The 71720-nt window shown below is 41.0% G+C and overlaps 5 protein-coding genes and 1 pseudogene across 8 annotated transcripts in view; 2 read left to right on the top strand and 4 right to left on the bottom strand.

Annotated features, from left to right (window-relative positions):
* The window catches only part of s100v2 (S100 calcium binding protein V2), a 12821-nt gene extending 12469 nt beyond the window's left edge, over window positions 1-352 (bottom strand). Inside the window, exon 1 of the mRNA XM_063009481.1 lies at window positions 263-352. Within this exon, the coding sequence (XP_062865551.1) occupies window positions 263-271 (9 nt within the window). The 5' untranslated portion in view covers window positions 272-352. The remainder of the gene's footprint in view (window positions 1-262) is intronic.
* An 8491-nt stretch (window positions 353-8843) lies between these two features.
* Window positions 8844-21028, bottom strand: LOC134303720 (uncharacterized). The gene is made up of 8 exons (XM_062989195.1): window positions 20980-21028; window positions 19309-19614; window positions 10576-10875; window positions 10188-10289; window positions 9978-10005; window positions 9781-9806; window positions 9631-9680; window positions 8844-9388 (listed from the first exon to the last, which is right to left on the bottom strand). Exons 1-8 carry the CDS (start codon window positions 21026-21028, stop codon window positions 9311-9313), a joined length of 939 nt encoding a protein of 312 aa, XP_062845265.1. The 3' UTR covers window positions 8844-9310.
* Window positions 21029-26178: 5150 nt separating this feature from the next.
* Window positions 26179-38305, bottom strand: LOC134300745 (uncharacterized). The gene is made up of 5 exons (XM_062985170.1): window positions 38129-38305; window positions 37064-37205; window positions 27997-28299; window positions 26801-27097; window positions 26179-26318 (listed from the first exon to the last, which is right to left on the bottom strand). Exons 1-5 carry the CDS (start codon window positions 38303-38305, stop codon window positions 26179-26181), a joined length of 1059 nt encoding a protein of 352 aa, XP_062841240.1.
* Window positions 33317-59713, top strand: sema4ab (sema domain, immunoglobulin domain (Ig), transmembrane domain (TM) and short cytoplasmic domain, (semaphorin) 4Ab). Its single transcript, XM_063009454.1, has 15 exons — window positions 33317-33359; window positions 43355-43611; window positions 48264-48424; window positions 48507-48566; window positions 48713-48811; window positions 49354-49459; window positions 49829-49951; window positions 50046-50173; window positions 51283-51464; window positions 52236-52380; window positions 53305-53494; window positions 53578-53693; window positions 54081-54244; window positions 55121-55212; window positions 55806-59713. The coding sequence occupies exons 2-15, from the start codon at window positions 43512-43514 to the stop codon at window positions 56561-56563; spliced, it is 2424 nt and encodes an 807-aa protein (XP_062865524.1). The 5' UTR covers window positions 33317-33359; window positions 43355-43511; the 3' UTR covers window positions 56564-59713.
* Window positions 59714-60286: 573 nt separating this feature from the next.
* Window positions 60287-68702, top strand: si:dkey-81h8.1 (uncharacterized protein LOC100034657 homolog). Of its 4 annotated transcripts, none has more exons than XM_063009448.1 (9): window positions 60287-60341; window positions 61882-62039; window positions 62153-62269; window positions 62875-62931; window positions 63413-63550; window positions 65435-65548; window positions 65651-65701; window positions 65834-65899; window positions 66248-68702. In XM_063009448.1, the coding sequence occupies exons 2-9, from the start codon at window positions 61944-61946 to the stop codon at window positions 66362-66364; spliced, it is 756 nt and encodes a 251-aa protein (XP_062865518.1). In that variant the 5' UTR covers window positions 60287-60341; window positions 61882-61943; the 3' UTR covers window positions 66365-68702. The 4 variants fall into 4 exon arrangements, with proteins under 4 accessions (XP_062865518.1, XP_062865498.1, XP_062865505.1 ...); XM_063009428.1 differs by lacking the exon at window positions 60287-60341 and adding an exon at window positions 61104-61213; XM_063009435.1 differs by lacking the exon at window positions 60287-60341 and adding an exon at window positions 61195-61280.
* Window positions 68703-70966: 2264 nt separating this feature from the next.
* The window catches only part of LOC134300735 (myb-like protein D), a 13754-nt pseudogene continuing 13000 nt past the window's right edge, over window positions 70967-71720 (bottom strand).

Here is a 71720-nt window from a genome sequence, read left to right as displayed (position 1 = left end):
ATAAAACACCTAAACTAATATGTAGCTGATGAGAAAAGTTTTTGGTTTAGGTTTTTTTTGTTATTTGAGATCTTTGCATACCTTCCCTGTCAATTCTTAAGGTAAAGGGTTTAACAAAAGTTTCTGGCAAAACTTCAGCACTTGTCTAATCTCTCAAACATCTGAGCAGTTTTTGAAGCTCCAACAAAGCAACTCGAGGACTGGTAACATCCTACTCAAGTTTACAAAAGATACTTTACAGGGAAAAAGTAAATATCTTTACCTTCGCCATTTCAGCTGCTCCTTTCTCCTTCTCTTCAGCAATTTGGTTCCTGACCTTCCTTCGCTGCTGTCACATCTTGGCCGAGATCCTGAATCCTCCCACTCAAAGCAAAAAGAGCACAACCCACCACCTACCGTGTCAGTCAGTAAGCTATAGAGGAGAAAAAAAATCCCTTGTAATCTGATGCTTCGAGACTGTAAAGTGGACGGGGCGGGTATGGAGTGCATGCCTAGTCTACCACACACACGCGCACACACATGTGTTTCTCACATCTGGAAGCTTTCAGCAGGAAGTTGGAACATTTTTTTATGCAACAGCAGCAGTTTGCATGAAAGGGTTGGACTGGCTGGAGCTGCGACTCTTCTGCATTGTCCTACTTAGACTCTGGTGGAGAGTGACAACAAATCAAACAGCCCTGGACTTCTGTATGTGAAGCCTTTAGAACAGCCTGGATTTTTGCTTTACTCATAAAACGTGGTCGGATTTTCAATCACATCTAAACGATAGATGAACATATCCTGCGTAAACTAATACCACAGCTTATATATTCACAGTCCTGGCTGAAGGATGTATGTTTAGGCTTTGCATAACTTTTTAAGCTAATTACTTTAAATGAAGCTGTGACTCCCAGTGCCCAGAAATGAAGACCGAGATCTACCCACCTACACATAGTCCGTCCCCCACCCTGCAGATACAGTGGCCAATTAGTATCTGCTGCAGGCTCTGCCAGTTATGCCCGCCAGATGGCGCCCAGCCAACCGGTGGCGGACCGAGGAGTTCAGAAACTCGGTGCTGGTGTGCTAGCAGAATATCCCGCTGCGCCACCTGGGCGCTTTGTTTTCTTAATCATCATGTAACAGTTCTTTACACTCATTACTCTGGAACAGTTTATTTAGCATAAACACATTATACGGCATGTAATGTGTGTCTTATGGGACCTTTGGCTCATATGCCAAGGTGAAAGACCACCGCTGGCCCCACCCTACACAAAAGGCACACAAGTCTCAAGTCAGGTCTTCTCAAGAAAGCTCTGTTCAAGTAAAAGATTTGTAAAGTTGTACCCGACACACATACACACACACACACACACACACACACACACACACGAAATACTGCCTGACGTCTCAGGTTTGCAACAGACCATTCGGATGCTCAACAGTGCCTCTGAGACAGTGTTGCGAAACAAAAATGGCAATAAAATTTGATCCAGTCTGGCTGTATAGTCTTATCAAGATAACAATGTTTATAGTTTCCTAAAATCTAGGCCCTTTGAAAGCGGTTCAGAGGAGCAAACATTCCAGACTCATTCCAGATTTAGGCGGTTTTAACCATGATGTATTAAGAAGTGCTGTAAGAAGCCATTTCTGTCAAGTGCTTTAAGCTTGTCCACTGCAGCACTTGTGCAGTGTCAGTATTAATAACACATAGCAATGACGTGGAGAAAGGGGTTGCAAATGGATTTAAGGTTCTGTGCAATTGCCCAGCAGGTCGTGAGTTTAAATGTAAGAATCGCCAGAAAGCCGAGCTCCTTCCTTACTTTACCTGTAAGGGTATTTTTAGCTGCATACCTAAACCAAGAACATGTACCAACAGGAACCAATGAAAGTTTGACTTTACTTTCCACCAACTTCTGAGCAAAGCAATCAGTGACAACAGTAAAAAACAACAACTTTATCATTGCAGTGCAGACATTCCATTGTTCAGCGTAACGTCTGTGAACCGTTATGTTGTGATGTGTGTTAGAAAGTCATTTCTGTTCACTGCTGCGTTGGGTAACATTAGTACTAATATCCTGCAAAAAATGCCAAAACGAGTTGCAAAACAATAAAAGCTCAGCCAGAAGGGAAAAGATTCTGGCATAAGATCAGACCCAGACCTTCATGATTAACGGATCAAAAAGAAATTCCTGCAACAACAAAGACCAAGTACCAGTAGCCGAGCATTTAAGGTTCAGGTCTTCTACCCTGCAGGTTTCACAACCGCCATAATGCCTAAGTCTTACCATCAAGTCTGCCTTGCTTGTAAGATCATGACTGTCTTTTGTCTGATTGTAGTGCAGCATTTCTTATACTGGTTTTACTTCATGGCCCAAATTGTACTGGAGTCACAGAATCATGACATAACACAATATAGTTTGTATTATTTAAACAAATACTGTGCATGTGGCAATAACAATTCAATTCAGTCATTAAGAGGGGTCCTTACACTGACCCTTCTTTTGTTTTTGTCAGGTATCGGGAAATGTGAATGTCTATGTATGTATGGTTAATTCTTAATGTTTTTTTTCTTTAGTAATTAAGTTTGTGGGGTCTCGGGGTTTTTGGTGAGGGGAGAAGCAGACACGGCAATCGTAATGATTTGATAATTGATTTGGGGTGGGCTGGGGTTAAACAAAATAGTCATTTTACGATTTTTTATGTTGTGCATGTTTTATAGTGGTATGCAAAATCTCCTTTTTTAATTTTATTTATATATTATTTGTTCTGTATTTTACAGTTATTCCTTGATTACTGTGTGTAATTCATGTCCCTTGTAATTTGCAAAATCAATAACATTTATATAAAGAGGAGGGGTGTCTACATATTTTTGTGGGCAGTTGTAGACTAGCGCTTAAGGTTCTGGACTAGTAAGTAGAAGGTTGCCCGTTCAAGCCACTGCCACTGTTGGGCCCTTCAGCAAGGCCCTTAACCCTCAAGACTGAATCTTGTCACAGTTCTGTAAGTTGCTTCGGATAAAAGCGTCCGCTAAGTGCTGCAAATGTAAACGCAGTGTATCACTGCCCCGAATCTCTGAATGAGTAAGGAGGGTTCAGTGCTCTGCGATTTTCGAAGACAGCAGCCTGAGTGCAGAGTGCAGTCCAGTGGTACTCGGTCTTATTCAATAAGAGGGAACTGCACAATTTCATACAAACCAGGCGTAACCCAGACCTGATTTCACTTGCTTAATCAGTTGGTCTCGATCTTCACGGTCAAACACGGTCGGTATGAAAACCTGCAGCTACTGTTGCTTTTCTTTTGTGGTGAAGAGTGAGGAATGCTGGCGTAGCCTGTTTGGTTACACTCCAGAACTTTATTTTTTGAGACTTGACATGACCACGCCCCACTATTGGAAAAATGTGCTGCCCACATTTAAAACCTCTGCTTTTAAACTTCGGATGCTTCTGACCAGCGCGTTTCCTTTCCTGCAGCTTTTCTGTGACTCTTTTTTTCACATCTTTTGGAAGGAAATCCAGTTGGGCTGGGTGTGTCGTAACCGACACTCACTGGGGAACCTGAACGTCTGATAGGCTCAACCTTTCACAGTTCAAAACACTGACTTAAACAATGGTGTGTAAATGACACACAAAAGCTCCCTTGTTCTTCACTTCTCACATACAGAGTTGTTGAACAGTTTCATGCTGTGGCAGGTTTATGAAGATCTCTGGCAGTGCTTTCTGATTCCTCTGTTACTGCACATTTGTCACACTGAATGATTTCAGATCAGTGATCACTCGCTAAAAACATTATGAGGGTCAAAGCTATTCAACACTTACACCGATGAGGCATAACATTAAAACCACATCCTCGTTTCTACACTCACTGTCCATTTTATCAGCTCCACTTACCATATAGAAGCACTTTGTAGTTCTACAATTATTGACTGTAGTATATCTGTTTCTCTGCATGCTTCAATAACCAGGACCCCCACAGGACCCCCACGGAGCAGGTATTATTTAGGTGGTGGATGATTCTCAGCACTGCAGTGACACTGACTGCAATGGTGCTGGTGTGTTAGTGTGTGTTGTGCTGGTATGAGTGGAGTTTTTAATCACCGTGTCCACTCACCGTCCACTCTATTAGACGCTCCTACCTAGTCGGTCCACCTTGTAGATGTAAAGTCAGAGACGATCGCTCATCTATGAGGGCCTGTGGTAGCCTAGTGGGTAGGGCTTTGGGCTATCAACCGGAAGATTGGCGGTTCAAATCCAGGCTCTGCTATGTAGCCACTGTTGGGTCCTTGAGCAAGGCCCTTAACCCTGTCTGCTCCAGGGGCGCCGTAAGTTGGCTGACCCTGCGCTCTGACCCCAGCTTCCAACACCAGCTGGGATATGCGAAGAAAGAATTTCATTGTACTGTACATCTGTATATGTATATATGACAAATAAAGGATATCTTTCTATCTTTCTATTGCTGCTGTTTGAGTCGCTCATCTTCTAGACCTTCATCAGTGGTCACAGGACGCCGCCCACGGGGCGCTGTTGGCTGGATATTTTTGGTTGGTGGACGATTCTCAGTCCAGCAGTGACAGCGAGGTGTTTTAAAACTCCAGCAGCGCTGCTGTGTCTGATCCACTCATACCAGCACAACACACACTAACACACCACCACCATGTCAGTGTCACTGCAGTGCTGAGAATCATCCACCATCTAAATAATACCTGCTCTGTGGGGGTCCTGAGCATTGAAGCATGCAGAGAAACAGATGGACTACAGTCAGTAATTGAAGAACAACAAAGTGCTTCTATATGGTAAGTGGAGCTGATAACATGGACAGTGAGTGTAGAAACAAGGAGGTGGTTTTAATGTTATGCCTCATCGGTGTGTATCCATATGTATGTAATTCCATATTTATCTTTAATGTCACTGTATAGAAATTTTAGCTTCATTTATTTCTATAGAACTGCTTTAAATCACTTGGACACTGCTTGAATTTATTCTTTAGCCATTCAGACGTGAACTTTTTGAGCTTGTTGCCCTGCTGCAGAACCTGATTACACCTCAGTTTCAGCTCATGGACAGACGATCTCCTCACTATCACACAAACCACCACTTCAGTTGTTGGTATTATGTCCTAACTGCATGATGAAATACTGCATCTTGTTTTTAAAATATTTCCATTGTTATTCGTCTGTCCATAAAACACCATCTTGAAAGATTTAGGGATTTTCCAGATTTTGTTTTTGCACACGTCAGATGAGCACTGAAGTTCCTCTTTTGCAGTGTTTTCCTCCTGTCCAGTCTCTCATCAATTCCATTCTGAGTAGTGTTTTTCATAAACACTGACATTATTAACCTTATTTATTTATTTATTTATTCATTTTAGATCTATTTTGACTTTTTATGGAAATTTGTCGTGGAGCCATTACATAGTTTTCTCTATGTAAAGATCATGGCTGTTGCAGTTGGTTGTTGGAGTCTTAAAGCTTTAGGCTGACTGCTTGACTGTAATAGTAAGGTTCAAGATGAGTAACACACACACACACACACACATACACACACACACAGAGAGAGAGGAAAAATGTAATCTGAGTGTGAGACATTGTGTGCAGGATATGAGTCAGAACTCAGTAATTGTGTGTTGGATCAGACTGTCTGATGTATTTATTTGACTCTGGTATGAAATGCCACCCACTGAATCATATGTTGATGCTTCATAAAATGGGGGTGAGGGGGGGACATAATATTAATAGAGTCGAGAGGATGTCAGAGACCTTTCCATAAGCTATACCAAAACCATAGATGTTAATATAGAGCCCCCCATGCACACACACACACACATTACAGCTGTACCAGCCTCCAATCCACTGGGAAGTCAAACTGGGTACTCAGAGGAGCATTTGTGAGCATTTGTGAATTGTGATCTAAAGCATCCCAAAGGTTTTATTTATTGGGGTTGATTTCAGGGCTGGCCACCGGAGTTCCTCCACACTAAACTCGTCCAACCTTTTAACTAATGAAATGTATTAATGGTTCAGAATCAAACAATGTGGAAATGTTTTGTACGTTAGTGCTTTTATTGTTTAAGGCGAAGAGTTTGCTAAAAGCGACCAGGACTAAGAAAGCAGGTCGCCAAAACGTCCAAAAATGCACAAAACTTTGTTTAGGATCTCATTCGGCCCTAAACAAATATTAATTTTAAAAATAAACAATTGAGGTGCAACAAAAACATGGAGTTACAGCTCACCTGCAGACTGAACCACAATGGTGGACCATTTCTGGCTAAAATCCCGGTCTCAGCCCAACCACAGCTACTGCCCATAGCAACACAAAAAACAAGGAAACAAATACAGCTCTGGATTCTTTAGTAAAGCCCGTGTTCTGTTTTAATAAGTGATTATATATTACATACGTATATATATATATATATATAACATAGATAGATACATGATTGCTGCTTTGACTCTCTGAGTTCTGAAATGTGCTTTAATTCGGAGCAATTCGTCAAGACGCCGTGTTTAATTTTCTAATCTGTATTTGAAGCTTTGTCAGCAGCACAGCTTGTCGCAACCTGTGGTGAAAGAGAAGCTTTGGCAGGCGCTCATGGGAAATTAATCACACCGAGAAGTCGTTCCATGACATTTAATTATATGTCTGTATGATTAACCACTTCCTTTCAACTTACAGTCGATGTGATCTAGGCAACTGCATTCAGGTTTATTAGAAAGTCAGAGCGACAGGAACGTTGTTAATAATTCATTCTGTTTAAACCACTTGTTTAGATCAAGTGAATCAATTTCTTACTCAAACATAATGCACATCAGTACCAGTGATGGGGGCGTGGCTTCTGTTACCGTCAGTACCTGTGATGGGGCGTGGCTTCTGTTACCGTCAGTACCTGTGATGGGGCGTGGCTTCTGTTACCGTCAGTACCAGTGATGGGGGCGTGGCTTCTGTTACCGTCAGTACCTGTGATGGGGCGTGGCTTCTGTTACCGTCAGTACCTGAGATGGGGGCGTGGCTTCTGTTACCGTCAGTACCAGTGATGGGGCGTGGCTTCTGTTACCGTCAGTACCAGTGATGGGGCGTGGCTTCTGTTACCGTCAGTACCTGTGATGGGGCGTGGCTTCTGTTACCGTCAGTACCTGTGATGGGGCGTGGCTTCTGTTACCGTCAGTACCTGAGATGGGGGCGTGGCTTCTGTTACCGTCAGTACCAGTGATGGGGCGTGGCTTCTGTTACCGTCAGTACCTGTGATGGGGCGTGGCTTCTGTTACCGTCAGTACCTGAGATGGGGGCGTGGCTTCTGTTACCGTCAGTACCTGTGATGGGGCGTGGCTTCTGTTACCGTCAGTACCTGAGATGGGGGCGTGGCTTCTGTTACCGTCAGTACCTGTGATGGAGGCGTGGCTTCTGTTACCGTCAGTACCTGTGATGGGGCGTGGCTTCTGTTACCGTCAGTACCTGAGATGGGGGCGTGGCTTCTGTTACCGTCAGTACCAGTGATGGGGCGTGGCTTCTGTTACCGTCAGTACCTGTGATGGGGGCGTGGCTTCTGTAACTGTCAGAGATGGAGTCGTGGCTTCTGTAACAGTCAGCCCCTGTGATGGGGGCGTGGCTTCTGTAACTGTCAGTGATGGGGGTGTGGCTTCTGTAACTGTCAGAGATGGAGGCGTGGCTTCTGTAACTGTCAGTGATGGAGGATAGGGGCGTGGCTTCTGTAACTGTCAGTCCCAGATGGAGGCGTGGCTTCTGTAACTGTCAGTCCCAGATGGAGGCGTGGCTTCTGTACCTGTCAGTCCAAGTGATGGAGGCGTGGCTTCTGTAACTGTCAGTCCCAGATGGAGGCGTGGCTTCTGTAACTGTCAGTCCCAGATGGAGGCGTGGCTTCTGTAACTGTCAGTCCCAGATGGAGGCGTGGCTTCTGTACCTGTCAGTCCAAGTGATGGAGGCGTGGCTTCTGTAAATGTCAGTCCCAGAGGGAGGCGTGGCTTCTGTACCTGTCAGTCCAAGTGATGGAGGCGTGGCTTCTGTAACTGTCAGTCCCAGATGGAGGCGTGGCTTCTGTAACTGTCAGTCCAAGTGATGGAGGTGTGGCTTCTGTAACTGTCAGTCCCAGATGGAGGCGTGGCTTCTGTAACTGTCAGTCCAAGTGATGGAGGTGTGGCTTCTGTAACTGTCAGTCCCAGATGGAGGCGTGGCTTCTGTAACTGTCAGTCCCAGATGGAGGCGTGGCTTCTGTAAATGTCAGTCCCAGATGGAGGCGTGGCTTCTGTAACTGTCAGTCCCAGATGGAGGCGTGGCTTCTGTAAATGTCAGTCCCAGATGGAGGCGTGGCTTCTGTACCTGTCAGTCTCAGTGATGGAGGCGTGGCTTCTGTAAATGTCAGTCCCAGATGGAGGCGTGGCTTCTGTAAATGTCAGTCCCAGATGGAGGCGTGGCTTCTGTACCTGTCAGTCTCAGTGATGGAGGCGTGGCTTCTGTAAATGTCAGTCCCAGATGGAGGCGTGGCTTCTGTAAATGTCAGTCCAAGTGATGGAGGCGTGGCTTCTGTAAATGTCAGTCCCAGATGGAGGCGTGGCTTCTGTAAATGTCAGTCCCAGATGGAGGCGTGGCTTCTGTAAATGTCAGTCTCAGTGATGGAGGCGTGGCTTCTGTAACTGTCAGTCCCAGATGGAGGCGTGGCTTCTGTAAATGTCAGTCCAAGTGATGGAGGCGTGGCTTCTGTAAATGTCAGTCCAAGTGATGGAGGCGTGGCTTCTGTAAATGTCAGTCCCAGATGGAGGCGTGGCTTCTGTACCTGTCAGTCTCAGTGATGGAGGTGTGGCTTCTGTAAATGTCAGTCCCAGATGGAGGCGTGGCTTCTGAAAATGTCAGTCCCAGATGGAGGCGTGGCTTCTGTACCTGTCAGTCTCAGTGATGGAGGCGTGGCTCGGGTGGGGCAGTGGTAAAATGCACTAATTGGGTGTCCACATACTTTTATTAAACACAAAGTCAGACTCTCCATGTTTACAGGGATGATTAATTGAGTGCAGTTATTGATACATTATTTGAAACACAAGGTCTGTTGTGTGCCAGGCTGTGTGCCAGGCTGTGTGCCAGGCTGTGTGCCCACCTCATGCCCAGTGTTTCTGGGACAGGAATTTTAAAGTCCATGTATTTCTAGTTTTTACTAGTGATCATTTATTCATTGTGGAGCCTGGCTGCCCCCTAGTGGCTAGTGCACACTTTAATAGTGCCACAAGACAAACATGTAGTGTATACATACAATATTATACATACATATTTTATTATACATACAATAACAGAAAAGTATATACAAATATATTTAAAATATGATTTATTTCTGTTAGCTAATCTAATTCTCTGAGAGGAGGTGCAGTCGGTTTCCTGTTGAAAGTGTCCGGGTTCAAACAGGAATACTCGACCTCCTGTAAGAAAGCAGAAATGTGACAGATATTAATAATAACATTAATAATAACATCAGATTTTCATTGTGCACTTTCCCTTCTTTTGTGGACTTGTTTCCTTCCTGAGAAACTCAGATAGAGCTCATTGTGTTTGTCGAGTGCCTGACTACAACAGGGCGGCTGGTGTGTTGGCCCGCTGTGCTACACCATCACCCTGCTTCAGATTTTTAATGGATTCTTGTTTGTTGTTGTTGATACTTTACCGTTTTCGTGGAGCATTTGTCTGCGCCGGGTTTGAGGGTGTCTCGTATCCCTGTGGAGAGGATATGCAGGAGAGCTGTTATTATACTGTACTGGTCTTGTTTACTGGTTGAAAGATTTGCACTATGAGAGAGGGAGTCAGTAGTGATTACCCTGTCTGTGCTGAGCGTCCCGATGTCTGAAAAAAGTAAAAAATGGTTGAAGATTGGTCCAGTGCGCGGTGTTAGGACTCACGTGTCATGTACAGTCAATAAGTACAACAAGACATCTGTAGTTTAATGAATATTCATGATGTGCTTTGTTAATTATTTAAATATGTTTTAAATGATGGAAGTGTGAGCAAACAAACCTTCTGGCTCTGGTAGCTTCTCGTTTGTCTAGAGGGGAGGAAACAGAATAAACTGAAGGATTTGCAGATTTTTTTCGTCTCGCAGGTGTATTGTGTTATTAATGGTTTAAAAGTTTGTATTAATGTCTGTGCTTTTGAAATATGCTGTCAGACAAACTCATGGTTTGGTAGGTGTCCGCATACTTTTGGCCATGAAGCGTGAATCTTTACCTTTGTATAAGCACAGAATGACGATGGCGATCGCAGCAGCGGTGACGATGCCAACGCCGCCGACTCCAAACAGCAACCCTGAACACATGGAGTCTCCATGTTCTAGGGGTGAAACATTATGATTTAATTAATATTGTAATAAAATTATGTAGGTTATATGCTGAAAATATCCAATAAAAATTGTACGTTGGTTTAAAATTATGCTGTTTTGTTTGATATTGCAAATAAAGAGATGATTATTTTGACTAAAACTACAGGTTTTTCATTGATGCGTCTGTTTTAATGTATTAAAGACATCCATCAGCCATTTACAAAAGCCCATGTATTAAATTCCTTAGTTTTTATTTCATTCTATTTTAAAAAGATAAAACACGTAACACGTTCTTACTTCGTTCCAGAGTTTTGGAGACGTTTCTTCCGTCCCAGGCCACCACACACTGGACGTGAGCTGCTCCTGACCATTCCTCTGCAGAGATCCTGATCTGAGCTCGAGTGAACTCGGAGGCGGAATCCTGGTTTCCCATCCAGCCAGATTCTGTCCATCCTGAGCGCTTTTCTTCATCAATGATCCAGAAAACGTCCACCTGAGTGGGAACCACGTTCATCACCGCAGCCTGCAGCAGAACGGTCGTGCCGTCCACTTCCAGCGGCGTGTACGTAACGATGGACGGGTTTAATGGACCTCTTTCTACATAACACACGAAATAAAGGTTTGTACTGATGTTCGGTTGCTTTAGTTCTTATCGATCACGTACATCAGGAGCCTGAGAAGAGCTTTAGGTCGCTGTTTTGATGTTGTTCAGGCTACTTCTGACATGATAAGAAGATCAAGTGGGGATTGTAAAATGAAGCTGCTGAACCAGAATCTCACGAATTAAATTGTGACAACTTTTGTGTCTTACTGTTTTTGGGACGGACAGAATCAAACAAACAAAAAACAACAACAAATTTTGAATCAAATTCTCTTGGTGCTACAAGACTCATCTAAAATCCACAAACGGCTCCAAACTTTCCAACCATTTCAGCAGTTGGGTTTGTACATCAGGGACTTTAAACAGATGATGCTCAGAGTTTCAGTTTGAGGTCGTTTTCTCTGTTATTTAACTAAAATTTGGAAATTTTAACTGTTTTTATTTTCATAAATTGGACCGTGTTCCTTTCAATACATTTTGGCCAAACACACTTAAATCCACAGTTTGTTTCCTTTAGTTCTTCATCAGATCACCTGCAACCAGCAAATGTGAACTTTAATACCTTAATTTCTGGAATTGTTTCACCCCCTGTGGATCGTTCTGTTCAGTCTGTGCCAGGCAACAAACTAGAGCTTATTTATATTCAAGTAAAATAAATACTAAAACCTTTTACTTTCTTTATAAAGAAATCGAATTAAACACCAGAGAGCCGCCGACAGGTCCAACAGTTTCACTCCTTTTTATCTTCAGAATTATAGGTCACAGAGACACCTGTATTATAAAACTTATGAGCATTTTTAATTTTGGTTATTTTATTTACACATTATTTACCTGCTGCTTCTCAGAATTTTAATCATACAAATAAATCACTCTAATATTAATAAATATACAAGAATACAAATAAAACACACACGATTAAAAAAACTAAATTAATAGAAAATCTACGTATATATAAACTCTACATATATAAAACTGACTTCTGTATTAAAAATCTACATATAGAAAATCTACATATATATATATATATATATATATATATAAACTCTACATATATGAAATTTACTTCTATATTTAAAATCTACATATAGAAAATCTACGTATATATAAACGCTACATATATAAAACTGACTTCTATATTAAAAATCTACATATAGAAAATCTACATATATATATATATATATATATATATATATACAGTATATATATATATATATATATATAGAAAATCTACGTATATATAAACTTTACATATATAAAATTTACTTCTATATCTTAAATCTACATATCGAAAATCTACATATATATATAAACTTTACATATATAAAATTTACTTCTATATCTTAAATCTACATATAGAAAATGTATGTATATATAAACTCTACATGTATAAAATTTACTTCTATATTTAAAATCTACATATAGAAAATCTATGTATATATAAACTTTACATATATGAAATTTACTTCTACATTTAGAAAATCTACGTATATATAAACTCTACATATATAAAACTGACTTCTATATTAAAAATCTACATTTAGAAAATCTATATATATATATATATAAACTCTACATATATGAAATTTACTTCTATATTAAAAATCTACATATAGAAAATCTATGTATATATAAACTTTACATATATCAAATTTACTTCTATATCTTAAATCTACATATAGAAAATCTACGTATATATAAACTTTACATGTATAAAAGTTACTTCTATATCTTAAATTTACATATAGAAAATGTATGTATATATAAACTCTACATATATAAAATTTACTTCTATATTAAATATCTACATTTAGAAAATCTTCATATATATAAACTCTACATATATGAAATTCACTTCTATATTAAAAATCTACATTTACAAAATTTACATATATATAAACTCTACATATATAAAATTTACTTCTATATTAAATATCTACATATAGAAAATCTACGTATATATAAACTCTACATATATGAAATTTACTTCTATATTAAAAATCTACATTTAGAAAATCTACGTATATATAAACTCTACATATATAAAACTGACTTCTATATTAAAAATCTACATTTAGAAAATCTATATATATATATATATAAACTCTACATATATGAAATTTACTTCTATATTAAAAATCTACATATAGAAAATCTATGTATATATAAACTTTACATATATCAAATTTACTTCTATATCTTAAATCTACATATAGAAAATCTACGTATATATAAACTTTACATGTATAAAAGTTACTTCTATATCTTAAATTTACATATAGAAAATCTATGTATATTTAAACTTTACATATATATAATTTACTTCTATATTAAATATCTACATTTAGAAAATCTACATATATATAAACTCTACATATATGAAATTCACTTCTATATTAAAAATCTACATTTAGAAAATTTACATGTATATAAACTCTACATATATGAAATTTACTTCTATATTTAAAATCTACATGTAGAAAATCTACGTATATATAAACTTTACATATATAAAATTTACTTCTATATTTAAAATCTACATATAGAAAATCTACGTATATATAAACTCTACATATATGAAATTTACTTCTATATTAAAAATCTACATATAGAAAATCTATGTATATTTAAACTTTACATATATATAATTTACTTCTATATTTAAAATCTACATGTAGAAAATCTACGTATATATAAACTTTACATATATAAAATTTACTTCTATATTTAAAATCTACATATAGAAAATCTACGTATATATAAACTCTACATATATGAAATTTACTTCTATATTTAAAATCTACATATAGAAAATCTACGTATATATAAACTTTACATATATAAAACTGACTTCTATATTAAAAATCTACATTTAGAAAATCTACGTATATATAAACTCTACATATATAAAACTGACTTTTTATATTAAAAATCTACATTTAGAAAATATATATATATATATAAACTCTACATATATGAAATTTACTTCTATATAAAAAATCTACATATAGAAAATCTATGTATATATAAACTTTACATATATAAAATTTACTTCTATATCTTAAATCTACATATAGAAAATCTACGTATATATAAACTCTACATATATAAAATTTACTTCTATATTTAAAATCTACATATAGAAAATCTACGTATATATAAACTTTACATATATTAAAGTTACTTCTATATCTTAAATTTACATATAGAAAATGTATGTATATATAAACTCTACATATATGAAATTTACTGCTATATTAAAAATCTACATATAGAAAATCTATGTATATATATATATATAAACTCTACATATATAAAATTTCTATATTTAAAATCTACACATAGAGAATCTACGTACATATAAACGCTACATATATATAATATTTACTTCTATATTTAAAATCTACATATAGAAAATCTACGTATATATAAACTCTACATATATTACATTTACTTCTATATCTAAAATCTACATATAGAGAATCTACATATATATAAACTCTACATATATTAAATTTACTTCTATATCTAAAATCTACATATAGAAAATCTACATATATATAAACTCTACATATATTAAATTTACTTCTATATCTAAAATCTACATATAGAAAATCTACATATATATAAACTCTACATATATTAAATTTACTTCTATATCTAAAATCTACATATAGAAAATCTACATATATGTAAACTCTACATATATTAAATTTACTTCTATATCTAAAATCTACATATAGAAAATCTACATATATATAAACTCTACATATATAAAATTTACTTCTATATCTAAAATCTACATATAGAAAATCTACATATATATAAACTCTACATATATTAAATTTACTTCTATATCTAAAATCTACATATAGAAAATCTACATATATATAAACTCTACATATATTAAATTTACTTCTATATCTAAAATCTACATATAGAAAATCTACATATATATAAACTCTACATATATTAAATTTACTTCTATATCTAAAATCTACATATAGAAAATCTACATATATATAAACTACATATATTAAATTTACTTCTATATCTAAAATCTACATATAGAAAATCTACATATATATAAACTCTACATATATTAAATTTACTTCTATATCTAAAATCTACATATAGAAAATCTACATATATATAAACTCTACATATATTAAATTTACTTCTATATCTAAAATCTACATATAGAAAATCTACATATATATAAACTCTACATATATTAAATTTACTTCTATATTTAAAATCTACACATAGAGAATCTACGTACATATAAACGCTACATATATATAATATTTACTTCTATATTTAAAATCTACATATAGAAAATCTACGTATATATAAACTCTACATATATTACATTTACTTCTATATCTAAAATCTACATATAGAGAATCTACATATATATAAACTCTACATATATTAAATTTACTTCTATATCTAAAATCTACATATAGAAAATCTACATATATATAAACTCTACATATATTAAATTTACTTCTATATCTAAAATCTACATATAGAAAATCTACATATATATAAACTCTACATATATTAAATTTACTTCTATATCTAAAATCTACATATAGAAAATCTACATATATGTAAACTCTACATATATTAAATTTACTTCTATATCTAAAATCTACATATAGAAAATCTACATATATATAAACTCTACATATATAAAATTTACTTCTATATCTAAAATCTACATATAGAAAATCTACATATATATAAACTCTACATATATTAAATTTACTTCTATATCTAAAATCTACATATAGAAAATCTACATATATATAAACTCTACATATATTAAATTTACTTCTATATCTAAAATCTACATATAGAAAATCTACATATATATAAACTCTACATATATTAAATTTACTTCTATATCTAAAATCTACATATAGAAAATCTACATATATATAAACTACATATATTAAATTTACTTCTATATCTAAAATCTACATATAGAAAATCTACATATATATAAACTCTACATATATTAAATTTACTTCTATATCTAAAATCTACATATAGAAAATCTACATATATATAAACTCTACATATATTAAATTTACTTCTATATCTAAAATCTACATATAGAAAATCTACATATATATAAACTCTACATATATTAAATTTACTTCTATATTTAAAATCTACACATAGAGAATCTACGTACATATAAACGCTACATATATATAATATTTACTTCTATATTTAAAATCTACATATAGAAAATCTACGTATATATAAACTCTACATATATTACATTTACTTCTATATCTAAAATCTACATATAGAGAATCTACATATATATAAACTCTACATATATTAAATTTACTTCTATATCTAAAATCTACATATAGAAAATCTACATATATATAAACTCTACATATATTAAATTTACTTCTATATCTAAAATCTACATATAGAAAATCTACATATATATAAACTCTACATATATTAAATTTACTTCTATATCTAAAATCTACATATAGAAAATCTACATATATGTAAACTCTACATATATTAAATTTACTTCTATATCTAAAATCTACATATAGAAAATCTACATATATATAAACTCTACATATATAAAATTTACTTCTATATCTAAAATCTACATATAGAAAATCTACATATATATAAACTCTACATATATTAAATTTACTTCTATATCTAAAATCTACATATAGAAAATCTACATATATATAAACTCTACATATATTAAATTTACTTCTATATCTAAAATCTACATATAGAAAATCTACATATATATAAACTCTACATATATTAAATTTACTTCTATATCTAAAATCTACATATAGAAAATCTACATATATATAAACTACATATATTAAATTTACTTCTATATCTAAAATCTACATATAGAAAATCTACATATATATAAACTCTACATATATTAAATTTACTTCTATATCTAAAATCTACATATAGAAAATCTACATATATATAAACTCTACATATATTAAATTTACTTCTATATTTAAAATCTACACATAGAGAATCTACGTACATATAAACGCTACATATATATAATATTTACTTCTATATTTAAAATCTACATATAGAAAATCTACGTATATATAAACTCTACATATATTACATTTACTTCTATATCTAAAATCTACATATAGAAAATCTACGTATATATAAACTCTACATATATTAAATTTACTTCTATATCTAAAATCTACATATAGAAAATCTACATATATATAAACTCTACATATATTAAATTTACTTCTATATCTAAAATCTACATATAGAAAATCTACATATATATAAACTCTACATATATTAAATTTACTTCTATATTTAAAATCTACACATAGAGAATCTACGTACATATAAACGCTACATATATATAATATTTACTTCTATATTTAAAATCTACATATAGAAAATCTACGTATATATAAACTCTACATATATTACATTTACTTCTATATCTAAAATCTACATATAGAGAATCTACATATATATAAACTCTACATATATTAAATTTACTTCTATATCTAAAATCTACATATAGAAAATCTACATATATATAAACTCTACATATATTAAATTTACTTCTATATCTAAAATCTACATATAGAAAATCTACATATATATAAACTCTACATATATTAAATTTACTTCTATATCTAAAATCTACATATAGAAAATCTACATATATGTAAACTCTACATATATTAAATTTACTTCTATATCTAAAATCTACATATAGAAAATCTACATATATATAAACTCTACATATATAAAATTTACTTCTATATCTAAAATCTACATATAGAAAATCTACATATATATAAACTCTACATATATAAAATTTACTTCTATATCTAAAATCTACATATAGAAAATCTACATATATATAAACTCTACATATATTAAATTTACTTCTATATCTAAAATCTACATATAGAAAATCTACATATATATAAACTCTACATATATTAAATTTACTTCTATATCTAAAATCTACATATAGAAAATCTACATATATATAAACTACATATATTAAATTTACTTCTATATCTAAAATCTACATATAGAAAATCTACATATATATAAACTCTACATATATTAAATTTACTTCTATATCTAAAATCTACATATAGAAAATCTACATATATATAAACTCTACATATATTAAATTTACTTCTATATCTAAAATCTACATATAGAAAATCTACATATATATAAACTCTACATATATTAAATTTACTTCTATATCTAAAATCTACATATAGAAAATCTACATATATATAAACTCTACATATATTAAATTTACTTCTATATCTAAAATCTACATATAGAAAATCTACATATATATAAACTCTACATATATTAAATTTACTTCTATATCTAAAATCTACATATAGAAAATCTACATATATATAAACTCTACATATATTAAATTTACTTCTATATCTAAAATCTACATATAGAAAATCTACATATATATAAACTCTACATATATTAAATTTACTTCTATATCTAAAATCTACATATAGAAAATCTACATATATATAAACTCTACATATATTAAATTTACTTCTATATCTAAAATCTACATATAGAAAATCTACATATATATAAACTCTACATATATTAAATTTACTTCTATATCTAAAATCTACATATAGAAAATCTACATATATATAAACTCTACATATATTAAATTTACTTCTATATCTAAAATCTACATATAGAAAATCTACATATATATAAACTCTACATATATTAAATTTACTTCTATATCTAAAATCTACATATAGAACACCCCACAAGAGCTGCAGTTTTGGAGATGCTCTGACCCAGTCGTCTAGCCATCAAAATCTGGTCCTCGTCAAACTGGCTCAGATCTTCACGCTCGAGATTAAAACGTTCACTTGGTGCCTAATATACCCCCCCCCCCCCTTCCCGCCACTAACAGGAGCCATGATGAAGAGATAATCAGTGTTATTCACTTCACCTCTCAGTGCTCAGAATGTTTTGCCTCCTCGGTGTATATAAAATCTACATATATACACATTAATATCATTGCAGTGATAAGCTGAGGGTTAGAGCTTTTTAAAAATGTGTCAGTTTAGTATCTACACCAACCAGACAGAGAAAAGTTCACCTCTGAGTTACAGGGACGTGTTTCTGTGCTGATGTTATTCAGTCCGGATCATGATCATGAGTTCAGATGATTTTGAGAAATCTACAAAATCTTCAGGGTGAAATTAATACGTTTATAATGAAAATAGTGACAGAAATCAGCTGTTCTGAACTAAGCACTTTCGGGTTAAAAATGTTAAAGAATTTTGTGAAGAGTGAAGAATCTTTGATGGATTTTTTTGGAGCAGGAGTTATGAGGAGAATAAACTCACCTGTGACGACGACTCTGCTTCCATTTCCTACCAAAACGATTGTATTACTGAAAACTACACAATAATAAGTTCCTGAATCTTGGACCGAAACATTCGAGAACGTTTTGGTACACGTCTTTTCACCATCGTCTGCCGTGCCGTCCTGGCCTTTCACGACCAAGCTCAGCTTTCCAGTTCTTGGGTTCATTTTATACCAGGATGTTGATGCGTAGCAGTAATTCAACCGAATCTCACGTCTGCATTTTAATAAGAACGAGTCCCCGGCGGACACGCTGACCATCTCCGGAGTCTGAAACACCACAGAGGCTACCAACAGAAAAAAAAGCTTTTTTAGGTTTATTTCTTCAGTAAATGGTGAATTTAATGCAATAAATGATCATTCATTTCATAAAGAGGCAGAAACATCACCAATAATCTGCATTTTCATCAGAAATAACTCACACAGATCAAAGTAAACGTGATCCTCATATAAATATGAATAAAGAAAATACAAATAAATAATTACAAAAACATTTTATTTAATTTGATTACTAATGAAATAAACATTGTATTACATTTTATATTAAATTGGGAAAATGCAAATTATTCTCATACGTGGTCTCAGACTTTCGTCTTCCACATTTTATTAAATAAAAAGGAAAAATAATTAATATCAGAATAAATGTTTTATTTACATTATGGCCATGTAGACATTATTATTATTATATTAAACAAACTGGTTCATCAGAGATAAAACACGAATATTTATGATGTTTATGCTTCTCTGTTTATCATTAATCAGAAGTTTTACTGAGTTCTGAAGGTCATTTCGGTCTCATTTGAAAGCAAAAGCAATCGATGAGCTGAAGGTCGAAGCTCCACAAAACATCTCTGTGAATTATGTTATTTTTTAGTTGTGTTATTTTTTTTAATTAAATAAATTTTTTAATTGTAATATTTAAAATATTCATTTTTTTAATATTTGTAATTATATAATTATTTTTTATTGTATTTCAGTTTTAGTTTATTGGTAAAAAGTACCTCGTAAAAAATTTTAATAAATAAAATAAAATAGATTAAAATGATTCATGATTTTAATGTTTATTTTTAAATGACTAATTCAGTTGTTCAGTTTTTTTGTTAGGATAATTAATTAGGTAATAAATAATAAGTATAAAAAATTAAATAAAAAAAGCTTCCTTTAGTTCAATAAAGTGATTAAATAAATGTAATAAAAATCTTAGCTTGCTTTGTTTGTTTTTTGATATTAGGATATTTCTACATTCTTATGCAAAGATTTGTGCACCCCAGGTCATCAAATTATTTATATATATATAAAAAAGATTTGGTGGTGGACGTGCTCACGATCTCCAAAGAAAAGAGAGAAGGTCTGAGCTGCTGATTACAAATAATAATTGTGTGAATAAAGTAAGAAGAAAAATAAAAACATAAAAAAAAGCAGAAAAACTCAGATCAGAAAAGGTGTGCAGTGCAGTTCAGCATAAAGTTCAAACTATTATTTTATTACAGAGAAAAAGAAAAGTAACATTATTTATAATTTTATGTAATTTTCATGTTATCTATTTATAATGTTATGACATAATGAGCTTTAAATCCTGATTTATCATTTATCCCTTGGAATGTTTACATGTCATGACGAGATCTTTGAATGTGAGTGTGGGGAGCACTTACTTCTGACAGCACAAACCCAGCAGACGAGGAGCAGAAGTCGAGCCGCCATGCTGAAGTCTTCAGTCTCTCTCATCTCATCATCTGAAGCTGTAAATCTGCTTTTACTTTCTGCAGGAGTTACGTCCGGCCCCCCTCGATCATCACTGCATCTGAAACGTTCTGAACAGAGTCTCAGGTTCCAGTCCCACCAGTTCAGATCACCGCTCACCATTACAGGTGAATTTTATTCTATTTATTTATTACTAAAACACTGAAGGTTTTTCTGGAGACCTGGAGTTCATCTGTCTGTGAGAAGTTCCACATGTTCTGCATGTATCTGTGTGGCTTTGTAATTTCAAAACAAACATGCAGAAGGTGGATTGTTTGCTTATACTTATACGTTATACTGATTTATGGGTGGCTGCAGACAATGTGAGGAGTTTCACATGCTGGGGTGCTAGTTTGCGCCTCTCTTTGGCCGATAAAAGGGCGGCATTAGTGGCAGCGAGGAAATATAATAATAATAATGATAATATGAATTGGTAGTAGTTGTATTAGAAGAAGAAATATTATTAATATTATTATTATTATTTTGATTGGGCGCTCAGGCGGCACAGCACTTAGTTACACCAGCTCAACACCCCTGGGATCCTGCAGACTGGGACACACCCCACAAGAGCTGCAGTTTTGGAGATGCTCTGACCCAGTCGTCCAGCCATCACAATCTGGTCCTCGTCAGACTGGCTCAGATCCTCACGCTCGAGGATAAAATGTTCACTTGGTGCCTAATATATCCCCCCCACTAACAGGAGCCGTGATGAAGAGATAATCAGTGTTATTCACTTCACCTGTCAGTGCTCAGAATGTTCTACCTGGTCGGTGTGAATGTTCTTTCATTGTTCTTATTACAAGATCAGTTCTATCAAGCGTTTTTTGCTCACTTTTCATTTCATTTTCAGTATTTAGCGGACGCTTTTATCCAAAGCGACTTACAGTCTAAGCAATTGAGGGTTAAGGGCCTTGCTCAAGGGCCCAACAGTGGCAACCTGGCAGTGGTGGGGTTTGAACCAGCGACCTTCTGCTTACTAGTCCAGAGTGCTTACTTTTAAAACAAGAATTGTGTATAATGTGCTAAACTCTGCTGGTTTTAATATTATTATTATTTCATATAATTTTTTTCCTGTTTTAAAAATTGTACACAGTAAAGTTTGGTTCCAGAAGGTTTTTCTTGATGTACGTTTCTCTTGAATTTAAGTTCCACCGCTTGAACTCGTGCTGCATCTCTAAAGACAAAGAAGAATCAGATTCTGCCCTGCTGCAACCATAAATCACGTCCGTGTGTCTGAGTCGGTGTGATGTGGTGTCCTGACAGCAGTGAGGTGAGATGATTATCATGCCTGAGATGTGAACTCCAGGCCAGGTGCAGCAGTTGTCCGTTGAGAGGACCTTCTCCTCCCCGTCTCTACCCGACATCCTGCTTTGATCTTGTTTACACCAGCTCGCTTTGTTTTAACCACATGCTGCTGAGGTGGGTGGAGGTGGAGTGCGCAGGGGCCACCACTCTCCCCGCTTCAGCTCGCTGTGGGGTTTTTTTTTTGGCCCCTCGGTACGTTTCGGATTGCGGCAGTTTTGCTGCTGTTGCAAACAAAGCCAGAAGCCACATTCGCATCTTCAGGGCGACTCACATGTAGGTCACGAGCTCGGTGTGAAAGTGAGAGAAATGATCAAGCCAAAAAAACCAAACGTGATAAACCCAGAGGGGACATGGAAAATTCTCAGAGAACAAACGAGAGAAACGAACACATGGCTGGTTTTATATTTATATTTATTTAATACACCATCAGCGCTTTAATCCACTTCATATTTATGCACATTATGCCTCTTTACTTTGTACTTATAAATACACTATATGGACAAAAGTATCCCATTTCAAAAACTAACGGTATTAAAACAGAGTTTTTGTTTGTTTGTTTATTAGGATTTTAACGTCATGTTTTACACTTTGGTTACATTCATGACAGGAGCGGTAGTTACTCATTACACAAGATTACATCAAACACAGTCATGGACAATTTAGTGTCTCCAATTCACCTCACTTGCACGTCTTTGGACTGTGGGAGGAAACCGGAGCACCCGGAGGAAACCCACACGTGGACACAGGGAGAACATGCAAACTCCACACAGAAAGGACCCGGACCGCCCCGCCTGGGGATCGAACCCAGGACCTTCTTGCTGTGAGGCGACAGTGCTACCCACTGAAACTGAGTGACCTCTGTGTGATCTTTTCACTCACACACACACACTCACACACACACACACACTCACACACACACACTCAGACTCAACTCAAATGTAGCTTTATTGGCACGACAAAATATAAATATTCGTATTGCCAAAGCTCAGTTACATATTTAGGAAATATGATTTAAAAAAATTAATAAAATAAAATAAAGTAAAATAAAAGTAAAAACAACAATAAAAATAATTGTAATAGAATATATATATATATATATATATACAGTGTATCACAAAAGTGAGTACACCCCTCACATTTCTGCAAATATTTCATTATATCTTTTCATGGGACAACACTATAGAAATAAAACTTGGATATAACTTAGAGTAGTCAGTGTACAGCTTGTATAGCAGTGTAGATTTACTGTCTTCTGAAAATTACTCAACACACAGCCATTAATGTCTAAATAGCTGCAACATAAGTGAGTACACCGCACAGTGAACATGTCCAAATTGTGCCCAAAGTGTCAATATTTTGTGTGACCACCATTATTATCCAGCACTGCCTTAACCCTCCTGGGCATGGAATTCACCAGAGCTGCACAGGTTGCTACTGGAATCCTCTTCCACTCCTCCATGATGACATCACGGAGCTGGTGGATGTTAGACACCTTGAACTCCTCCACCTTCCACTTGAGGATGCGCCACAGGTGCTCAATTGGGTTTAGTCCATCACCTTTACCTTCAGCTTCCTCAGCAAGGCAGTTGTCATCTTGGAGGTTGTGTTTGGGGTCGTTATCCTGTTGGAAAAGTTTTCGAAGGGAGGGGATCATGCTCTGTTTCAGAATGTCACAGTACATGTTGGAATTCATGTTTCCCTCAATGAACTGCAGCTCCCCAGTGCCAGCAACACTCATGCAGCCCAAGACCATGATGCTACCACCACCATGCTTGACTGTAGGCAAGATACAGTTGTCTTGGTACTTCTTACCAGGGCGCCGCCACACATGCTGGACACCATCTGAGCCAAACAAGTTTATCTTGGTCTCGTCAGACCACAGGGCATTCCAGTAATCCATGTTCTTGGACTGCTTGTCTTCAGCAAACTGTTTGCGGGCTTTCTTGTGCGTCAGCTTCCTTCTGGGATGACGACCATGCAGACCGAGTTGATGCAGTGTGCGGCGTATGGTCTGAGCACTGACAGGCTGACCTCCCACGTCTTCAACCTCTGCAGCAATGCTGGCAGCACTCATGTGTCTATTTTTTAAAGCCGACCTCTGGATATGACGCCGAACACGTGGACTCAACTTCTTTGGTCGACCCTGGCGAAGCCTGTTCCGAGTGGAACCTGTCCTGGAAAACCGCTGTATGACCTTGGCCACCATGCTGTAGCTCAGTTTCAGGGTGTTAGCAATCTTCTTATAGCCCAGGCCATCTTTGTGGAGAGCAACAATTCTATTTCTCACATCCTCAGAGAGTTCTTTGCCATGAGGTGCCATGTTGAATATCCAGTGGCCAGTATGAGAGAATTGTACCCAAAACACCAAATTTAACAGCCCTGCTCCCCATTTACACCTGGGACCTTGACACATGACACCAGGGAGGGACAACGACACATTTGGGCACAATTTGGACATGTTCACTGTGCGGTGTACTCACTTATGTTGCAGCTATTTAGACATTAATGGCTGTGTGTTGAGTTATTTTCAGAAGACAGTAAATCTACACTGCTATACAAGTTGTACACTGACTACTCTAACTTATATCCAAGTTTCATGTCTATAGTGTTGTCCCATGAAAAGATATAATGAAATATTTGCAGAAATGTGAGGGGTGTACTTACTTTTGTGATACACTGTATATATATATATACAATATATAAAAATGACAGATATACATATAAAATGTAAGAAAAAATGTAAATGGTAAAAATAACTAACAGTGACATGAAGCACATTTAGGCAGTAATAAAAACACAAGTGTGTGTGTGTGTGTGTGTGTGTGTGAGACATGGTCACGCTTTGTCCACACACACTCACTCACATTGAGGAGCTCAAATAAGGAGCAGGATGTTGGTAGTTTCACTGTATGTTGGTGTTACCGGGTTGTCTGGTGATGGTCAGGTCCAGACTTGCGTACTGCACTTCCTATAACCAAAAATAAATCAATAAATAAATAAAAATCCATTAGAATTATGATGATATCACCGGTGTTTGGTGATTTTTGTGTGTAGCAAATGTGCTTATATAGATGATGAAGATGTACAGAGTGTCTATTTTCACTACATACCGCAAATGTAGAAAGTTCTGATGTTTGTTTCCTCCGTTTAGCTCCTAAGAGTGCAAATATAAATATAAATATATACATTTGAGCCTCAGATGATCTAACATTAAAATCATTTTATTTTAAATCTTTCAGTAGTAATAAACAACTTTAACAAAATCATAAATCATCCATTTAAACGAGTGCATTCGAAAAATAAATAAACAAATAAACACATAAAAATATGAGATGAGCTGCGAGCTGCATCAGAAGTAATGAACATGGGCTATATGGCTCTAGGATGTTAGCAAGAGCTTTAAAGCTCAGTAGCAGGACTTGACAATCCAGAGCAGGTAGCTGATCTAAAGTAATCAAGCTGAATAAATTTGATAAAATAATCAATCATGTTTAAAAACTATTAATGATTAAAGAATTTGACACCAATATGCAGTAGTTTGTTTTTGAAAACGCTATTTATTTATCCACTTATTGTGGAATATTTTCATCTGTTTTTTTTTTTTTTATTCCAAAATTCAGTTGTTTTTTATTTTTAAATAATGATCATTTTTGATATTTGAAATAAAATTCTAGGAATAAAAACTGATGTTTTAATCACAGAACTTTTTGTAGCAAAACACCCTGCAGTTACATTATAGATTCTTCCTGTAACAGTTCAATTGAAAACCTTTCAGAACCGCCGGATATAAAATATGTTTGTAGATTTTATTTGTTCGTATTTTCTGTTTCTGTTTGATCGAGTCCCTCACCGAAGTGAACAGCAGTGATGATGATGATCGCGGTGACGATAGTGAAAACCACAGCAGAGCCCAAATACAGCAACCATGCACACATCTGATTATAACCTGTACAGAAACATCAACATCATAAAGAAATTCACATAAAGGTTCAAACCACAGAACAAGTGAAAAGACTTGTGTGGACATTATTTATTTATTTATTTATTTTTAGTTTATTTAGGCTGTTCGGCCACCACCAGAACCTCAGACATAACCAATCACGTCTGTGATTAGATAGACGCCCAACTGGCTAATAGCATTGCTGGGATTCAACCCCAAAACCAACCTCGTGGTTCGTTGGCTCAGCAAGTGAAGTCATGTCTCACTTCTTTGATTGAAGGAGATTAGATTAGTGGAATTAGATTATAGATCCATCAAAAAACCAGCTTGAAACAGAAGATTTTTAAACGTTATAAGCGTCGATCCAGAATTTAGAGGATGTAAGAAACATGCACCAGTATCTCAACATGACGTTAGGATAACATAGATCTTATCTTTGCTATTGGCTGTGGTCAGTGATCATTGCTGTTGTCCTGCTGTATAATTACCTGCTTCCAGAGTTTTGGAGAACGTCGTTCCGTTGACGTCAGTGACACACTCGACACGAACCTCCTCCGTCCAGCTTTTAGACGGAATTCTGATATGAGCGAGCGTGTACTCCACTGCTGACTGGTCATCGTGCGTCCAGCCCGACTCTGTCCATCCGGTCTGCTCTGTGTTACCTATGATCCAGGAGACTCTCACCTCGGACGGTACCACCCCCATCAGCACACACTGCAGAGAGACGGAGGGTCCGGCGTTCTGGTCCGGGACTGACAGCATGATGGTGGGGTCAGGATTCGACTCTGAGAGGGGTGAGATGGGATGAGAAAATGATAAGAGCCCAACAAGAACTTACAAGAACATACAGAACTTCAGGTTCACTGATGTACACTGTCATGGCTTTGTGATGGTTGGATGTACACCTGACACCCCTGATGAAGCAATCCAATTGATGGTGTTGTCAATCCAGCTTCTTCTTGGTCTTCCACAAGTCCTGCCGTAACACCATCTTCAAGTTGTCATGTGGACACAAATTATCGTAACTTGTGGGACTTAATCTGGTTCAGTAGCGACTCTTCTGTTCTGGTTATCACATACGCTCGCTCAGTGGTGATCATCTTCCTTCCATATTTTTTCCCGGATTTTTTTTATGTCCAGGTTTCACGTCTATATGTAGCTACTGGCCAGACCCAGAATGTCATCAATCGTAGCTGATTGACTTGTTTTTTCAGATCCATCACATATAACAGATTCAAGTTCTGCACATTTATTCTGCAGATTAAAATATTCAGTGTTTTTAATGCAAACTGTGTCTGGTTTTACGCAAGGAGAACCATCATGGTGAAGCTCTCATGGAACCACTAATTGTCTTCAGACAGGAGCAGCAAACAAGATCTTACAATCTGCACTAATGGAAACATGAGTGAAGCAAAAGTACCAGGACATGTGACTCAAATTCAGTTCAGCTTCATGTAAGACTGGATTCTTAAAATCAAGGTGAAAGTGTTGGATGGTTTAGTCCCGTCTCCTGACTTAAATACTGCACAGAATTTTTGTAGGTTTATGAACGTGTCCCATAAAGGAACCCCATAAACTGGCAGAATCTGAATGGATCAAAATCGAACCACAAATGATATATTTTTTTATCATAAACATCTCAAAGCTGTAATTACTAACAATGACTGGTACGATCACGACGTACCTGTAACGATGACGGTGGAGCCGGAGCCCATGTACGGAATAACATGATGGACTCCAGAGCAGTAATAAACACCAGAGTCTGAGACGCCGACGTTCCGGATGATCCCTGTACAAACGTTCTGACCTGGATCAGTCCGAATCACCGAACTCCTCTTCAGGTCTTTATCTCTCAGATTTGTCTTAAACCAGGAGATCGAGCTGCAGTCGGCTTGTATTTCCACCAGATCACACGTCAGTCTGACCGTCTCACCACGACCAACCTTCACCACCTCGGGAGACTGGAGGATGTTCGCGTGTGAACCAACTGGAGAATACACAACGGGACCGATTACAAACAACAAATAAATCTGTTCAAAATACCAAGAACAAGCAACAAAAAAACTACATCCTACATCATGTTGTTTAATATCACCTTCACTTCAACTTCTAACAGATAAAGAAAACAGATCAACGTCCTGCATTCATCTTTTAGATTTTAAGAACAGAAAGAAATGAAACAATGAGGGAAAAAGCTGCACTTTTACGTAATAATAAATATAATAATGAATCAATAAATGCGTAAAGTAATAAATAAATAATAATAATGAGTTTCCTACAGAAAAGGAACCAATATAACACAAAAATAATAAATCCTTACATTGAGTTCACTCTGAATATAAATGTACAATAAATAACAGATTTAATTTACCCCTCTGCCATAAAAACACTAAATTCTCCCTAAATTCTCTCACTAAATCCTAGTAAATAACGTGCAATTTATAGGGACTGTACAACAACTCTCTTCTTCTTTCTTTCTTTAAAACCCACATGTGTATTTTTGTATCTAGATGTGTATATGTTTATTTGTAAATACATGTGTACATATATGTGTGTGTGTGTGTACATACATGTACCATCAAAGAGACGCTCAGAAATGTCATTGTGCACGGTGCAATGACAATAAACGCATTCTATTCTAGAAAACCTTAAAAAATAATTTTCAGATCATGACATTTCTTAAAACATATACAACTAATAAGGGTTAAAAAATGTAAAACTAATAATAAAACCATTTTTTTTCATAGCAAAAAATCTAAAGATTTATAATATAATATAATCAGACTTACACAGAAAAGCAATCAGACAGAAGAGAAGTTTACGCGTCATGGTGAAAATACTGAGGAGCGTCAACGTCCCCCTTCATCCTGTCCTCATGTACACAGTCCTCTACACACACACACACACACACACACATGATGACTAAAACGGAACAGGACTGACCTGCTGTTTTATTAAGGTTTTAAATGCACTAGATGGACAAACCATGTTCATGTATTAAATACATGTGTTTCCGCCACTGAAACTGCAACCAGGTGTAATAAACCAATCATATAAAGATGCTTTTGACTCTGCAGTTTAGGGAAGGACAGTTCCTGCCCCAGCATGACTGTGTCCCTGTGGATAAAGCTTAATAATCAGGTTCTGCTCAATGGAACCAGTGCAAAAATTACATACAATAATTAAGAAGGAGGAAACTTTAAAGTCTTTGGTCACAGTGACCCAAATCACAGGTCAGAACAGGTTTTGGAACAGTTACATCATAATAAAATGAAGCTTCAACAAACTCTGCTGAGAAAAGTCAAATCTGTGCCAGAAAATCCAACAGTTTGGCTGAACTCCTCCAGTTCTCCTTCATTCAGTTCTCCTCCAGTTCTCCTTCAGTTCTCATCCAGTTCTCCTTCATTCAGTTCTCCTCCAGTTCTCCTTCAGTTCTCCTTCATTCAGTTCTCCTCCAGTTCTCCTCCAGTTCTCCTTCATTCAGTTCTCCTCCAGTTCTCCTTCATTCAGTTCTCCTTCAGTTCTCATCCAGTTCTCCTTCATTCAGTTCTCCTTCAGTTCTCATCCAGTTCTCCTTCATTCAGTTCTCATCCAGTTCTCATCCAGTTCTCCTTCATTCAGTTCTCCTTCAGTTCTCATCCAGTTCTCATCCAGTTCTCATCCAGTTCTCCTTCATTCAGTTCTCATCCAGTTCTCATCCAGTTCTCCTTCATTCAGTTCTCCTCCAGTTCTCCTTCATTCAGTTCTCCTTCATTCAGTTCTCATTCATTCTGTTCTTTTCCAGATCTCCTTCATTTCTCATCCAGTTCTCCTTCAGTTCTCCTTCATTCAGTTCTCATCCAGTTCTCTTTCAGTTCTCCTTCATTCAGTTCTCCTCCAGATCTCCTTCATTTCTCATCCAGTTCTCCTTCGTTCAGTTCTCATCCAGTTCTCCCCCAGTTCTCATCCAGTTCTCCCCCAGTTCTTTTCCAGTTCTCCATCAGTTTTCCTCCAGTTCTTCTCCATTTCTCCTCCAGTTCTTCTCCAGTTATTCTCCAGTTCTCCTCCAGTTATTCTCCAGTTCTCCTCCAGTTCTTCTCCAGTTCTCTTCAGTTCTGCAAATAGAGAGAATGAAAGATCCAACCAGACTTCAGTCAGAAGCTTGTTAATGGTTTTTAAAATCAGTTAAATGAGGTCAATAAAACAATAAGAGACAGAAAATCAAAAATCAGGTTTCCACGTGGTACCACATGTTCAGTGGAGTTGAGGTTTCTCTGTTTTTCAATATCAGCGTCAGTCTGCTTTCAGAAACGTCAGATTTGTTGTTTTTCCCCCTCTGGATTCTAAATCTAATTTTATTAGAATTATTATCAAAAATTCACCAACTAAACTAATATTTATAATCATTAAAAATGAAAGTATGATTATGTTAACAGGATTGTATTGAGTCGCCTGTGCTTTTTATTGCTCGTGTTGGTTTTTAAGTCTATGAGCGTCGCTGCAGAGAAGCAGCAGGATGTTTGTAATTCACCGCTGGTTTAAACCACAGACCATGAACACCAACACAGCCAAACCTGTACAGAGAAGAAACGACAATGACCTGCAATATGCAACACCTACACTCTGCTCTTCTACTGAACTTCTATTTACAGTAACATCACCTCTTTATCAGAAACAGCCTGACCTTCACATCCAACATTAGTGCCTAACAAATTCTCACAGACACACTCCAAAATGAGGGACTCAACTCTGTATTTTATGCGAATCATTTTAAAATCGGATGCCCAACAAGTTCACAATCAAGCGTCCACATACTTTTGGTGTCTGTATACTTGTGGGTGTGAAACGTTCAGCAGGTTTCATATTTGCTGGGTCGAAGAGGCATTTTTGGGTCACGGCTAATCCTCAAATCTTCTTTTCTCCTTTGTGGATCCTCTTACTCTCCGTCTACTCTCCGGCACCCACCAGCCTGCTCACAGGAGGCCAGAAGGAGAAATAAAGTCAATTAATTATAATGTTTAAGGTTGAGTGGGAGGAGATTTTATTTGGAATAAGCTGATTAGTAAACTGATGAGCTACAGCGGGTGGATTTACTGTGGACGGTCGGAATCGGCATGAACATCAGACCCACTGAAGATCTGATTCTGTACAAACATGAATGACTCTTCAAAACAGGTACGTTTTAATTCAAGGTACATTTTTCTTCCACTGCATTATCAGCCTCATCTGATCCCATCCCATTTATGACAGTCATGCTGGACAGGGAGAACTGCACTAGCACAAGCGCCCTGCATCAGCTTGTTGACAGCCGCACTTCTGGCAAGCTTCTCACAAGACTTTGAAGCGTGTCTGTGTGTGGGAATTTGTGCCCATTCAATAAAAAAAAATGACAGCATTTGTATTGCTGGGCACTGATCAGTTGATGTTCCGGTTCATCCCAGAGCTGGTGAGTGGGGCTGAGGTCAGGGCTCTGTGCAGGACGCTGAAGTTTCTTGGTTTTTAAACTGAGCTTTTCTCCATGCCTCTATAGAGCTGGAACAGGAGAGGACCTTCCCTAGACTGTTGCTGCAAAGTTGAAAGCATGTTTAGCTCTAGAGATCAGCTTCTTTTTAGGAGAATTATCCTCCTTTCCCGTCACACCCACGTTAAGTGTTTATTTCCAAACGGTTCCGTTTTTAGTTTTGTTCGACCAGTTCCAGTTAAAGTTCCAGATGAATCCAGAAAACTGCAGGTATAAAACATCTGGAAACCAGCGCGCTACAGTCATGCTGAACCCAACACCACCCACCCAACCAGCCCACCACAGCAAATGAAAAATAAAATTATGCAGTTTCAGGGAGTCGCCGCTAGGTGTCAGGAGTGTAAAAGTCTTCAGACGCGCTCCAGCATTCTGAACTTCTGGGTTCAGAGACACAAACAAACTCAAAAACAAATGTATAACTAGCAAATAATGAAAATGTTTATTAAAAATAATTATAATAGCCTTCGATGGACTGGTTACCTGTCCGCGGTATTTCCTGCCTTTTGCCCAGTGAATAGGACCAACAGCGACCCTGACCAGGGTACTACTACTCAAGTTCAAGAGAGGGTTTATTGTCATTTTCTTTTAGCTTTATACAAGTACATACTGAAACGAAACAACGTTCCTCCAGAACCAGGGTATTATAACATAATAATAATAATAATAATAACGTAGTAACATAATAACAATAATATAGTAATAAAATAACAACAACATAATAATAGAACTACAGTATAATGATATTAGTAATAACTTAATAAAAAATAAAAAATAATAGTAATAATGATGTATAATATATAATGTTAAGAATGTTATAATAATAATATAACTTACTATCAATAAATAATAAAAATAATGATACAATTATAATAACTAATAATATTGTAATGACAACTATAGTATTAGTAATAACAAATATAATAATAACATAGTAACATAATAATAATAATATAGTAATAAAAACAATAATATAATTAACAGTGATAAAAGTAATAGCTTAATAACAAATAAAAATAAAATAATAGTAGTAGTATAATATAATGATAAAATAATGTAATAATAATAATAGTAAAACGTACTATCAATAAAAATAATAATAAAATAGTAACTAACAATAATGTAATGACAGCAATAGTGTTATTAATAATAATAATAATAATAATCTGCTTGTGAGCGTTGAACGATGACGTCACGACTCTTTGACAGGTTAACGGTTGAAACGCGCGCGTGCTGATAGTGCGGATGAAGTGCACTCGTTAGTGAGCGTGGTCGGATTGGGACACAACCCTGTTGTATAAACACCGCGGGTTCGTGAGGCGGTGTGAACGGGATCAGACTCGGTAAACATGGTGAGAGTTTGTTAGTGCGGGTCTGTGCGGGTCTGTCTCTGCTCGGGGGTTCGTGTGAGGGAGTTTATTAGAGTTCCGAGCGTTTTTTGGGAAAGAATTTTAGTTTCTAACGGAACGGATCTATTTTTTACATCGTGACTCGGCGGAGGGAGCGAGGGGAGTGAGTGGGCGAGCCGTGCTGGAGTTCCACATGGACGTGTGAGTAACGTTAGAACCTCAGAAATCATCTGCACAAGCACATTTAAGAGTTTATTCATAATAAAGTTACATTTCCTAACAACACTGGTGTAAAGAAGCTTGTGTGAGGATTTGAAGGGTGTGGGTGCAGCGGTGGCTGAAGGTTCTATTTAACAGCAGTTCTAGTTCTAGATCCATGCTCCTTATTCTGTTTAGTATCTATTACATGTAAACAGTTTAATGAATTCTTCATGTAATAATTAGTAATTGTACCAGTTAATCGTTCTAGTTTATGCTGTGCACTTGTTTGTCATGATAATCTTGAACTTTCAGTGATTTCTCCAACAGCAAACTTGCACATCAGTCCATGACGTCGTAAAGCTCGCTTGACTGTAGACACTGACACTGTTTTACAGCTTGTTATTCATTCCAGGTTTGTTTTTCGGGACTGGAACCATGTGGGACACCATGTCATGAGTCTGTCGGACATGGCATTCCAAAACCCTGGCATAAACCGTGTTTTGGTGCGTGTCTGTGGGAATCTGTGCCCATTCAGTTTAACTGGCGTTTGTGAGATTTGTGTCGGATGAGCAGGCATGGCATGATGTTCCAGTTCATCCCAAAGCTGATCTCTGGTCACTCTTTATTGGCAGAATTGAGTCCAGCCGGATTTGTTTGTTTATTTGGCACGGGTCAGAACCCAGACAGACCGTCCAAGATCCTGATTTTAGTCGTTGACCTGCTGGTCACCCAGTTGTATTGACGTTAATCTTCCTTCTTGTAGTATGTATTATATTATATTATATTATATTATATTATATATACAGTACCAGTCAAAAGTTTAAACACACTTTCTCATTCCTGTGGTTTTTCTTGATTTTTTTATTTTATTTTCAACATTGTAGATTAATAATGAAGACGTCCAAACTACGAAGGAACACATATGGAATTATGTAGTAAACAAAAAAGTGTTAAACAAACCAGAATATGTTTTATATTCTTTAAAGTAGCATCTTTTGCTCTGTTGACAGCTTTGCACACTTTTTGGCATTTAGGGTTAGGGTTAGCTTCACCTCAGCTTCATGAGGTGCCACCTGGAACGGTTTTCAATTAACGTTTGTGCCTCGTCTAGAGTTAATTTCTGGAATTTCTTGCTTTTTTAATGTGTTTGAGACCATCAGTTGTGCTGTGCAGAGGTAGAGTTGGTAAAATATAAAACATATTCTGGTTTGTTTAACATTTTTTTGTCCACTACATAATTCCACATGTGTTCCTTCATAGTTTGGACGTCTTCAGTATTAATCTACAATGTAGAAAATAAAAATAATCAAGAAAAACCACTGAAGAGAAGGTGTGTCCTAACTTTTGACTGGTACTGTATATATTATAATTATATATTTATATTTACATTTTGCAGACGCCTTTATCCAAAGTGATTTACAGTTGTGACAGTATACAATCTAAGCAATTGAGGGTTAAGGGCCTTGCTCAAGGGCCCAACAGTGGCAACCTGGGGTTTGAACTGCCAACCTTCGTATTGCTGGTCCAGTACCTTAACCACTAGGCTACAGCTGCCCTTTTTTATTGTTCTTCTTTATTGTTCTCTACACGTTGTGCAATGCAGTAGTTCCACACACAGTACAGAACACTACCACCACTAACATTCCTGACATCAGGTACAGTGATGTTGGGTTTGAATGGTTCATCTCTTCTAGTGAAATCACTCACTCTGACCGCAAATCTCTTTCTGACCAAAAACAAGCTTTGTTCTTGCTTCGGGCGGCTTCCGGCGTGAAGCTCGCTCGACTGTGAACAGTCACGCCGGAGTTTCACAGCTTCTTATTCACGGCAGACCTGTTTTAGTCAGAACTGAGAGCGGTGAACGTTGGGGGAAAGGTTCTCGGCAAAGCGGCCGCAAGCAACGGCGATGAGGGACGTTCCTGACTTGTGTAAATCTGTGGTCCATGAACTGAGGTCAGTACTGGACTTACCAGACTGTCATGTTGCAGAGCTTGTGACCAGCTCATAAAGTAGAGCTTCAGACCTACAAGCAGGATTCAGTAAAGCGTAAAGCATGATTAATGAATCTCAGGATCAGTGAAGTTTAGTTTAATATGCAGATGTATCGTGTGTGTGTGTGTGTGTGTGTGTGTCAGGTTTCATTCAGTGACGTCTGGTGCTGGAACACCTGATTCAGCTGATTAAACCTCTGGTGTGTTTGAGGGACAGCACTTGTTGTTTACAGTTGACGGTTCGAGCTGTTGCTGACCTGTCTGAACCTGTTTAATGGTCGTGCTTAGTAATAAGCATGTGGGCCAAGACACGCGCTCGAGTGTGTGTGTGTGTGTGTGTGTGTGTGTGTGTGTGACGGCTTTCCTGTAGTAAACACACACCAGCAGCTCGAGTGGAAACGATGACGAGATCTTTCTGGTGAATCTGCTCAAGTCTGAGCTCGTCAGAAAAATGACGCCGGTGCTCGGAGCTGGAGGAGGCTGGAACCAAACGTGGGTCATGCATCATGCAGGCGTCCAAACATTTACAGAGGAGGAATCACACTTTTCTTCTCTGTTATTATAAAAACAGCCAGATGTCAGTGTGGATGTGAGATGAAGCCATGCTGAAGCGATGTTGAAGCGATGTTGAACGTGGGTGGTGGAACCAGAACTGTTCCGATGCTGGTGAGCATCTACAGGACGTTGTGGTTGTGAATGAAATTATTTATTGAGTCAGAAGTCATTCAGTCGTTTCTTCTGTTTCCATTTCCCGGTTTCAGAAGTGCATCATGGGTCATGAGAAACGCTTCACACACTTTGGTTTGTTGGTTTTGATAGCAGCGGCGGTTGCTGGCACGACCGCGACAGCTAAATAAAACCCGACCGTTTCCTCTCGGTGCAGCGTTTACAGTTTACGCTTTCAGAATTTAGCAGAAGCGACTTACACATTGCAAGCAATTGAGGGTTAAGTGCCACGCTCAAGGGTCCAACAGTGGCGACCTGGCAGCTCTGGGGCTTGAACCAGCGACCTTTCAGTTATTAGTCCAGTACTTTAACCACATCAGTTTATTAAATCGATTGTTCAGTTTCTCTGGAGCTTCATCATCGACTCCTGATTTATTCGAGCGCTCGGGTGGCGCAGCGGTAAAACTCACTAGCCCAGCGGTGCTGAGATCCCCAGCTCTCGAGTTCCAGTCTCGGTTCTGCTATCCGCCGGTCGGGCGTCTACACAGACCCGCGATCGGCTGTGTGTCATTTATATTTACATTTTCAGATGCTTTTATTAGACTGTACACATTGCAAGCAATTGAGGGTTAAGGGCCTTGCTCAAGGGCCCAACAGTGACAACCTGGCAGGGGTGGGGCTTGAACCAGCAACCTTTTGATTGCCAGTCTAGTACCTTAACCACTAGGCTACAACTGTGTGTCTGTAAGGGTTTCATAATTACTGCTGCAGTTACGACCTCTGCTGGCTGATCGATGGCGCTGCACAGAGTCGGCGGATAGTAGAAAGCCGATGCGTGACTCTCCGTGCGTGATACGGATCTCCGTATGAACCCACCTGCTCACTCGGAGGAGAGGAAGTGAAATACGTTCAGGGAATTGGATATGACTAGACGGTACATTTCGCATTGTGCAAGTTTGGATGGACTCTGGCGACCTCTGCTGGCTGCACCATGAATTGCAGGCAAGCAAACAAACCCTCCCACACACATTCCTCCACTACTCGTACCAGAGCCTCGTTTGGACAGTAGGAGTCGCTGTTGCAGCGGCGTTTCCTTCCTCAGACAGCGTAACCGCGCCTGCCGAGTGTCCGGGCACGAGACGTGAGACGCGAACCCGCGAGCGGAGACTCTGAGAAGCGTTCCTGATTCCTACAGATCCGACACCAGCGTGAGAGGCGAAGCTCCAGGCAGGGAGGGACTGAAAGACAAATAATCACACCACCAAAAACATTCACACCAGCGCGCGAGTCTCGGCCTCTGCTGGGCGTTCCGGCTTCAAACCCACAGAAGAGGAGAAGAGCGGGCAGAGCGCGGGGGTTTGGGACGTGTCCCAATTTCCAATTTCCCCCCCCCCCCAATTTTTCTTTCCTGATCTAGTCGTGTCCAGTTACCCTGATTGCTCCTCTATACTGATTCGACCCTTCACCGCTGACTGAGTCTGACTCCTCTCATTTGAAATACTATCGTCTCCCCCCCCAACCCCCCCCTTCCCGGCATGAACAGTCAGTACAGGCTGCATTTTCACCCACACGAGTCGAGTTCATACACTGCCGGGCATTGTGTACGGAGGGCCACACAGGGGCAGAAACACTGAGGCCAGAGACACTGAGGCCAAAAACACCGGGGGCAGGAACACTGGGGACCAAAACACTGGGGGGAAAAAGCACTAAAACACTGGGGGTCAAAACACTGGGGTCAAAACACTGGGGTTAAAAGCACTAGGGGTCAAAACACTGGGGGCAAAAGCACTAGGGGTCAAAACACTGGGGTTAAAAGCACTAGGGGTCAAAACTTGGGGCAAAAGCACTAGGGGTCAAAACACTGGGGCAAAAGCACTGACGCTGTGAGCCAAAACTTTATGGCCTCCTATCAACGATGTGCTGATCTGATCAGAATAAGGACCTGAGGAACTTTGATCAGGACCAGGAGCATGACGGGGTTGAAGTTTCTCTTAAACAGTATGCGGTGTCACAGGCGGGCGTGGCGAGTCCCCACCCACAGCGGTCCGAGGAGGGACGAGCCAGAGGTCACCAGACGATCTACTGTGGATCAGATGATTTGTGCGTTTAAACCTTGGCATCGGAACTGGACGTCAGAGCGACAGAACTGGGGACGTGGACGGTCGGACACTCCAGCCTACACACGCTGCAGGAGCTGCTGGTGACGCCCTGGTACCAGTGACTGTGGGAATCTCTGTCTGCGTTCATGTGGAGTCCGTGTCTGGACCGGTCAGAGCCGTCTGGCAGCATGTTTCACCGGTCGTGACGTTTTACACCATTAATCCTGAATTATTGTTTTAAATCTCAGCTTTTGTGCTCCGGATCTCCTTCCTGTCGCACCTGAACTCGCCCCTGACCCCGCCCCGGGGAACCGGTTCTCTTCTTTACTTTATTATTCTGATTAAATTCTTTCTTTTTTGAAGCGAGGCTGCAGACGGAGCAGAAGAACGAGCTGCTGGATTGAAAGTTGAGATGAGATGAGATGAGTTGAGATGAGATGAGATGAGATGAGTTGAGGTGAGGTGGAGTTAACAGGGCGCTGCTCATTTCCCTAACGGTTGCTTTTATCCTCGGGCGTGTCTCACATCAGAATGGGAACAGACGCTCGGAGCTGATCAGTCGTCTCTAAATAGGACGCTGCGATAAGCTGATTGGCTCCTTCTTTGACCGGTTAGTGGACACTCCGCCCACAATCGTCCACAGTTATGAAAAACGTCCAACAACCTTGACGTCATTGATTGAAGTTTGGGATTCACCAGCACTGGGTGGGGGAAGGACAAAGCCCTGGTCAGTTTGTGACCTATACGGCCTGTTGAGTGACAATTCGAGTCCTGAACATGGAACTACGTCTGTCTGTTGATTTGGAACTCTGTTAGTTGCTTCGTTTTCACCCAGTAGGTGTGTTTGCATTCTAAACACAATGCGCGCTCAGAAGAAACAACCTCATCTACAGTGTGTTTATATTATCAACACGCATTACTGATGCGCTGGTGACCTCGCCGCAGAATCTCATACTGGAACCGAGTTCTTTATAGTGGAACCAGACTCTCATACTGGAACCAAGTTCTTTGCTAGGGGAACCAGATTCTCATACTGGAACCGAGTTCTTTATAGTGGAACCAGACTCTCATACTGGAACTGGATACTGGAACCAAGATCTTTATAGTGGAACCAGACTCTCATACTGGAACCAAGTTATTTGCTAGTGGAACCAGATTCTCATACTGGAACCCCAAGTTCTTTGATAGTGGAACCAGATTCTCATACTGGAACCAAGTTCTTTGCTAGGGGAACCAGATTCTCATACTGGAACAGAGTTCTTTGGTGGTGGAACCAGAACCTTATACTGGAACTGAGTGTTTTGATAGTGGGATCAGAATCTCATACTGGAACCAGATACTGGAACTGAACCCTTTGATAGAGGAACCGGAATCTCATACTGGAACCGAGTACTGGTACAGAGTTTTTTGATAGTTGAACCAGAATCTCATACTGGAACTGAACCCTTTGATAGAGAAACCGAGTTCTTCGGTGGTGGAACCAAAATCTCATACTGGAACCGAGTACTGGTACCAAGTTTTTTGATAGTTGAAACAGAATCTCATACTGGAACCAGATACTGGAACTGAACCCCTTCATAGAGGAACGGAGTTCTTTGGTAGTGGAACCAGAATCTCATACTGGAACCCTTTGGTGGTGGATGATGTTCCAGAACAGGAACCTTTAATAATGAAAATGGCTCCTTTGGTGCTGGAACAGAGATCTGATTTTGGAATCAGCTTGAGGAACCTTTTGGTTCTGGAACTAAAACACTTGGTTCTGGTTTTTATGAAGAATTGTGGGTTAGAGACCCCCAGCAGCTCTAGATCACGTGTGTTTGTATGAAGAGTAGCGTGAAGACGGAGAACGGCCCGTCCTGTTAGTGGTGAACGTGATCTGGAACCTTTTCTTCACAAGGATTTGGTTCCTACAGCAACAGGAACCAATTTCACAAACATCTGATCTGTTTGTTTAAAGACGCTGGGAGTCGCGTGGCGCGCCGGGTGGCGGGAGGTTCCGCCGCGGTGTTTGTAATCAGTCAGTACAGGAATGCCGTATCGGAGGAATGTTCATTACTCACCGTTACTCACCGTTACTCAACACGGTTCCTCAACATGGTTCCTCACGGCTGCGTGACGAGCGTCTTTTGTGTCTGTAAACTTTCGGTGTAGACGTGATAACGTGTCCCGAGGCCACGAAAACTCGCCGCTCAGACGGAACCGCCGTGGTAAACGACGTGTTCGGGCAGGACTGGTGATCCTCGGGTAACGTCTGGAGATGAACGAGGAGACGTCTGCCAAGGGTTCCTCACTTCTGATTCATTTAAAAAAAAGTCAGAAACCGTTGGACAGCTGAGCAAAACATGTTGGACATCTCATCCCAAAAGAAGAAGCTTTGTCGTGCACTGATTGAATGTGGCCGGGGTCAACGCCAGGTGGTTCAGGTCGTTCCTGCGCCGCGTCCAGTGTTTCCCGGTGGAGCTGGACCAGCAGCGACCCTGACCAGGTGAAAAACAGTGGAGGATTGATGTGAGGAACGTTTCTCCACGAGAGGGCGCTCTCGTCACAGTAGTAGGTCAGGACCAGTCGGTCGACGTGCACTTTTCAGCCTCTGTATCCTGGTCTCAGCAGGTCCAGTTCCACTGTGTGAGAGAGGGGCATCTGGGCAGTGGTAGCTCAGCAGTTAAAGCACTGGACTACTAATCATAAGGTTGCTGGTTCAAGCCCCACCATCACCAAGGTCCTTAACCCTCAATTATAATTGCTAGTTGATTTGGATAAAAGTGTCTGCTAAATGCCGCAAACGTACAGTGGACAGTGGTAGCTCAGTGGTTAAGGTAGTGGACTAGTAATCTGAAGGTTGTCGGTTCAAGCCCCAACACCACCAGGTTGCCACTAGTGCAAGACCCTTAACCCTCAAAAAAATGTGTTCACTCATAATTGTAAGATGCTTTGGATAGAAGTGTCTACTAAATGCCGAAAATGTAAAATGTGAATGGCGTGGGGTCGATTCCCTGACCCCGGTGCCCAGGGTCATTTCTGTGGAGCTTGTGATGGACTGTGATGGACAATGAATCCACCCACTGCAACCCTGACCCGGATAAAGCGATGGTAAAAACGCACTGAAGTGGGGTGTGTAAACTTTTGCATGATTCAGAATCGTGTGTGTGTGTGTGTGTGTGTGCAGGTAAATAATAAACAGCGTGTTACCCATGATTCTCTGCAGTCATGTGTTTTAAAGTAAATCGTGACTCGTGTACTTGATTGGTCGGGTGAATCAGGGAAGCGTCGCTCACTCTCACTCTGACTGCAGGTTTTGGAAATCCTGGCGTGACCCGAGTGCCCGTAAACGCGACCACGGAGGATGTGTGACCGCCGGCCTTTCCTGTCTGTCGCCACTCGCCGTCTGTCAGGTGGAATCGGAATTTCGGGCGCTTTTGGAATTCCGTGATGCCGCAACTTTTGTTCTTCCGCTTGTTTCATAAATTTGAGATCTTTTAAAAGCACACAGCGGTTTGTCCTGTAAATATGAGTCAAAAATATGTAGTCACCACTACTACTATACGGTGGTGTCCTTAGGCTGGTGTTAATAACCATAGTCCATAGTGCATTTTCTCCCAATTTTAGTGTAGTCAGTCTGTCTTCCGCTGCCGGTGGATCCCTGATTGAGTCGAGGTGAGTATATCGCTGCTCACGCCTCCTCCGACCCGCACACAGCCCTTAAGAACTCCGCATACTTCCTGCGAGAGTAAGTTCGCGAGCGTTGCACGAAGCCGAACATGCCTTCATGAGCTTACAAGCTGGTATACTTACAGCGGTTTCGTTTCGTCTGTTGCGTCTGCACCAGACCTGCAGGTGATGCTGTGACATTTATGATGTTAAGTTCCATGACTGCCGAAAAACAATGGTCACGGAGACGCTGCTCAAAATCGCCCGTGTTCGTTTTCGTGGCACCCCAATCACAGGCGCTGTCGCCGAGTGTCGTCGTCTGCGAACTTCACCCGGCTTCCACGTGCGAGCGAAGCCTCTGTGCGACGTCCGTGGTCGCTCGCTTTCTCTTCTCTGCAATGACGTCACATTGGCGCCGGAGCCAGCCGAACGTCGTCTCCATGTGAAGTATGCTGAGGCCTTTAGTGGATCCTTTTTCACCCATGCATTCTGCACATCCATGTAGTCCAGTCATCGGTGGCCAATTAGTGTCTGCTGCAGGCACTGCCAGTTATGCCCACTAGATGACACCCAGCCGACTGGTGGCAGCACAACCATAGTCTTTGTCCTGATTTAATCCGCTGGGTTCCTGACAACTACCTGACAGTCCGGTACTGTCCGAATCTTCTCTGTAGGTAAGAGCTCGGGACTTTAGGGTGCCTGATTTATTCCCTCTAGAAGCAGTTTTGATTTGTCTTGCTTCGTTTTGCTCGATTTGGGAATCTCTTACTGCTGGTGTTGTTGGGTTTGAATGCTTCACCTTCTCTCCTCCTGATGATCCTGATCACAGATCTCCTCCTGAAGCTTCGTTTCCTTCGTCCATGCGATTCACCAAACTGCAGCCCAGCTTTAAGGTTGCTGATTTTGGTACATGAAGCTTGCTTGACTGTCGACGGTGACACCCGTGTTCCTTGGTTGTTGTTGTTTTTTTTTGGTTGGTTCTGGGATAAAATTCCTCCCAGCAAACGGAGACACTTTGTGTTTTCCTTACACTAAATGGCCAGAAGTATGTGGACGCTCGTCCATGTGCTTGAGCATTGTGGAGAACCTCGTTCATGCATTAATGTGGAGATTCCAGAGCGGCTGTCGGGGCCTCCACGTTTCTGAGAAGGTTCGTCACAAGATTTTGGAGTGTGTGTGTGGAAATTTGTGCCTGCTAGATCCAGAACAAACTTGTTAAGTCGTGTTTTGGAGCTCACAGGGGCCACAGTCATACCGGAACAGGATAGGGCCTTCCCTAAACTCGCCACAGAGTTGGGTTTTATAGACCCGTGAGAAGTTTGTGTGGGGTTTAGTGTTTATAGTTCTAGTTCTTGTTCTACAACCATCAAAAAACATTTATTATTTACAGCTCTGGTCGTAGCGGAGCCGTCCTGTTATGGTAGCGAATGATTAGTGGCAGCAGTAAGTGCATCCTGCAGATCTTCCTCAGTCTCTGTTTATTATAAACCATGAGAAGAAAAGCAGAAGTGATCCTCAGACAGGAGGAAACGATGACTGGCGCCTGCCGCGTTTGGGTAATCGAACCCTCTCTCCTTTCTTCTCACATCAGTTGAGATGACGGCCACTTCCTGCCAGCAGAGGAAGCGACGCGTGAACGCGAGACTCGGCTCAGAACGGACAGCGGCGCGACGAAGACGAGCGGACGACGAACAGACGAAGAAATCTCACGTCTAGCTCGGCCTGGTCCTCAACCGACTCCTGATAGGATGGCATCTACGCTGGCACTTCTCCTCTCGGCGGTCCTGGCGGTCCTGATCGACGGCGGCGTCGGCGGTCACGTCGTCCCGCGCGTCACTTTTCCTCTTGGTGAGTGTTCTCCATCAGTACTACGTTTATACACACTGAGCAGTCTATTAGGAACACCAGTCTGGTACCTGATCATTATGTTCATGGATTCTTTATAAGCTATACTGATCAACCTCACAGGTATACAATTACTGACTGTCAGTGGTCTGTTGCTTTTTTATGTTCAAAATACGACATTTATCAAAGTTCCAGCTCAACAACAAATCATCACTGTGAAAGATTCCATCAAACCCACCTAACGCATTTATTGCCTTGTTGATTATTTTATTTATCCTGAAAGTAAAATTGCTGTTACAGCAACAGCACAGAGAGCTGAGAGTTTATATCTAATAAAATTAATAATAATAATCATAATAGCAACATTATTATTGTTATTATTATTAACAAAAACAGTAATAGTAATAACAGTAATATTCCTGAAAATAAGAGCAAAATTAATAATAATAAAACAAATAATAATAGTAATGGTAATTATAACAATAATAATATTAATAATAAGTCATTAAGTTATATTAACGTATTTTAATAATAAAATAATATAATTACAATAATAATAAAATGAATAATAATAATAACAGTAACCATGATATTATAACAATAATAACAATAAATAAAATCATTATAATAGTAAAAATAATAGTTAATATTGATAAAATAATGTTAGTAAAAGTAATGTTAATGATATTTATAGTAGAAATGATATTAAGAATAATAGTATAGTAATAACAATATAATAACACTAACAAATCATTATAATAATAGTTAATATTAAACAATAAAGTAAAAATAATAACAGTTAATATTAAACAATATAATAAAATAACAATGTTTATTAAACAATAAAATAAAAATAACAATGTTAATATTAAACAATTAAATAATAATAGTTAATATTAAACATTAAAATAATAACAATGTTAATATTAAACACAAACAAAAATAACAATGTTAATATTAAACAATAAAATTATAATAACAAATAATAACTATAATATTTAACAATAAAATATTTATATTTTACAATAATAAGAGCATTGTTAATAGTAACGTTATTAATAGTAATAATAACAGTATTCATATGAATAATAGTAATAGTAATTACTGTAATTTAATAATAATAATATAATAGTAATAGTAGTAGTAATAATAGGATAATAGGACTATAGGATAAAATTGTGCTGTAATCAAACTCAGTACTGTGTTACCATGTGCAGACTGGTTTAACTGGATTTCAGTGGATTTGGTGTCTGGTCTCCTGACACCAGTGTAAGTGGTTCTGAGTGGTTCCTGTTACAGCACATATTATACATTATATTACCCTCCAGTACCTGAAATGCCCCCCTGTTCTAAAAATAAGGGTCAGAAGAGGAGAAGTAAAAGTTCCCAGTTCAGTAAAATGTTTCTGATAAATGAGAAGTGAAGGAGAAATTCTCAATTCTTTATTTTACTTTGATTCACCGACCGAACGTCGAAATATCAGGTGAGACTGTTCATCACGGAGCTGCTGAGATGTTACATGAATGGTTTTGGGTCTGGGGTCCTTAAATGAATGTGCCTGGCTCACAGTCGACGTTCCAATTCTGCCTCTGTTTGTTTGGGTGCAGCTGAAACACCAGAATTGAATCATTAATTGAGGCGTCTACATATTTTTGACCGTTTGAGAGAGAGTGTGTGTGTGTGTGTGTGTGTGTGTGTGCTCCGATGGTTTGAGGGTCAGGAATGCTGTACAGGGAGGAGGAAGTGGAAGAGACCTAGATCAGCTCATGTGGGTGAAGAAGGAGAAAGATCAGACCATGTAGGTGCTGACGCCGCTCAAACGTGTGTGTGTGTGTGTGTGTGTGTGTGTGTGTGTGTGTGTGTGTGTGTGCAGCAACCATGCAGGATCGTTTGTCCTGCAGCACGCATGATCTCTCAGCTTCACTCGTAGAACCTTGAATTGAGTCAATGCTCCATAGCCAAAAGTATATGGACGCTTGAGCATGAGCTCGTGTGCAGCCCCTCTTTAAGTCCTCCTTGCAGCTTTAACAGCCCTCACTCCTCTTAAACCTTGTCGAAATGAAATTCTGCCACAGACGGAGCACAGATTCACTTAGTACCTGATATTTATGGTCGTTAGTTATCAGAAAAAGTAATTAGCAGAATTTGCATCCCTGTCTCACACATCCATTTTCTTTTTACCGACCGAAACTCCGTCAACAAACACCTCCGTCACACAGCAGCAGGACGTGTTCACAGGAAGTCTAATCGGTTTCTGTTAGTTATTATTAGTTAGCAAACATAGCAACTGCAAATGCAAAAAAACCAACAAACAAAAGCGTGGTCCTGTAGGTGTCCCGTCATATCTTGGTTCTTTCATTAGAAGCAATATAAGAGAAATCTCGAGATTATTTGCACGCTTGATTTGCAATTTTATCTTGTTAAACCACCTACAGTCTCACAAGGCCGGCTAGCCACCGTTCCGCTGTTCACCTAACATGATTTGTGAGGAGATGAGACCTTCACTGGCACTGAACCTGGCCCACGAGTCTGCTCCAAAACCAGCCCCATCATCAGAGGAGTTTCATCCAGATCACACAAAAGATCTCATAAAAACAGTTTTAGAAATAGACTTACCGTTTGATCCGGTTCTGCTCCTCACTGGCGGAGTGTGGGTGATTTCCTGGCTGTGTCCCAAACGGCATCCTTTGAGTCGTGTGGTGCGAAACCAAACCATTCAAGGTGCACCAGTTAGCTGCACTGTTTAGTGCAGTAGTGTGTGATTTAGGACGCTGCAGCTTTTATGCACTCGATGTGTTGCATTAATGCGTTTCAGCCACAACAGGTGTGATAAATCAGTTATAGAAAGGAAATATGCTTCCAACTTTGCAGCAAGTTTAGGGAAGGCCCTTCCCTGTTCCAGCATGAAGTAAAGCTCATGTTTTGACTGAATAGGCACAAATTCCCACGCACAGACACACTTCAAAGTATAATAAGCTTCTCAGGATGTGGTTGTTGTTCTAGCTGAGAAGATCACACAGAAGTCACTCTAAAACTGGACGCCCGACTAGCTCGTGGTCAGGCGTCCGAATACTTCTGACCACATAGTGTTTGGGGTTTTGCTGTGTTTTCGACGAGCTCGTCACACCGCGACCGATGCGTACCGCGACACCCCGGTCACGCAGCAGCACCGTTTCAACAACACTGGATGTCACACCAGCACGAGCGCGAGTGCAGATGAAGCACGTGTCGTGCAGCTCGGTTCCTCGTGCAGCTCGGGCGGCGGGTCGGGCGGCTTCCTCTTTCGACGTGCCACATTTCAAACCATCCGAAACAAAGATGAAAAACAGTGAATGGATTCAGCTGAGCGAGCAAAAGTCGGGAGTTCTGCTTCGTTCCGTCCATCGTGTGGGTGAGACAGTGGGTCTGTGTTTGGTCCTTAGAAATAATACAGTCGAATCAGACGCACCAAAAACGTCCCGCAGACGTCAGAGTAAAGGTGCCGGTAAAATCCGAATCCGGTTCTTGGGAGAGATTCTGGATTCTGGAAGAACCACGTTTGACTTCCTGAAGATTCTTCTCACTGGAATCTCTGGTCAGAATGATCATTAAGCTTCTCACTGTCAGATTGATTCCAGGGGGTGTTGCGTCTGAGTCTGAGGCAGAGATGGGGACTCGACCCACTCGAGTCTGCACACACAGCGACTTCAGACTCGACTCGGACTCGATTCATGACTCGCAAAAAAAAGACTCGTTAACAACAATAGTCCCTAGCGTCAGCATGTGTTAACATTAGTTACGTGTGATAATTATATATATAGATATACCCGCAACGCACGCAGTGGGTAAATGTTCCAGCCAGCTTCCGGCGTAGTGATGAAGCGTCGCTCCCTACTCCCTACACAGTCTGAAGTTCACTTCATTTGAACATTTTCCTTACCTTTAAATCTGAATCTTACTTAAAATGGTGGAATACCCTACGTAGTGCACTTCACAGGAACAACCGGGGTGAATGGAACGCGCTAATGATTGTAAGAGCGCTTTCTGAACCAATCAGAGCTTCTGATTGTAATTGTTAGTAAGAATTGCTGTTATTTGCATTTATTCAGTTTGCGTCACACAGATGACGTGGTGATGAAACGCTCGATCGGCTTTCTAACGACTTCCTGTTTTACTTCACCACCGGGAAAAGTTTGGAGGTTTTTAATTATAAGCACGTTTACAAAATAACGGATTCTATTCCTAATGGGACGCACGCTTATAAATGTAATAGCATCTGGAAGAACAGAAGCTAAGGTAAGCAGCGGTTATGATTGTTTTTGCCGTGTTTGGGATTTTGGCCGCTGTGCCGTGATTTATCGAGCGCTTTTGTTCTGTAATGAAAACAAAACGTATCAGTTGAAGCTTTTAACTGGAACCTTCTCGTTACAGAAATTACATTCATTTACACAATGAGGAGGAAAGTAAAGACACGAAGTAAAACGGCTAAATACACTCGCTAATCTGTTGTTGTTTTTATCTGAACTTACAGATTATTTCTTTATTTCTGCGCTACATTTAAAATATATGTTTTGTGTAGATTATATTGACTCGGACTCGTATTTTGTGACTTGTGAACATCTCTGTTCCGAGGTTCTGAACTGACCCGGTGCACGATGCTCTTCCCGTGTTTGCAGATAGTCCCGGTCGGTCCTTCACCCTCTTCACCCTCCCTGACGTGGAGAACACCACCACCCTCCTGCTGAGCCGCGACGAGGGGACGCTTTTCGTCGGGGCGCGAGACGCCGTTCTGGCTCTGGGGGTGAGCGCCGGGGGAGGCCTGCAGCTCGGAAAGAAGGTGAGTGGGTCAGGATCGGTATCGCCGATTGTGATGTATCGTACGACACTGGATCCCGGCTGATCTGCGTCTCTCGTTTCAGCTCGACTGGTCGCCCACTGAGGGAGACATCGATGGCTGCGTTATGAAGGGCAAGGACAGGGTGAGTGGTCCCACACGCCACGAGCGTTCCGTCTTGACCATCGTTCTGCTGGTGGTACCACTTACCAATACTGACCCACAGGTTCATTCTTCAGGTCTTACCTGTGGCTAACGGATGTCTGTTCTGTTCTTCTCTGTGGTTTGCAGACGGACTGTCAGAACTACGTGCGAGTGCTGCAGGCGCTGAACTCCACCCACATGTTCACGTGTGGAACGTTCGGCTTCAGCCCCAAGTGTTCCTACATGGTAAGAGTTCCATCTGCACCCACCATCAATCCCAGTCCCAAAAGGTTCCTTATATAAACGTGGACGGTTCTGGTTCTGCTCCAAACGTTCCATGGTTCATCGGTACCGAAACGGCTAGTAACTCTGTATGGTCAAAAATATGTGGACGCCTGATTTTGCTCTTAATGGGACAAACTATAGAACCATGGAGATGAATAGAGTCGTGTCCCTCCGCGACTGTTCACCATTCTGTTAGTCTTGGCTCACTGCGTCGTCCACTTCTGCCATGCTGACCAAAGAGTTGTCCAGACTAGCACACGCTCCCTCTGGCACATGTAAATCAATAGATAGATTTGAACCCGGGACCTCTGGCACCCTAAACAAGAACCTTACCCTATCTGACTCTTGTTTCCACCAGCCAGTTTGATTCACACTAGACTGAAGCGTTCCTCCACCACTCATACAGAACTCACGCCGACACCCACAGACTCATCTCCTCATGTCAGAGCTGGATTCTGTGAGATCACGTGATTAATGGTCGACGTTTCTTTCTCTTCTGTAAGAATTCTGAGGAGTTCTCGCTGGTGACGGGTCCTGGTGGTAAACCCGAGGAGGGTCGAGGACGCTGCCCCTACGATCCCTTTCAGAAGAACACCGCCATCACCGTGGGTAAGACTCATCATACCTACGTTTAGAACGTGGGCTCTAATCGGATTCCACATGGTACGTCTACGATCGGCTGTGTCTTGGGGGGGGAGGGTGGTCGACGCTGGCACCTTAACGCACAGTCACTAGCTGCTTCTGAGTTTCGCAGAGAGCTGTATAGCATACGGAGTGTCATGCACTGTTACTGTTACATGCACCCCTCCCTCAGACACAGCCAATCGTGGGTATTAAACAGATGAACAGCCAGGTTGATAGAACAGCTGAGATTTAACCTTGACCAGTCCAACGTTATCAATTTATTGTCGTTTTTTGTTATTATTTTAAACACGTCTTGTACGTGGCCCTGATTTATCCCCGTCTGTCTGTGTTCAGGTGGAGAGCTGTACACGGCCACCGTGGCCGACTACAGGAGCACTCGACCCGTCATCTCTCGACACCTGAGCGAGGGGAACCGTGTGGATCTGAAGCTGGATGATAACGTGGGCCTGCTGGAAGGTTAAAACCTCACATCGAATGTAATATCGAATCCGAGTCCGTCATGACGTTAGCTCGGCCTCACGATCGGTTTTCTTTCTTCTTTCTCCTCCAGAACCCACATTTATCAGCTCCACGTTTATTCCCAGTGAGGAGAAGGTTTACTTCTTCTTCAGCGAGTTCGGTCGAGAGTACGACTTCATCGACAGGTTCACCGTGTCTCGCGTGGCTCAGGTTTGCACGGTCAGTCGCTGATATTTCTTTCTTTCTTCTGTGGTGTTGAATGTAAACATGTCACAATGAACCATCTCCATTAATTCAACCGGAAACACAAATCCACCCCCGGACCGGACCACCACAGCTTTTTTATAGGGGATGTTCAAAACGTCATCAAAATGTGCCCACTGTAGATCATCTGTGTTTATCTGGATTTTCCTCACTGTTTCACTTTTAAACCTGTTTTACAGCTCGAGGTTCTGAAAAACAGAATAACAGAACAAATCAGGTCCGGGAGAGTCGAAAACACTTAACGTGGCTTAATGTACTAAAACAACAACCTAGGAACACCAAACTTGTCATAAATGCTCTGGACTGCTAAAATGACCAACCTGTGGTGCAAAAGGAGCAAAAAAAAAGTTTAACTTGAGCTTTTTTCTTTTCATTTAAACTGATTATGAGGGGAAAAAATAATTATTCATTTCCTTTTGAACCACAGACTGGTCATTTCAGCAGTCCAGACACTTACAAGCAGTAATATGAGTACATTAAGCCACGTTAAGCGTTTTAGACTCGCTCTCTTTTCCTCCTTGCTCGTACGGCCTAAGTCGCTTTTACCAAGTCATATCGAACAGTTCGTCTCATTGGAGGAGCTTTGAAAAGGTCAGCGGCAAACTGGGTCAAAGTTCAATCAGATTGAACTTCGAAAGCAACAGCAAGGCCAGACGCGGCAAATGTGTGCAGTGGATCCATCCATCAAATCCTCACAAGCGTTCAAATCGCGAGCCAATGCAGCAAACGCGTGAAGTGTGGCATCAAGCTAAGTGGTGTCGCTACACTCCGTAGGAAACAATGGCACAGCCAGCGTAGAGGCTGTTTTGTCGCACATCATGTGATCGTCCTCATTATATTGAGGAAAAAAAAAGAGAGAAACCAGCAGCCAATTTTAAAAAAAGCTGCCGAACGACCTGAAAGCAGCAGGAACAACAGTTGTCAAGTTGTTCTTTTTGGCTGTTTCAAAGACTGTTGGGTCTCCAGCACTGTTAGTCTTTACAGCAAGGTTCAAAACGTACTTTAATTGTATTGTATTGTTATTGTGTTTGATATTAAATCAGATCTTTGTCTGTTTGTTCCAGAGTGACGTGGGTGGAGAGAGGACTCTACAGAAACGATGGACCACCTTCACCAAAGCCCAGCTTCTGTGCCAGGCCGGAGGAGAGCTGCCCTACAACGTCCTGCAGGACGTCACCACCCTGCCACCGGCGGCGGGTGCCAGTCCGGACGAAACCCTCTTCTACGGCATCTTCAGCTCACAGTGGTAAATAAAAACACACACCGACCCTCCGAAATGCAAGAAACGCTTTACAGGAGCTCACCGGGACGCATCGGAACTCAAAACTATACAGACAGCAGGCTACAGCTGGTGGCTTCTCTGTGCCCATATAAATAGGGCTAGTTTGAACCGTGGTCTGCTCTCGGGGACAGAAAAGAAAATCCAAACTGTCACATCATGCTGATAGAGTGAATTAAAAGCTGCTGAAACACAGGACACACTGTCCAGAGTCAAGCAAGCTTCACATGGTCATAAACCTGGCGACTGCCATGCTTCCTTACAGTCCATGCTGATGCAAATCTTGCTCGACTGTGGACAGTGTCACTTGTGTCCCAGCAGCTTTCAGGATCGAGTTCCTCTCAGCATGAGATCAAACTAGCCCTATGTATATGGGCACAGAGAAGCTGTAGTTCCCTTTTTTTTGGGAGAGGTTTTTCAATTTTTAGAACTTTAGGGTCTCCATTCATTAAAAAAAAAAATCAGTATGGGGTTTGTGAGGTTGGACGAGAAGGCATGGCTCACCATTGACGTTCCACTTCACGTCAAAGATGAGATGATTCAGTAGGGTTGAGGAACCAAACCTCATCAGATCGAGTCTTTGTGGTCCTCACTTTGATCTTGAACAGGAAGGAAAGCCCTGCTGAAACAGGAACAGAACTGTTAGTAATGGTGGATGTGGTTAAAACATTTGAACTCGGTAAATAAACGTGGTGTCCACATACTTATGGTGTGTGTGTGTTTTTTGTTGGTGTGCAGGTCGGTGAACTCGGGCAGCTCGGCCGTGTGTGTGTTCAGTCTCGGAGACGTGAAGGCCGTGTTCTCCGGGAACTACAAGGTGCTGAACAAGAGCACTCTGAAATGGAGCTCGTCGGTCCGGGAGAAGATCACCAACCCTGGAGAGGTGAGTCCACTGCCCCCCAACCCGCCCCTCCCCCAAAAAAACAGCATTAACAGTCTCACGAACCCTGGGTCGTGACCCTTGGGTGGGTCTCGAGCCCAAAATAATGGGCTGCAGAGAAAAATAATAATTAAATTAATTGAATATTTGCAGGCACATATACACAAGTGAACTTGTACACGAGCGCTCCCTTGTGGAGGCTTTACGTTACATCCTGTAAACCACAGTGGGACCAGATTACCACTATTTTTATTAATAAAGTGGGTGGGGTCCTCAAACAGCAGTGGTAGCTCAGTGGTTAAGGTACTGGATTAGGTTGCTGGTTCAAGCTCCACCATCAAGTTGCCACTGTTGGACGCTTGAGCCTGAATTGCTTAAACAGGCGGATGACCTGAAAGGAGCAGGAACAACAGTTAAGCTGTGGAGTTTAAGCTGTGAACCACAGTGGGACCAGATATTATGTATTTTAGTTTCTGTTTTATTTTGATGGGTTGTGGTCAATTGAAACCAAAGATTTTAATCTCAGCTGTGCTACCACCCGGCTGGGTGTCTACACAGTCATGATTGGTTGGGGGGGTTAAAGTCAGTGTCTGGATTGGCACCCTGTTTGGGGTGCTGCCTTGTGCCCAACGTTTACTGGTTGAATCCCAGGAAAATTCCCACAGTCACATTATGAGATTTGAAAGTCCGTAAGCATGTGCATTAAATATGAGATGTCCACATACTTTTGGCTGTATGGTGTAGAATTCGGTTCTTTTAGGGGTAATTCGTTCACATCAGTTTCATTTCATGTTTTCTTTAATTTCAGAGAAGAGTTCCCCCTATAGGAGGTCGGTCATTAACACTAAGAGAACACTTCCGCCCTGTAGTGTGATGTAAACTCGATCTAAGCGCCCTGTGTTTGTTTGTTTCCTCTCGTGCGTGCAGTGCGGCCTCCATAACGCCTCCGACAACGCGCTGCGCTTCGTCAAGGAGAACTTCCTGGCCGACAAGAGCGTCCTGCCGGCCGGTCAGGCGCCCGCGCTGGTGTCCCCTAACGAGCGCTATAGCAACATCGTGGCTCAAAGGGTGCAGGGAGCTGGAGGGCGAGAGTACACCGTCCTGTACCTGCTCACAGGTAACCGACCGTCGCTGATCCACGTCTGCTTGAACCGTCTGAGCTCCGGTGCTCAGTTCTTCTCTGTCGCTTGTTCCTAACAGAGAGCGGCTTCCTGCACAAGGCGGTGGTGTTGAGGAGCGGTGCTCACATCGTGGAGGAGATCCAGGTGTTCAAGCAGCCACAGCTGGTCCAGAACCTGGTGCTCAGCGTTTCTAAGGTATGATGGGACCTGCGTGAGGGTTTGGATTAGGAGCTTCAGGGGTCGAGGCTTTGTTACGCTCGTCTTATTAATTATTTAAAGATCTTGATTGTTACTTGTGAGAAAGTTCTTAAAGCTGGAAGAGTGAAGGGCTTAGCTCCAGGGTCTTAAACCCACAACCTTCTGATAATTGTAGCTTTGTCATACTGCTTCGACAAATGACTATGGGATATTTAAAGACATTTATAGGAGTCTCAGTTGTGCCACCAGTGTGGATGGGCACCGCATGACAGCGACACCTGCTGTCCGAGTTCCTCCACACACCTGAAGCTCTCTGAAGGAACCCACTGTGGTTCTCCTCGACCGGTGGTTCTTAACTAATGCAGGTTTAATTCTGCTCCGTAGGGGGCGGTGTTGGTGGGCTCGTCGGAGGGCGTGGTCTCCGTCCCCGTCGCCAACTGCTCGTATTACTGGAGCTGCGCCGAGTGCGTGTTAGCCAGAGACCCGTTCTGCGGCTGGGACCCCACGCGACTGGTGTGCGCCCAGATCTCCTCCATCGAACGGAACGCGTGAGTACCGACTGACCCGCCGAATTCTACTGACCCCGTAATGCAGATCTAAAAACAGGCCGAAAGTATGTGGACACCTGAGCAGTGATGTAGAGTTGCTGCTTTCTTGCTCTGCTCAAAAGAGCATTTCCGAGGTCGTGCTGGAAGAGTCCTGGCTCGCCATAGACGTCCCGATTCGTCCCAGAGGTGTTCAGGGGGTCGGGAAGGGCTCTGTAGGTTGCCACAGCAAACTAGACGAACCTCGTCTTTATAGGCTTTGTGGCTTTGCACACGCTGGAACAGAAAAAGGCCTTCCCCAAACTGTTGCCACCGAGTTGCAGTGGTTCCTGAATCACTTAATCTTGATGATGAGGAAAGGTGTCCACATACTTTTCTATTCATGAGGATTTTTCTCCATGCTTTGTTGTTTTTCTAAGTGAGCACGCCCTCTACTGGAGACAAACTATTTTGTTAAATGCACGATTTATTATTTGCAAAGTTTCCTTTTATTATTTCTCAGAAAAAAAATAAAATGCTGTACATATTTGTGATTATATTTTATTTATCTAAATAATGAATGTCCTTTTATTTCTGAGGTAGGTACAATCTATGCGAAACAATTTTGAATTGAGCCCAATTTGGCTGAAAGGCTGAAAACCCCCGAATCTGGCATCCAGGCGTATAGCGCCAGTCCCGTCAACCAGGCGAGGTGAATAGCGCCAGCGCCCTCCGCTGTTTAAAGTGAATGTCGGTGCATCGTTACATCCCTAGTGTCCAGTTATTCTCTCAGGGGTGTCAAAACTTTTGCTGAAGCTGAAATACGGTGCAGTTTTCCGAGCTTCTCGTGTCCAGTTCAGTTCAGAATAATAATTCATCTCCTCTCACGTTTCTCTGCAGCGTTCAGGACGTAGCCGAAGGAAAGGTTCCGAAAGAGTGTAACAGCCCCCCTGTTAATCCCCGAGCTCGATCCAGCATCAAAAACCCCACAGGTGAGTCGGACAGGTGAATAACCAGTTAATACACCGGGTAATACAGAGCACTGAAATCACACTGTGGATTAATAGTGAAAATGCTGTGACGTGGACCACAGCGCCACCCAGTGGTCCAAAACTACATTGTGTTCTGTTGTAGAAACCCGTAACACTAGATTTAATCATATGGACACTTTACATATTACTTAAATGTATATTTATTATATACAGTAGAGAGGGAATGTAAGTGAACCTTAGAATATTTATGGTAGACACTTTATGACCAAAAGTACAGTCTGAGCAGTTGAGGGTTAAGGGCCTTGCTCAAGGGCCCAACAGCAGCAACCTGGCAGTGGCGGGGCTTGAACCAGCGACCTTTTGATTACACTAGCCCAGTACTTTAACCACTAGGCTACAGCTTGCCCAGGAGGAGTCTTTAGACTATGTGACTATCAGAGCAGATGCTTGTCTGTCCAGATCTGAAAGATTTTTGTAGTGTGTCATTAATTAATAGGAGTGTCCACATACTTTTGGCCATAATAGTGTCACCAGAAACGGCCCTCTGACCTTTTGACCCCAAACCCTGACCTCTCCAGCTCTGTGTCCCACAGGTATCGTTCTGCCAGTGACCCTGAACGAGGTGGTGAACCTTCGATGCCCGTCCTCGTCCCGCCTGGCGCGGCTGCACTGGGAGCGACCCGGCGGCCGGCTCTCGCCCAGCGTGTACATCCAGCAGCCGGACAGCAGCCTGGGGTTCCTGGCCACGCCCGATACGCTCGGGACCTACGCGTGCCTGGCGGAAGAGAACGGCTCCACCCAGACGCTGGCGGTGTACGAGGTGACTCGGAAGGTCGACGTGGTCCAGGAACCGTCCACCATCAGCACCACCACCACTATACGCATTCCTCATACGACACCGCCAGCCACCACTCAGACGGGCGCCAGCACAGCCACGCCCGAACCACGGGAACCCAGACTCGTGGGGATCAGCACCGTGGAAGGAACCACGTATGAGATGATGAAGGACCTGAGTCTGTCGCTGGTGGACCGCGAGGCCGAGAAGCAGCTCCCGGAGACCCGTCCGAGCTACCTGAGGGAGCTGGTGGCCGTGTCCGTGCTGTTAGCGCTGTGTTTCAGCGTGCTGCTGCTGATGACGCTGTACAACCTGAGGAAGAGCTGCCGCGGCTGGACGGCGTCGCGCTCCGTGACCCCGGGGGGCGCCACGCCCCAGGAGAGGCAGGTGCTCCGACAGGACTCGGTCAAGCTGGAGAAAGAGAACGGGCCGAGCAACGGGGCCGAATCCCCCAGCGCGGCCAGCGGAGGGGCGCCAAACGGGTCCAACGGGCACCTACCCAACATCTCCACCTGAACACCCCGGGTATCGGGAATCAGAAATCGTAATCAGAGTGGATTTTAAAAATCGTCGTACCTGCATCTGAGCCAGAACGAAGCCGGGTATCAAACGCGCGACGCTACGTTCAGACCTCATGCTAATCCGCTTTTAATTTGCTGGGGAAGGGGGGGGTTAACGTTAAGCTAAGCAAAGCTGACGAGGATGCGCTCGTTTATTGCACTATATATCCAAAAGTATGTGGACACCGGATTATAATCGACATCGTGCCTTTTGCGGCTGTAACAGTCTCCACTCATGATTTGACGGTGCGTCTGCTTTCATTTGTTCACCTTCGATCATTTTGAGGTCGGACGTCGAATATAAAAGCCTGGCTCACAGTCGACATCCCATTTCATCCCGAAGATCGGTGTTTAGTTTAGTAGGCCGGGTCTTTGTGCGGACCAATGGAGTTCAACTACAGCAAACCTTTGTGCACAGGGCCTTCCCTAATGTGTCCACATACTTTTGCATATATAGTGTACTTGCATACCTTTTTCCCCCTTCCCTATGAAATCTCGCTGCTAGTACCACCACCCCCCCCCCCCCCGATCATAATCTGTTTGAGAAATAGGCTTACTGTTTGATTCTGTTCTACTGATTCTGTTTTAAAGCTTGTATGTTGACCCTTAATACCTCTGATCTGATCCTGATTTACTTTTCGCTTCAATCCTTTAGGGTTTAGATCCACGCCCTGTGTGCTACGTAGTGTGTAACCGTACCATCCGTAGCGCACTGGTTAGACTCTATATGTAACACAACAGGATGCGATTTGAAACGCGCCCCATTCCAATCGCTGCTGATAGAATTCGGAGTGACCGCATCACATCCAGACTTTTTTTTATCATGATGGACATGATGGACTTTCATTTGCACTTTTCCTGTGAATTATTTTCTCCGCCCGTCACTCGTGGCACATAAAATGAGGCGAATGTTGCGCTCCTTCTGTCTGTCCGCTTTCAGGACTCGTGAACTGACCGGCTGCCGACCGTCGGTTCTGACCGCACGCGTCGCGGTCGGGATTCAGGACTCAGAAATACTTTTATTCTTTTATTTTTATCAGTATTGTTCTTAATTTCATTCATGTGTAAATGTGGGTCATTTTTCATTGTTGACGCCACGTGACCGGATAATATCGGTAATAATGTATCACCATATGGCCAAAAGTATTCGGACACTATCCTATTTCATAAACAAGCTGTATTAGGTCAGCTAGAACAACATCCGCTCTTCTGAGAAGCTTCTCACGAGACTTTGAGGTGTGTCTGTGGGAATTTGATGACCATGTTTGTATGGCTGGGTGCTGATTTTGGTCAAGAAAGCCTCAGTTGATGTTCCGGTTCATTCCAAAGCTGTGCAGTCATGCATGAACAGGAAAGGACCTTCCCTAAACTGTTGCTGCAAGTTGGAAGCACATCATTTTCTTCATATGATTAATTTATTACAACTGTTAGCAACTGATGTGGCTGAAACATACATATAAAAAAAATTAGAAGGGGTGTCCCAATACTTTTGGCTATATAGCATGCATTAATGTATTTACATTTTTATTTACATTTTAAGCATTTAGCAGACGCCTTTACAGTATACAATCTGAGCAATTGAGTGTTAAGGGCCTTGCTCAAGGGCCCAACAGCAGCAACCTGGCAGTGGTGAGGCTTGAACCAGCGACCTTCTGATTACTAGTCCAGTACCCTAACCACTAGGCTACGGCTTGCCCTGTATAAATGTATAAATCGTTGGTACTTTTGTATGGGGAACTTAATTACTGCCCTGCGTTCACATGTAACCGAGTAGGTGTACCCTCAGTGATCAGTGCTCTCCTGATCACTGGCCTCACATGTCTAGGAGGAAGCACGTGTTGGCCCTTCACCACCCTGGATTGACAGTAGTAGTGCAGTTAGGAGCTGAGCTTCATACCAGCAGGACCTTGTCGTTTGGGCATGAACACTGTGAGCAGCAATGCACTGGGATGAGCACGACACGTGCTTACTCTACTCTACATGCCACCAATGTGTGAGACCCACAGATTCACTGTCGGTTCGTTTTTGACGAGCGTTTTACTGAAGCTTTTACAGTGTGATGCTCCTCCGTCACACCGCCCCCTTGTGGTCTCTTTATGTTCCTGACTCCCCACCAGGTACGAGTGGAGATGCTGGTTAATGCTGTACGATTGTACGCCTGCACCTTCCTGGTAACGTTTAGATTGTGAGTGCAGAAGGTGTGTTGTGTGGTACATGTGGTACATATGTACATTGCTGGAACACCGGTGTCCTGGCTCCCTCTTGTTAGTCATGGTATAGATTCTCCCTCATCCTTAGTGCTCACTAACGCAAACATGGCACACTCCTGTGCTAAATGTAGAGGCATTGCACGACCTGCTGCTCAAGCTACTACTAGAAAGAATCAGGTTTACTCTCATACAGGATCGGTTGTGTCCAGTTTGGTCATTTCCGATTCCCTGTTCCCTTGTTTTTACTGGACAGTGGTAGGTTCCAACACCTACAGGAACGTGCTATAGTGTGAGCGTTCCTCCACCGCGCGTGTCGGCACCTTGACTTGACAGTAGGTGTCGCTGTTGCACTTGAGTGACTTTTTACCTTCAGTTTCCTCCAACCTAAGACTAAATATCCGTGACCACTTGTGTACTTGTGGTGTATCGTTGAATCGATTATCGGGGCGTGTCCAAAGGTAAAAGGAGGCGAATTTCAGACCTCGTGGTTGGTATGTAGTATCATAAAGTGGAAGCCATTTGGCATTGGAGTCTGCCATGTTTGCACTTGTGCGCAGTAGAGATTTCGAGGGATGTAAACAACGCCGCCCGCATTCTTCAGGTTGTTTTCTCATCTTACGGTACACTTCTTTGCATGGGACTGTTGAACGCTGACCGGTGCACCTCTGATTCCGGATGGTACTGACCACTGATCCTCACTTTCAGAACTGTGATGTTGCCAAACTGTACAAAACTGGAAGCATTTCGCTTCAGTCTGAGCACAGACACAAAGACGTGTGTTTATCCGAAACTCTCCTCAGTGTTCTTTATTTTCTCTTTTAACAGATTGATTTATTTTTCTACAAACGTCTGTAACAAATTCAGAATAAAAAATAGTTCCAATAAACGCATAACAATCGTGTGTGGGTTTTTTTTACACTGTGTTTTACTGTTTAATGCATTACTGGGACTGAGAGGTACAGAGAACACAACATCTATACTGGTGCACACTGGTGCTGACTGGTACAGCCACCATAAATTCAATCATTTGGAGGGGTGTCTGCATATACTATTGGACGTATAGTGTAGTCAAGGGCGTCAGGGTGTACTCCCACCATTCAAATGCATGCAGAAGGTGGAGTGGCTGCTCCAACTTGCGTCTAGGTTTGAGTATTTGGGTGGTAGTGCTTTCGATGGATTGGCACCAAGTGTTCCCTGGTGACGCCAGTCTCACCGTGACCCTGACCAGGATGATAATGAGACCGGTGTTGCTTGCTGTTCCGTTCATAGCCACTAGGTGGCAGCACACGCTGTGTCCAGTCTGCACTGAGAAGCCTGAACATTGCAGCACACTCTCAGTTTATTCTCATCTATATAACAGTTATATTTTTAGACATTTTGGTGCAGTTTTAATTGATTTCTGTGGTTTTAAATGTTGGATTTTGTTGTTGAAGAGGAGAAATATTTGCTCTGTTGTGTTAAACCGGATTGTTCGAGCTGTTCTGCATAAACACTTCAACCTGCTCCGTGCATGAGGTTGTGCAGGTAAGATGATCAGCTTAGTCTTTATATAAAAAAATAAAAAAAATGCTATTTTATGTGTCATTGTTTATACATCTTTATATTTTAATATTAAGCTGCATGTTTTTGGTAAAATCATGCCAGTGCGTATGCACACAGTCTAACTGGGTATTAAATGTGCACATATAATTAGGGTTGAATTAGGTGTGGAACAATTAAGATGCCTATTACTGTACTATTGAGGTGCTTGTGTTTACACTGTTCTGTGCAAATAAATCAACTCATATTTAATATCAATAAGCAAATAACAAGTATTGTTGCATGCATTTATTTATTAAAAGAGTTTTGCATTTATATATGTGCGTTTAAATGCGCTACGGTGTTTATTGGTTGCATTTGCATGTCCAAATTTAAACGAATATTTCGTATAAATGCAGCATTACTGCACAGCATGGGTACTGCATAGCTCAGCTCTGCCCTTCTAGTCAAAAGTCCTGAGTCATGGAAGTTGCCAGAGTGCCGCAGTGTGCCCAGCATCCTCCTCCTCCTCCTCACCCTCCTCCTTTCTGCGGTACCACCCAGTAACAGCAGGCTGGATGCATTAAAATCGTGCATTTGTTTTGCATTCAGTTCGCTGTTATTCTGCATTTATGCACAGTGTGCAGGGTTCTGCAGCACGCGCTGCATTCGAACGTCATTCAAATTTAAAACGTGCGATCCGCACGCGGGACGTTCTGTCCTAACGGTCGTAACGGTCAAACGACTCCTGCTGCTCGATTCCGCAAATCTGGGAGTCGTTTCGTATTCTAAGTGATGGCAATCTCAGGAGTCGATTCAGATCCAAAGACTCGATTCCTGTCGTTCAGTCAGCACGGTGGCGCAGTTGGTTTGTTAGGGTAGGTGTCGCACATCGATAAGGGTTTAGAGAACCTGGGTTTGATCCTCACCACACGTTGTCCACAGGTGGGTTTTATTCAGATACTCCAGGGCAGGTAAGTCAGTGCTAGCTCATGTTTACGGAACAGGACTACTGATCAGACGGGTGCTGGTTCAAGACCCACCGTCGTCAAGCTGCCACATAATCAGGCCATTTAACTCTTAAATGCTTGCAATTAAGTCAATTTGGATTAAAACATCTGTAAACAAAATGCTGTAAATTGATTCATGGTACCTCTGACCTCTCAAAAACATTCAGAATATGGATTGACTCAGTGGGAGAAGTAAAGCCAGATCTATTAATGGTCTGAAACTCCAGTGGCCTGCACAGAGCCCTGACCTCAATCCTCCTACTCACTGTTTGGGATGAATTGGAATGTCGATTGCAATCCAGACCTTACATTTTTTGACAAATTCCCACAGACACATTTCAAAATCTGGTAAGAAGTCTTTTCAGAAGTCTGTGGCTCACCTTGGTCAGGGAATTGGAAATGACTAGATTGGGACTAGATTTGTGTGCTTTTGTGTGGCATCAACAAGTCCAAGTTGATATAAAGCTTGCTCGACTGTGCACAGTGTCACCCTTGTCCATGAAGTTTCTAAAGCTTCTAGCTTTGATCCTTCTCAGGTGCCGTACCTGCTGTTCTGAGATCCACAGAGAGCTTCACTCATCAGTAACTGAGCTGTAAGATGGGGATGGAGAGCCAAGGCCAGAACCAACCTGTTGGAACCCTCACCCCCAAACAGGTCAAAACCTTCCAGAAGATGGAACCAAAAGCTCTGGGGGTGAGTATCTCTATCTCTGGGCCCTGCATGAACGTTTTCATAAAAGAGTAGACGATGTTGTTGAGAGCGGTTGGGGTCTCTGTGCTAGAAGCCTCTTGTGTTGTGGTTTCCAGTCGATCCAGATCATCATCGCCGTCCTCTTACTGTGCCTGAGCGTCTCAGTGCTTCAGATCTACTATGAAGTTCACTTCACTCCCGATCTCATTGTGGTGGTGGTGGTGGTGGTGCAGGTAAGTCCCAGCATCGTCCTGCACTACGTGTCCGAAAGTATATGGACACCTGACTATGAGTTTGTTAGACATTTTATTCCAAAACAGTGAGCATTAGTACCGAGTTCCTGCATTCACACCTTTTTAGTGAAAAGAAAAAGCATTTGTGAGGTCAGGCACCAAGGCCTGGATCTCAACTGACATTCCAATTCATCCCAAAGTTAGAGTGGATGTCAGGGAGTTCCTCTACACCAATCTCGTCAACACATGTCTTTATGTTCCTTCCTTCATGCTGGGACATGCTGGAACGAGGTCAAGTCAAGTCAACTTTATTTATATAGCGCTTTTTACAATAGACATTGTCTCAAAGCAACTTTACAAAATCCAGGACCAACAGATACAAAAACCCCTGTTGAGCAAGCCGAGGGCGACTGTGGCAAGGAAAAACTCCCTGAAAATTACAGGAAGAAACCTTGAGAGGAACCAGACTCAGCAAAGCCCATCCTTCTTGGGTGGACACGAGGGGTGTCCACATACTTTTGGATATTGACTCATATATCAGGTTGCATCATGGGATTAGTGGTTCTTTCCCTTTTATTTTGTGTGATAAATGTGTTTTTTTATAGATTCTTGCATCTGGTTCCATCCTGATCCATGCTGGGAGGTTCCCTTCTCTCTTTTGGGTGAGTAACCTAAGATTGTTTTGTTCTGTTTTGTCCACTAGGGGTGCAAGGGTGTCACCCACCAGCTGCTACACCCAAAAAAGGAAATGATAAATGTAAATAGGAATTAATACAACACATATAATATATATATTAAATGACAGAAAGAAGCTCCAAGGGCGTCTGGTCACAGCCCAGAAGAGGCGGGTCCGTCTGCATCCTTAGCCAATTACAATTCATACAATTCGATATCAGCCAATCAGCAGCGTCGCGGTGGTGTTGCTAAGCAGAACTGGGTGTCGGTTCCTCCATGTGATCAAAAATGTAAGGTTCTCCTCTCAGTTTTCCTTCCGAGCGAGTGTAGCGAGTGCATTCAAACCAGCCCTGTTTATATGTTCACAGAGAAGTCACCAACTGTAGTCATTCACAATTATAAGAAGGTCATGCCACAACGTTAAATCACCTTCTAGATTGCATCCCAGGACTGTGTGTGTGTGTGCAGGTTAAAACCACACTGGTGGTTCACTTGGTGAGCGCCGCGTTCAGCACCGCGGCTCTCGGCCTCCTGTCTCGCCACCTTCCCTACCGGCAGGATTCATACCACTGTGAGCACTGCAGGAGACTGGAGATCTACGCTGTGGTAACACACACACACTCACATGCTCACACACACACACACATGTACACACAAAATGAATAACTAGGAGTTCCAGAACAAGTGTAGGTGCCGCACAGCACCATCAGTCCCGAGGATGTGGGTTCGATCCTCGCCTTCGGTCACTGTCCGTAAGCTCTCTGGTTCTCTCCCACCTCCCGGAAACATGCAGAAGGTGGACTGGATCAATTTTATCGACCTTAGGTGTGAGTGTTCCCGACTGAAACCAGTGTAAGAGTGAATGATTTAAAATACCAGGCAGTGATCAGACACTTGAACTGGAAAACGTTAAACATTCATGTACCTGATCAGACTGATGAGAAATGTTTAATCAGACACACAGACCTGTTACAGTTTTATACAGTTTTCAAAAGACTGTACCAAAGTGCAAAAACAAAAAAGACAATCACTGACCATAAACACAGAGTGTGTACAACTTTAGGGGGTCAGAACACAGGCAGACAAGGCTGTCACTAATAAATCCTCATAAATACTAACAGTTACAAGCGAATTAGCATCGGTGCTGCATGTTTTATATGTTTGTATGTTGTTTGTGGTTTGATTTCCTCCTTGTGTTAAATTCTGGAGGGCGTTTGCACTTGGTACAGGTTTTTTGGAGAGCAGTTTGATCATCAGTTATTAAAACTGTAACAGTCTGAACAGAAGCTCAGTTTTAGTGTAATGTGCTGATCTGTAACGATATGAATACAGCTTTGTCTCTTGTGTCTGCTTCCCTAAAGCAACAATTTTGTTTCAAGAAATGCACTTATACAGTCGAAAGAACCTGTAAAGTAAGTAACACTCGCTCTTGTGCTTTAGGTTCCGTCATGCATGAACTTTCTAACCTTAATAGAAACATTCAGCAATCGTGCATCTGCAATAATTTAATATAAAAAACCCACATTTTTACTTCAGTCTGTAATTTATTTTGTTTTATCTGCCCACAATGAGCTTAAATAATTCTGTTAACAGTTCGTTTTGCACTTTGGTAGTTTTACAGAGCCAGACATCGTCTCAAATGAGTCCACACAAGTCTTTATAGACACAGTTAAGCTGTAAACATGTGAAAATCATCTCAGTTCCACTCACAGTGGGTTTATAACCTACAAATGATTTCCTGCTACATCCTTCCTTAGATATTCTGACAGGGTGTGATTTGGAATGAACCCTGTTTAGTCCTGACCCAGTAAGACTTGGTTCTCATTCATCAGACTTCTAATCTCATTAGAGACGACGTCTGTCCTGCAAAAACTGTTCTGTTTATAACAAAATGTTAAACAATGTCAGTGTTTATGAAAATAATATGAAACATCAGTTTGATTAGTATTAAAGTTATGAACATTTTGTGTATTTAATGTCATTTGACAGTCAGCTCTAACCTTAACCTTTTTTGTAAACATAATTATTGGCACCTTTATATTTTACGTGTGTATACATGTATGTATGGGAATGACCGAAGCCCTGCGATGGATTGGTGCCCTGTCCAGGGTTTGCTAGTGGAAACGGACCCACAGCGACCCACAATAAATGTTTGATGAAAATGAAAGAAAACATTTCTCTTTGGTGTAAAGAACTGCCAGTGTGGGGACTGTGCACGTTGAACTGGGGTATTGGGCATGTCTAAATAGGAAGGAAAAGCCCAGTTCCCAACAATTTGAGGTTTTAGTTTTTGGAATAAATGGACATGAATGAAGGTTTTATTTTCCTTTGATCTCCGGTGTGACCTCATGAACCTGAAGACGTTTTCATGAGCTTTTTTTAGTTTAAAGGTGCCAATAATTCCGGAACTGACTGTAGATCCTGTAGATGTTGGTACCGTGACTGATGTGATGTGTCTCTCTGTTCTCTGTGCTCGTGACCGGTCTTCAGCTGCTGCTCGATGGCTTGCTGGCCACGCTGGTGCTGTTCCTGGTGGTGGAGCTGGTCATCTGCATCGTGGTCATTCTGTTTGGACTCAGCGTCCTGGTGAAAGGAGGCCTGCACGTCAGTATCATTGCTAAATCTCGTAGTCGTACAGATCCGACCTGTAGTCTCTGAATGATAGGTGATAGCTCATGTTCTCTTCGGTTCTCTTTGGTTCTTCAGCTCCCTGGCGTGGTTCAACAAACTTCACGGCAGCCGGAGACTCCTGCTCAGGTACAGAAGCGCTCGTTTTGACGGGTCGCACACTCGCTAGCCCAAACCTTACATTTTAACACCCGAATGGTTTGGACATGCCTGAAAATAGCTTGGACCAGATTAATAACCCAGTCTGATCTTGTTCTCCAGGAGTCCGAAGCGCCTCCACGTCCTCCTGGTCCACCTGCTCCACCTAGGCAGATCACGCCTCCTCAGGTACGCAGACTTTCAGCTCAATGCTTAATCCAGCACTTATATAAGTGTCAAAATGATGTTTGTTTAACACGTGTACACCTGAAAGTGACTGAACTTGTCAGTAGTGTTCCTCATCCATTAAACACCAGGATCAAGATTAGACACATCAGATAAGAACTGTACGTAGAACCAAGCTTAACATGTTGGGACCCAAGATAAACACTAATAATAGCATGTTAGGATCCAAACCAGCAACATACAGTAAAAGCTAATGTGTCCACATACTTTCGGCCCTATCATGGGAATCTGATGTTCTGATGCCTGATTGGCTGGTGAATCCACCCTAAAGCCGATGTTTATCTTCTGCAGGTGGAGGTGCTAGTGCCCGCCGCGGCACGGGTCCCCGAAATCCATCCGGTAGAGGAAGCGTCCACTCCGCCCACTGAACCTCAGGTGGAACCTATAGACTCCATAGCAGAACTCTGACTTCTGAGGGTCATGTGACCTCACCTCCACCAATCGGAGAGGACGGATGGGATTAGTGAGGGTTACGATGGCACTTGTGCTTCAGGACAATGAGCTGACTCGCACTGTATAGCAGAGGTTCTCAACCTTCTCATCGCTAGGTCTGCTGTTACGACACACTAATGCGCTGGTGCAGCTCACAGGACCAGTTTCTGTCCCGTTGCTGCTCAGCTGGCAAAAGGTTGAGAACCGCTGCTGATTCTGTCTTCTGTTATACTGATTTAACGAAGGTTCAATGGAGTTCTGTGTTTTTTGGAGGTGTGTTGTAATGGTTTAAAATAAACACACACCGTAGATACAATGTATGTATATAAACTCACCGGCCACTTTATTAGGAACGCCTGTAGACCTGATCATCCGAACGTCTGGTCACGTGACACAGACACAGATCAAGATCATCAACGGTCACTCGGATTAACTCGGAATGGTGCTGACAGGAGGGGCTACAGTAACTCAAGAAACCCTTCGTTACAACTGTGGTTAGCAGGAGAGCATCTAACACACAAACCCTGACACGGATGCGGTTCCAGTGAACCTGTGCCCACTGTAGCTTCAGATTCCGTCCACCTAAGGGGTCATCATGCTGTGTGGTCTAAGTGCTTTACTGCCTAATATAGTTGATCAGAAACTGAAGCTCTTGATCCGTGTCTGTATGAGTTTGTGTGTCGCCGTGCTGCCACGTGATTGGCTGATTGAATGATTACAGATGTTCCTAATAAAGTGACCGTTAAAATGTATTGCACCTCTGTTCTGTCGAGGCTTTGTGCTCTGGATTTTATTTGGTGTCGTTAACAGATTATAGCCAAGGCAAGTTTACAGTCAATTACTAACTGATTAAAGTGGGATAATAAAATGACCTGGTGTTATTAGATTCCCACAGTTTCATATGATAGCATATAATGCTGTGTGTCAATTCACAGAACACTTTATTAACCTAAAGGTTTAAATTTAACGAAGGACTGAGGGCATACCGACGTGCTCTAGTGCCGGGATCTCACTGCCTGTGTGTGTCTGTGGGAATTTGTGCCTGTTCATTTAATTACAACAGTCCAGTTCATTCCAAACATGTTCCATGGGGTTGAGGACCGTCATGTCCCGTCGTGCCCCCACTCACCTCCCATACTCGTCTCTCAGCCAGCACTTGTGTCGTGTGGCCAGCGGAGGTCGCTGTAGTGCAAAGGGAAATTAGGATATATCCAGATGTATGTATCATGCAGACCACACCCAGCATCTTGTTATAAAGGAACCTCGTCCTTTGTGGACTGTACTTCGTTAGTCTGAAGGTTCGACTGTAGTTGTTTTGTTCTTATATCCTTGAGACATGACGAGTTTGGCATGTTTTCCCTGAGACCGTCTGGGTATCTTACTCATCCCACCTCTTGAAGGCATGCAGAAGGTGGATTGGATGCTGTAAACTCCCGCTATCTGTAATAAGATTCCATTGAATATTTTACTAGAATATTATCAGGGTGGTGCACATGGGCTTCTTTCCACCGTCTTTGTGGAGTTTAACATGTTCTCCTTCCGACAATCCAGAAGGTGGATTTGCTGCATGGCCGTAGGTGTGAATGAGTGAGCGAATGAGTTTCCCCTGTGACGGATTGCTGCCCTGTTCAGGGTCCCAGTGTGCCCCCAGTGTTTCTGACTACAGGAATATTACAGATACTGTCAGTTATTCTCTCATACTCACAGTAACGAATTACTGGATGAAATAATCACACAGTTGTGTTGTTGTTATATTTATATATATTTATATTTATTTTGACATGGCGCTGGTTTGCTGGAGCAGAAATAATCCGGACCCATCGTGTATCCTGAGAACAGTCGCGTGTTGTGATCTGATTTTATTGCCGTTATTTATTCATCCACCACGATTTTAGTCTCGATGTTTCAGCTGACTGTTTAGTTCATGTTGTACTTCGACTCTGTGTGTGAAAAGTAAATAAACGAAACGCTTAGTGTTTAAACTCTAATCATCTGATACGACCTGGACTTGGAAAATCAAGACGAGAATAAAATATGCACGATTACAACCTTGTGGCATCAGTTTGGGGAAGGCCCCGACCTGTTGCTGCATGCCTTTGCCCCTGTGCACGAAGCGAACTCTATACAGATGTGATGTCACCCTGGTGTGGAGGAACTGAAGTGGCCTGCACAGCTGTACACCACCCCCAACATTACAGCCTGTACTCTTCTGGCAAGGCATTCCACAAGGGTTCGGAGTGTGTCTGTGGGAACTTGGTGTTCTAATACCTCCCAAATGTTTTACAGAGTAATAAACAATACATTATTCAGGTGATTTGATTCTTCAGTGACTCTTTTGTTTCACCAGTCATATCGACTTCCAGATCATGTGCAGGGAAATTTGATTCCTTTGATTCACTTCGACTCTTTTGAGTTGTTTAGAAAGAACGATATCAGTAAGGTCCAGTTTTCAGTCACACCCCTGATAAAAGAGGGCCTGAACGTTACCGCTGCTTCTACTCCAGGAACACGGGAGGGTGTGATGTGTGGAGTCAATATATAAACTTTAATTATTAAGACTGATAAGAAAATGAGTCGTACGAGTTTGTCCACATTGTTCACATGTTCGTACATGCGTCCACATTTATTTGTAGTTAGTGTGATAATAAGTCCTTAGTATGTGGACACCTGAGCATTTTTGAGCCCACTAAAGATCATTGGGAGTGAATATAAGGTTGCCAAATCACAAGATTTTGGAGTAAGTAAGTGGGAATTTGTGCCCATTCAGAGGTCAGGCACTGATGTTGTACAAGAACGTCTGACTTGCAGGGCAGGGTTCAGTCCAGGCCACACCAAACTCTTTCTCAAACTGTTCCTCAAAAGTATCCGGACACCCTTACTAAAGTAATGAAACTGTTAAAGGTATGAACATGATTACAATCAACACCACACACACATAACATCATGTATAAATATTGACTTTTATTTATTTATTTTATAAATACGTTAATAATAATTTATATAATACAGTTTACATTTTAATACATATATGTACAGTTGGTAAGGACTCGCCCTTAAGAAAAATACATCTCTATTTACAACAATGTTAGCAGGACCTCACATCCCAAATCCTGCCGTTAATATGAGGAGCTTAAAGCTGAGAACGTTTACATTTAATACATGTAAATATTCCCGTTAAAAGGTCCCACATATATTTTTGGACAGATACAATTATTTAATCTACATTTATATATAGTATCTTAGTCTATTCACAAATCTCGTCCTGCTTTGGAGCTTCGTTACTCGCCGTACTTTCCTCTTCCCAACAACATACCTGCTCATCTTTGAGTCAATTTGAGTTTTAAACAGGATTATTAGGATTAAGGAAAATGCCTAATTTATATCTGTAAGAAGGTTAACTCTGTAAATTAGTGTAAAAATATAACATGTTGTATTTACAAAGTCACAACACTGTAATATCCCATAAACACCCTGGAGGTTCATGGGAAAAACACTTCTGATCATTGTAGAAGATGGAGAGACGTTCTGCTGGTAGCTTTTCATGTAAATACACTTCACATACAGTATAAAGGTAATAAATCAAATCAAATGAAAGCTGATTGAACACCTCCTGTGTTCCTGAGATCGTGTTCTGTACATCAGCTGTGCTGATTATATTAATATATAAATTATAATGGGGTGACGTCTCTACGCTGTTTTGAATTCCTCAGGTCCAGACCGACCCTCAGCTCCTTCCAACCTGTCAGAGGAAACACGACGATGGTTAGGTTTGGGTCAGATGAAGTTGGACACCACACCACACGCTATCACCCGGTTCTGGCGTCCACACAGACCGCTCAGAGAAAGTGGACAGTGGTGCGTGACTCTCCGTACTCTCCGTTTCGCTGTTGTGAATAGAAGCTGCACCCCCGTGTGTGAAAGTCGTGGGCCGGTGATTGTTTGGGATTGATTGAATGGTTCAGGTGTTGATCTATGGGGAAGGGTTAGGTGCAGCTCCTCCACATATAAATGCAGATTCTGATGTATTTATGACCTGCAGCTCTTGAGACGTGAGCAGGAGACTCGACTTATCAAGAACATAATCAATTCCAGCGCTCTGGTTAATCCCTGCCGATGAGAGTCGCCCTGTTTGCAGATCGTAATAAAAGTAGTAAACGAGTCTTGTGCAAACACACATAATGATCTGACTCAACACACTTCTGGATCCAGTGTTTGCTCAGACTGAATAAATCAGTCTGTTTCAGTCTGTAATCAATAAGTTTTTCTTCTCTATGGCTTCATTGTTTTGCGTCTAAATAATTAATAATAGTAAAGTACGTGAGGAACTCGCACTTTCTGCATCGCCCTCCTCTCCTTTAACCAATTTTCCTCCCAACATAGTCGTGTCCAATGCCCAAGGCATTCAAACCCGGATCCCAGCAGTGGTGGATTAGCAAAACAGACCGCTGGGACACCTGATCGAATTCTTAACATGTTCTAAACAAACTAAACAAGTGTGCAAGTTCAAAACACATCAGACACCCTTAAATTAAACGATAACGTCCGTCACGTACCTAATTTTAAGCTCTAATGAATTCATCATCTGATCGGATTCACGACGTACATCCCTGCTTTGCTGGGTTTGGGTTTGGGACTTTGGTTCAGTTCATCCTGGTGAGGAAACATCAGAGAGCAATAAACAAAAGCTGAAGATCAGGAATCAGTTCAGTACAAACAGATTTTCTGCCAATTTAGTCATTTCCAATTCCCTGTTACAGTTCCTGTGCCACAGACTAAGGTTAACACACTATGGTCTCGGTGTTCCTCCCCTACTAGTGCTGTAGCCTGTTGTGGCAGTAAAAAGAAACCCTGTCTATGCTTCCCTCCCGGCCAGGCTGTTAGCACCACTGAGACGTGATGTAATGTGGACAGATCTTTCCACAGATCATCAACACACATCTAAAGGGAGGAACTTCAGAAGATGTGAAGTAGAGTCAAGGTCAAGGTGCATGGAAGCACGTGAACACTCATGAAAGCTGGAGGCTCGTGGTGGCTCCACACCCTACAAAGATGCTTCATGTTAGTGAATCCTTGACTCTGCACTCTTCTGTTTGTGGGTATTAGCCACCGTGCCTTAATTTTATTGGTTTTAAAACACAGGTTGCTTAGAAAGTGGCGGTTCATAGTACCAGGACCGTACAGAACTCAGAGTTTGGATCGGTTCTGGTTGTGGTTCGGCTTTATTTTGATCGGAGTAATCGGTTGGATCACGTTGGATAATTAAATAGGTTCTTACAAAAGGATAGAGGCTCTTCGGAGGGATGTGAGGACTGTACAATGGAAGAGACGACGG

This window comes from Trichomycterus rosablanca, chromosome 2 (assembly GCF_030014385.1).
Source record: "Trichomycterus rosablanca isolate fTriRos1 chromosome 2, fTriRos1.hap1, whole genome shotgun sequence".
Classification (NCBI taxonomy): Eukaryota; Metazoa; Chordata; class Actinopteri; order Siluriformes; family Trichomycteridae; genus Trichomycterus; species Trichomycterus rosablanca.
This window is presented reverse-complemented; position numbering and strand designations above follow the sequence as displayed.

What these genes read in the sequence shown, in the direction of transcription:
- si:dkey-81h8.1 (XM_063009448.1), top strand. Translation starts at nt 61,944, where the DNA reads ATGGGGATGGAGAGCCAAGGCCAGAACCAACCTGTTGGAACCCTCACC. An exon ending in TGGTGGTGGTGGTGGTGCAG is followed by an intron (nt 62,270 to 62,874) that starts GTAAGTCCCAGC and finishes GTTTTTTTATAG; the next exon opens with ATTCTTGCATCTGGTTCCAT. An exon ending in AGCCGGAGACTCCTGCTCAG is followed by an intron (nt 65,702 to 65,833) that starts GTACAGAAGCGC and finishes CTTGTTCTCCAG; the next exon opens with GAGTCCGAAGCGCCTCCACG.
- LOC134300745 (XM_062985170.1), bottom strand. Translation starts at nt 38,305, where the DNA reads ATGCTGCCAGACGGCTCTGACCGGTCCAGACACGGACTCCACATGAAC. An exon ending in ACTGTCCAAACGAGGCTCTG is followed by an intron (nt 28,300 to 37,063) that starts GTACGAGTAGTG and finishes TGTATTCTCCAG; the next exon opens with TTGGTTCACACGCGAACATC. An exon ending in CTCCACCGTCATCGTTACAG is followed by an intron (nt 27,098 to 27,996) that starts GTACGTCGTGAT and finishes CACCCCTCTCAG; the next exon opens with AGTCGAATCCTGACCCCACC.
- LOC134303720 (XM_062989195.1), bottom strand. Translation starts at nt 21,028, where the DNA reads ATGGCGGCTCGACTTCTGCTCCTCGTCTGCTGGGTTTGTGCTGTCAGA. An exon ending in CTGGGTTTGTGCTGTCAGAA is followed by an intron (nt 19,615 to 20,979) that starts GTAAGTGCTCCC and finishes TTCTGTTGGTAG; the next exon opens with CCTCTGTGGTGTTTCAGACT. An exon ending in ACAAATGCTCCACGAAAACG is followed by an intron (nt 9,389 to 9,630) that starts GTAAAGTATCAA and finishes GCTTTCTTACAG; the next exon opens with GAGGTCGAGTATTCCTGTTT.
- sema4ab (XM_063009454.1), top strand. Translation starts at nt 43,512, where the DNA reads ATGGCATCTACGCTGGCACTTCTCCTCTCGGCGGTCCTGGCGGTCCTG. An exon ending in GCGCGTCACTTTTCCTCTTG is followed by an intron (nt 43,612 to 48,263) that starts GTGAGTGTTCTC and finishes CCGTGTTTGCAG; the next exon opens with ATAGTCCCGGTCGGTCCTTC. An exon ending in GCGTGGCTCAGGTTTGCACG is followed by an intron (nt 50,174 to 51,282) that starts GTCAGTCGCTGA and finishes TGTTTGTTCCAG; the next exon opens with AGTGACGTGGGTGGAGAGAG.